At 37.8% G+C, this 72,089-nt stretch overlaps 1 pseudogene; it reads left to right on the top strand.

Moving 5' to 3' along the window:
* Nucleotides 1–29,198: 29,198 nt before the first annotated feature.
* On the top strand, nucleotides 29,199–36,972 carry LOC132641568 (F-box/FBD/LRR-repeat protein At1g13570-like; annotated as a pseudogene).
* The last annotated feature ends 35,117 nt before the right edge of the window (nucleotides 36,973–72,089 follow it).

The raw sequence follows: 72,089 nt of genomic DNA, 5'->3' as shown, positions 1-72,089 counted from the left end.
CGTTGTCGGACCTCAAACACTTCAACTTGAGGTTTGTTTCATTCTCGACCATGGCTTTCCATCTTTTGAATACACTAAACACCTCAGATTTATTTTTCATAAAGTAAACCCATACCTTCCTGGTTGAATCATCAATGAAGGTCACGTAGTAGTGTGATCCTCCAAGAGAGGGGACAGTGGTAGGTCCCCACACATCTGTGTGCACCAATTCCAGCTTCTCGACCTTCAACTCCCTGCCTGCATTTGAGAAGCTTACTCGTTTTTGTTTTCCGAGAATGCAGCTCTCACACGTATATATGAAGGTCCACCGTCTTCAGTTCCAGAATTAAGCCATTTGTCACCAACAGCTTCATCCCCTTCTGGATGATATGCCCCAGCCGACAATGCCACAAATCTGTCTTCTTTGTGTTGTCAACCACAGCAACAGTATCACGACAACTAGTCATCATGTAGAGAGTGCCAATCTTCTTTCCTCGGCCAACTACCATAGCACCTTTCGCCACCTTCCAAGACCCATTACCAAAGTTGAGATCATATCCCTCATCATCAAGCTGACCTACTGAGATCAGGTTTCGCATCAGCTTTGGAACATGTCTAACTTTTGTAATCTTCCACGAGGATCCATTTGACATCTTCAAATTAATGTCTCCCATGCCAACAACGTCTAGCGGCTCTCCATCGGCTAAATAAACTTTGCCGAGATTCCCAGCCACGTAGTTTGTCACTATATCATGATGTGGGGTGGTATGAAAGGACGCTCCTGAGTCAAGCACCCAAGAGTCTATCGGGCTGTCAACCGATAACAACAACGCATCGCCAATGTCTTCCGTAGCAGCGTTGATTCCAGCCCCCTTGTTGTCCTCCTTCTTTGGCGCCCTGCAGTTCTTCTTGAAGTGACCTGGTTTTCCACAGTTCCAACACTCAAGTGTTCGTCCTGGTCTGGATTGACCCCTGCCATTCCTTGACTTCGATCTGCCCCTATTTCGGTTGTAGTTTCTGTCATAATTTCTGCTTCTGTTTTCAACATTAAAAGCAGAACTTGTCGATGCCTCTCCAGAATCTGTCCTGCGCACCTCCTCAGCAAGGATACGATCCCTAACATCGTTGAACTTTAGTTTGTCACTGCCGACAGAAATACTAACCGCTGCTCTCATTGGCTCCCAGTTATTTGGTAGGGATGCCAACAAAATTAGAGCTTGTACTTCATCATCGAAATCAATTTTTACCGATGACAATTGATTTACAATGGTATTGAATTCATTTATGTGTGTAGCAACATGAGCATTTTCCATCATCTTTAGATGAAATAGTTTCTTCATGAGAAATACCTTATTATTTGCCGAAGGTTTCTCATACATGTAAGACAATACCTTCATCATATCTGCGGTGGTCTTTTCCTTTGCCACGTTGTGAGCAACGTTCTTCGACAGCGTTAGCCGAATGACTCCCAGAACTTGTCTGTCGAGGAGATCCCAATTTGCTTGCTTCATCTCCTCTGGTTTCGGACTCAGAGGTTCATGAAGCTTTCTACCATATAAATAATCTTCAATTTGCATTCTCCAGAACGCAAAATCTGTACCATCGAATTTACCGATGTCGTGCGTCGTACCATCTTCGCCTCCCATCGTTTCTAAATCACAACACAACCTGTTGCTCTGATACCAGTTGTTAGGATTTGAATCCCAAATCCGACCTTTGTAAGCAGGTTCCCAGGAAAGATTGGAGGGTCACAGCTGGACCACTTAAATACCAACCTCCTTACACAGAACCTACTTACGCCGTGATGTAAGCGAAGAATAAATAGCACACACAGATTTATAGTGGTTCACCCTCAATGTGAGAGCTACGTCCACGTTGCTGCTGCAGATCTTATTAAAGAAGAAATATTACAAGTGTTTACAACACTCAACCTCACAACCCCAATCCCAATTACATTCAAGAATTTTTTCTAAAAATTCTCTCAAAGACCTTCCCTTACTTAGGCCTTTCACTAAGAGTATTTCTCTTAGATTTTTCTCTCTTTGGGATGTGTTGTCTTCTTCAATTTTTTGGTGTGTATAGCAAATGAGAAAGCTTCCCTATTTATAGGTATGAGATGAACCTATTGATGTCATTAGTGACTCAAGCAAGCACTTGACAATTTGCCAAAGACAAGGAAGATGTTTTCTTCCTCAAAACAAGGGAAGTGTTTTCTTCCTCAAAATAAGGGGATGGACCCAACACGGGTACCATCAGCAGTGAGCATAGATTTTTCTTATAAAGTGTCATAATCTTATTTTCAGGGAACTGGCATTATTTAGTCACATCAGATACTATTTGTTCGTGTGGTGACAAATGCAGATGTTATTGTTCTAGTAAAAGACTGATTTCAACATTTTGTTCAAATTTAAGGTTGCTGTAAAGAAAAACTGATTGCAGAGAGTTACTAATTCCTTATGGACAGACTTGTTGGTGCTAATTTTGTACATTGGTTTTTTTGGTAAAACTATCTTCTGGAAAAGAAAGTATTACTCTCTTACATTTACTTAATTTATAGGAGTATATTTCATTGTACAAAGGAGTCCTCCTCCTTATGTTCCTGTTACACTATTGTTGCCTGGTTGTTAATCTAACACTAGGAACAAAATGTATAGTTGCACTAGATTAGCCCTTATTTTTTTGGATTTGGAAGCTACATACATGTTAAGTGTTGCATCAGTCCAACACTCAAATAGGACTTTGCAGTTATTGCTTGGAAATATGTGTTTCGTCTAAATGCTAGGAGCAACTGCAAGTTCTCTATAATGATTCACTTTCATTTTCACTTGATATCAATAATTAATTCTAACATAGGTAACTTATAGTCACTGAAACTTTTTTTTACTCATTGAAACTAAGTTTCAATAAAAGAAGGGATAAGACATCAATACCCGCTAAACTATATCCGAAGTTCCAGCGACATACCTTTCTTTTTTTGGGGTCTTATTACCCCCGTAAACTTTTTAAAAACATAATAGTTATCACCAGGGGCGATTTTATGTAGTATTTTTGGGTCATGTGGACACATGGTCTCTCCGTTAAACTAGGTATTTTATATATATATATATATATATATTTTATTTTATTTTTTTTGAAAATTGATATATTATTAACTGCTGGAATACATGTTACAAGGAGGCTAATTGATACACTTTGTTGAAGGTTGAGTTATTTACTTAGAGGACTAGGGATCAATTCCCATTTAATACATTTTTTCCTTCCCTTTTTTTTAGTGGTGAACCCATGTTCTAGAAATCCCAGATTCTCCTCTGGTTATCACCCTTTTTTAAAAAAAAAAATCCTATTTTTCCCCCTTTCTTCTTCTCTTTCTTGTGCAAGCCAACCATGGCTGACCCTTTACGTTCATTTTTTTTCTCTTTTCTTTTCTTTTCCTTTATTTTTCTTCTTCATCATGATCATCTATGGAAACATTGATATAAGCCCATGTGTTTTGAAGCCCCAATTTCGTAAATCTATAAAATATTGTTCTCAATTTGTTCGGCGAGATTCAGAACACTTGGCCGGAATTTGAAATTCCAGCGACAAAATCTATTCTCAATCTCATATTTGCCATGGTCGGAAACAATGGATGGAGATTCTCTGGCGTTAACAAGAACTTTTGAAAAAGATTTTTTTTTAAAAAAAAAAACTTTAAACTTTAGTTATAATTAATTAGGTGTAATTAAATGTGAGGTACCCAATTAAAAAATGACACTTGTATAAGTTCATCAGATTTTATGCTTCTCACTCTCCCAAAGATAGTGAAATATACTGCCTTTATCACGTCAGCGCTTAGGGTGATATTTATTTTGTTTTAAAAAAAATTAGGGGGCTAATAGACCCCCAAAAAAGGAAAGGTGCATCGCTGGAACTTCGGGTATAGTTAGGGGTATTAAATTACACAAAGTATTCAAATAGTTTCATCTTTTCCTACTTAATATATTGTTCAGCTCCAATTTTCTGTGTTCCTTTTTTATTGTTCTTATTGGAGGAGGAGGGAGGGGGACACTCGTATAAGCATGTAAAGCTCTGAAAGAATAGTCAATTATTTAAATTCTTGAAAAAACAATTCTTAATACGTTTACATTAGACAAAATTGTTAGGGTTTGTGTTGACTTTCCTACCTTATTTGAATTCTACCATAAATGTGTTTTACTTCAAGAAGATTTTCTTGGTAGAAAAGAACTCTTTCATATATATCTTGAAGGAAAAGTTTTAGAATTCTATAAATTGAGGATATTTCCTTCGTGGAATAACATAATAGCATCCACAATGTAGTCCCTTGGGATTAAAAGTCTTGTTTAGGGGAGATTATTTTCTCATAATTTTATGTTTTCTTTTATATCAGTTTTCTCATATGTAGGCCAATTGGCCAAACAATATTGAGATATTATGCCTTTTTAGTATAGTTTTCTTTGTTGTCTTATTTATCGTCGTTCAAGGTTTGCAGTTATTAGCTTCCGCATGATGTCCTATTATTTTTATCTCAACAAAAATAGTATGATAATTTTCTTAATCTCTTGTAATGGTAGAGTGGCTTCCATTAAAATAAACGAATAGTTTGCTTGGACTCTATTAGTGCACCCGTATAAATTTTAGGGATAATTTTTAAATATAAGGCCATACATGAGGGACTACTTTGGTCTGTTCCTCCTAAAACATAACTTTTTAGGCAGAATACCTAAAGATCCCATAAATTTGACGTGTTTTATTCAGATTCCCTTAAACTATACCTGATTCTAATTATTCTATGTACTTGGTTTTTCTATAATCGTTGATAACCAAATAAATTGTTACTCTTTCACGTGCAATAACTGGTCCAACATCCAAATTATGAACTGTATAAGCTAATGATACCCCTGTTTCTTTAACACCATCCTGAAATTATATATAAAGTTCCACAAATCATAAATCCGTCGAACAAGTAACTCATATAATTTCCATGAGCTTTCAGGAGAATGAAACCTGAAATGCTCTTTGAACAGAGGCTGCACCACGGTATAGAGGGAGTAAACTTGGGTGTATGTTAACCGTTCTTGCTTGATTGGATTAAAAAGACTAAAGCTCATTCAGATAATTGAGCTTAAGCAGAAAAAAAAATCTTTGTAAACTGTAGCATGATGAAAGTAAAAATACGAGACTAATGTGGCCTAAATTATACAATGAAAACTAACGTAAGAAACTAAGAGCCATTCATCAAGTGACGGGGCGGGTCAACCGTTGGGGCAGGGGTATTTTTAGTTTAATGGTTAATTTTGATTGAATTGGGGATTTCCTTCCACTTTTTTTTTTTCAAGCCATCCACCCAGTCTTTCACTTCCCGTGGTGGTGGGGGGTTTGGCATGGACCCCGACAATGTTTATTTTCGGCAAAAGAGACGTTACAGGTGGGAGGCGGACTTAAAGACAATACCTCCATAACATATGAAACTTCATACACTGAAAAGATAAATCCTAAGGACCATCTAAGTGGATTTCCATCCACTTAAGGGTACATGTGAACACTTTAGCTAACGGAGGGGTATATTTGATTACTTTCGCTAACGGAGGGCAAAGTTGACTAATAAATTAAAGTTGAGGGGTATATTAGACCCTTTTCCCTTTAAAGAATGTGCTCTTCTAGCAGAAGTTTTGTTTATGGATGATGGTTCTTCTCCGGAGGGTGGAAAATGTGATACAACAACAACAACAGCCCAGTGAAATCCCACATCTTGGGGTCTGGGGAGGGTATAATGTACGCAGACCTTACTCCTACCAAGGTAGGATGGCTGTTTCCGAGAGACCCTCTGTAACACCTCGTCACTTTGTCTGTTCATGCACAGTGAATTGACTGACGAAGGGCATGATGCATATGATGTTTCGATAAGTAAGGAATAATATTTAATGATTCTAAATGAGGTTTCAAAGATATTGGAGGTAGGAGACAAAAGTTGTTAAGGAAAGCAAGGTATATATTGTGTATCGGGAAAGGATTTCGAGTATCGAATTAATGATGGCTTAATGAAATTTTGGAGAAGAGTTATAATGTCCCTTATATTGGTAATGAAGTGTTAAGTAAGTTTCAAGAAAGACCCATAAGCCAAATATGGGCATAAGCCATCCAAAAGGGCGAGTTAAGGAAAACGTTTTCGGATGTTCTGATTTGAAGGGGCCAAAACGCTATTATAAAGTTGGAATGTGGGAAAAACACCACAGGATGAAAGTTGTAGATAATTGAAAGAGCTTTCCAACCATAGGTCGTGGGGCCTCACAGCATATCGGGATCAAAAGTTATGGCCATTTTACCGCAGATAGTTCATCACGTTCTGGCGCAACATGCGACTCGCATGTTCAACATGCGACTCGCATTTGGTGTCGCATGTTCAACATGCGACTCGCATTTGGTGTCGCATGTTGTGCCAGTGAGAGTTAGGCTGCTGGCATGATTTGCGACACAACATGCGACTCGCATGTTCGACATGCGACTCGCATATGGTGTCGCATGTTGTGCCAGTTCCGAACCTTCTGGACAATTATATATAGACCCAACTTCGTTTTTAACCCATTTTCTCACCATTTTTGGTCCGAAAACCCTCTAGAACCCTCTCAACATTTCATCCACAAGAAAATTCAAGGGAAATCCATGATCAATAACACCAAATCCATGAACCCAAATGTATGAAACCTAGCCAAAGTTCATCTAATTCAAGAAAACCCAAGGGAAGTGAAGTAGGGTTTTGGTGCTAAAGGAGTAACTCCACTCAAGACTTGTTCAACCACTATCTAAGGTAAGTTTCATGACTTTCTCATGATGATTAAAGTGTTGATGTATTCTTGGGAGAATAATAATTGGGTTTGATGAAGGGAATTATATGAACTATGCTAGGGTTGTTGGATTGTTGACTTGGGATTTGTTGTATTCATATGAGTGATGAAGAATGATGTTAATTACATCTAATTGAGATTGTAGAATCATCTAGAAGTAATAGAATGGGATTGGGTGAAGAAAACACCATTAATGAAGGTTGTGGAGCTTCATGCCCACCAAGTGTTTGATAAAATGCTTAGATGATCAAAGCATGAATATTATTGCTAATATAGAATCCCTTTGACTTGTATTGATATAGATCAAAGTTGAGAGGGTTGACGAACATTGTATTACGCTCAAAGGCTGGAATTGAGGTATGTGAGGCTAACTATCTACGTTAGGGAATGTTCATAATTCTCCCTACGCCTCATTCTTCATACTTGTTAGCAATTTGACTCAGAATATAGTTTAGCCCTAGTTTCATGATATGATATAGAACTGTTATCTTCTAAGGTTGCAGTTACAGAATTCGTTCATGGTTGTCACTTTGAACATCATGAACTCAACACGTAATCTTTATAGACTTATGCATTATTATCACATGAGTCTCAGTCAGTGTATAACCAGTTATTTGCAAGAGTCCCATAATCAGAAACAGTTATCATGCTATCAGATATAGCCAGTCTCAGTTTTGTAAATTGTTAATGTTGAACACCTGTATCTGTACTTTTGGGCCCTAGGCCACAGTTTATGCATACGTATTGCTTGGGCCAGAGGCCACAGTTTTTGTGCACATTATTTGGGCCCCAGGCCACAGTTATATTTACAGTTTTACAGGTGATTCTTCATTCAGAACAGGGAGTACTTCAGCTTCTTGCTTTCCTGTTTAGTACAGTTACAGTTATCAGTTTCAGTTCCAGTATTTTATTGCTTCAGTTGCTTTACATACCAGTACAATTCAAATGTACTGATGTCCCTTTTTATTTGCTTGGGGGCCTGCATCTCGCGATGCAGGCAACGATATACAGGTTGACGACTCAGCTATTTAGGAGTGTACGTATCAGCTACTGGTGAGCCCCAAATTCCTTCGGGGCGTTGTCATCTATCTAGTTAATTCAGTTTATAGGCAGTTTTATTATTCAGTACTCTTAGAGGCTTCATAGACACAGTTCAGATAGTCAGATATTTGTTATGTTAGCCTTGTAGACAGTTATACTTAGTCATTCAGTTGTTTTGGTTTAGCCATGTTAGCTACTTTCAGATATATTTCAGATTGTCTAAGTATTTCCGCATTATGATTTCAGTCAGACCTTTAGTATATCAGCATGTGTTTAATTGTTTCCATATTCAGTTATGTTCTGATATCACATGTTGATTCAGTCAGCCAGTTGGTTCGCTCGGTCACATGCAGTCAGGCACCGGGTGCCGTGTTACGTCCAGGCCCAGGTTCGGGGCGTGACAAAGCTTGGTATCAGAGCCCTAGGTTCAAGTGTCTTAGGGAGTCTATGAAGCCGTGTCCAGCGGGGTCTCTTTTATATGTGTGAGGGCCCCACACATATAAATAGTTGACCACCAAGACATTCAGGATTTGTCTCATTTCTTTCTACTCTAGATTGTGCCATAAAGCTTAGAGCGATAAGTAACTTCTCTTCCTATCGAATTACGTACGTTTCGAATGCGCAGGAGACGAACAGGTAATTCAAGGTCCAAGTAAGGATGTTTACCCATAGGGGGTACAATTGAGCAGTACTTACTGGTAACGAATGAGACTTCAAGTGCTATTAAAAGTGGAATACAATGTAAGATGCCCGAGAAGGGGTGTAGTAGAAAGAATAGTCAGTTGAATGATAATGATGTTCTTGAGAAAGGAGAATGGGATACCACAGGGAGAGGATATTAGAGAAATTAGAAAAGGAGCTAAGTCTGCAGAAAACATAAATCATGAAGGATCTCAAGAAAGTGGTGGCAGACAGTTTTCTACCGAAGGTCATCAGGACCCACTCCATCTGCAGTTAAAGATTGAAAGGGAAAATAAACAGGAAAGAGTGACAGGTACAGTTTGAGTTGGACATATGAGGTAAGTTCATCATTTTTATACTGTTGTTGAAATTGGAAGCCCTGTATGGCTATGATATGATATGACATATATATATATATGTTGGCCTTGTAAGGCATTGTTGGTATTTCCTGCGTGCAGGTTTTGGGATAGTAAGAAATACAGAGGAAACTCTGCCAAAATTTTCCTAGAAATAGAAGGAGAATGAGATATAAGTTCGTAGTATGTCTTGAAAGGTCGTGTCAACAGTAATGATAGGATTTGACCAAGTTGCAAGTCTGACTTCGAGAAATAAAGTTAACTGTAAAATTGATAGTAATAGTAATTATGAGGTCAATATCGATATGGTAAAAGGTAATGCTAGGATAATTTGGAAGGACTTGTGATACTAAGAGATGATATGGAAAAGGCTGGCCAATCTTAATGGAGTATTATATTGAGGTATCGACTGAATTGATAAGCAGGGATAAATTACGACGAGTTTATATTTAAAATAAGTAATAGTATGATTGAGACAAGAATACCAAGGAGGAAGAGTTGTGACGAATATGAATGATTTTAGTTTGTTTAAGTTTTAGTCAGATCAGAGTTAGAGAGTACGACAGCTGTAAGTTAATTCAGAAGTAATTATTATTATGAGATAAGGAGATGTGACAGTCCTCTCTTAAGCTATGTGAGTAAGTGTTTATTCCAGATGGGTATAGTCTGATATGACTTTGAAATGTATAGAAAGTTTGGGTATCTTTCATATAAGATAGATAAAGGTTTCTTAAGTGTGATCCATAGTTCAGAAAAGATAGTATACAACCATAGAATAGAGTCAGATGATGAGGGAGAGTTAGAAATGACTTAGGTTATTCAGAGCAGAATAAGAAAATATGAAGCTAGCAGGTGATTAACAGAAAAATAGTAAGTAAGTTTTGAGTAGATACAATGCATTAGCAATTTTAGCAGAACTATTAGAAATATGATTTGATTTCCTATTCAAATGAACACCTTGAGTGGGTGACAGTTCAGATACATCCGAATATGTGTGTTAGAAACCAAGGGCTTAAGTTAAGTTTAGAGTAGAGTGATTAGTGGAAGAAGAAATCAACTAAGTCGTAAGACAGCAAACTACAAAAGAATAACCTTTAAGAGTTGTAAAAAAAAAAAAAAAGGGGGGTTGTCCTAAGATTTACAGTGTGAGCAGAGTTAAGTCGTTAAGATGGAGTATGCCAGTTATGAATACAAGAGCAACCCGTTCATGTAAGTAAATTTAGTTTTTCCCCATGAGAAATTGCTCAGATGTGAGTCAAAAAAAAAATCGTCAGTGTTGTAGAGTACAAAGGAATTACAGAAGATAAGGAAGGTTAATTGGATCTCATCAAAAGAGAAGAATTTGTAAGTATAAGACGTTAGCCTTGGTCTAAGGGGGAGATGCATAAATCGCTAGTAAGTCCAGTGAGATAATTGAAGACCCGAAGGGTTAGTATGAGATATGAAGAACCTTAATTCAGTTAGGTTGGCATAATGAGATAGTCTTCATAGGGAATATGCCTAACCCGAAATGAGTAGAATGATTGTCGGACGAATCGTGTCAAGTTCAATTACTATCGATTAGGCGATCCCAGAAAAGTTATAAGATCATGCCTAGTTATGTGTCAAAAGGGTAGTGCCATTGCACACGACTCTAATATTTAAGGGGCTAGTGAAAGACTTAGCACACAACAGTACTATGAGTATTTTACAGTACTATGAGTATTTTAGGAAGTATCTCAGAAAAAAAAAAATCAAGTATAGGAAGTACAGCTCATGATTTAGGCAGACAAGAGAACTAAGGTGAAAGAAGTTCACCGCTTATCCAAGCTAGGGAATTCGACTTCCAGACTCTGAAGCGGGTGGAGTTATTGCCCGGAACATGGCATTCCTTCTTAGTCATTAAAGTTAGAGAGAAGCAGTTTGGTGATTCCTACTTGTTAAAGATGAAAGAGGGGATTCACGAATATAAAGCCTTAACTTTTGCACAAAGGGGAGATAACGGTACCTTGAGATACCAAGGCAGATTATGCGTTCCAGATGTAGATGGGCTCAGAGAGCTAATTATGTCAGAAGCTCACCATTCTAGGTCTACCTCGTTCAGATAGGAGGAATGATTTAATTTGAGTGATTATGGACAGACTTACGAAGTCAGCGCACTTCTTGCCAGTTAAGACCACAGATTGAACAGAAGATTATGCGAAGTCATATGTTAATGAAATTGTCGGATTGTATGGGACCCTAGTGTCCATTATTTCAGACTATAGTGCTCAGTTCACAGCGAACATCTGAAAATCCTTTCAGAAAGGATTGGGTACGAAGGTGAACCTTAGTACAACTTTTCATCCTCAAACAAATGGTCAGACAGATACGCTATTCAGATCTCATGTTATAATGTTCATGTTAGTTCAATACTCCGATATTTATGTCAGTTTAGTACTCAGATATCAGTCCAGTACTCACGTATTATTGGCAGTCCCGTAGTCAGTTAATCCAGTATTCAGTCAGCTCAGTATTCAGTTAATGTTACTCAGTTAATCCAGTATCCAGTCAGCTCAGTATTCAGTTAATGTTACTCAATTAATCCAGTATCCAGAATTCAGTTAGTTCAGTAGACATTCAGTTCAATGTCTCAGCAATTCAGTAATCATGTATTCATTCGGTTCAGTAACCATGTGTCCTTGATTTCAATGGTAATTGAGATGACCGCTTGCCTCTTATTGAGTTTACTTACAAAAATAATTACCATGCTAGTATTGGGATGGCACCGTTTGAAACCTTTTTGAACGAAGGTGCAGATCACCGATTGGTTAGTCTAAAGTTGGGAAAACAGAGTTGTTAGGACCAAAATTGGTCTATGAGGCTATAAAGAAGGCCAAGTTGATTTAGAAGCATTTGAAGACGGCTCAGAGTCGCCAAAAGTCCTATTCGGACATGCAGCGTAGAGACGTAGAGTTCCAAGTTGATGATTAAATGTCTCTGAAAGTTTCGCCTACGAAATGTGTTACGAGATTTGGTAAGAAGGAGAAAGCATAGTCCCGCCATATGGACCATACAGAATCCAACGAAAGGTTGGTCAATTGGCTTATAAGCTTGAGTTGCCACAAGACTTGAATTGGTGCATCTAGTGTTTCATGTGTCAATGTTGAAAAAGTGTGTGGGAGACCCGTCATTGATCGTCCTGACTGATAGCATAACAGTTAATGATGATTTGACTTATGAAGGAGTCCCAGTGAAAGCCCTTAATCTCCATGTTTGCAAGTTGAGGATTGAGGAAGTAGTCTCAGTGAAAGTCCTGTGCAGAAGTCAGAAAGTTGAGGAAGCTACATGGGAAGCCGGGGAGGATATGAAATCCATGTACCCGCACTTGTTTCAGCCCGCAGAAGAGATTTATGATGAAGCGCCAAGATTTTGAGGTATGTAAGCTTTCTTTTCATGTTTTGGTCGTGTGTGGCCAATTTATAATGCTATTGTGATGTAGCCTTGTGAGGCAATGATATTATGGGTTGTTGTGACAGGTGGGTAGTGCCTTATTACAGGGGAAACTCTGGCGAAATTTTTGTAGAATCCCGAATGGTTATCATTCGAGGACGAATGATCCCAAGGGGGAGATATTGTAACACCTCGTCACTTTGTCTGTTCATGCACAGTGAATTGACTGACGAAGGGCATGATGCATATGATGTTTCGATAAGTAAGGAATAATATTTAATGATTCTAAATGAGGTTTCAAAGATATTGGAGGTAGGAGACAAAAGTTGTTAAGGAAAGCAAGGTATATGTTGTGTATCGGGAAAGGATTTCGAGTATCGAATTAATGATGGCTTAATGAAATTTTGGAGAAGAGTTATAATGTCCCTTATATTGGTAATGAAGTGTTAAGTAAGTTTCAAGAAAGACCCATAAGCCAAATATGGGCATAAGCCATCCAAAAGGGCGAGTTAAGGAAAACGTTTTCGGATGTTCTGATTTGAAGGGGCCAAAACGCTATTATAAAGTTGGAATGTGGGAAAAACACCACAGGATGAAAGTTGTAGATAATTGAAAGAGCTTTCCAACCATAGGTCGTGGGGCCTCACAGCATATCGGGATCAAAAGTTATGGCCATTTTACCGCAGATAGTTCATCACGTTCTGGCGCAACATGCGACTCGCATGTTCAACATGCGACTCGCATTTGGTGTCGCATGTTCAACATGCGACTCGCATTTGGTGTCGCATGTTGTGCCAGTGAGAGTTAGGCTGCTGGCATGATTTGCGACACAACATGCGACTCGCATGTTCGACATGCGACTCGCATATGGTGTCGCATGTTGTGCCAGTTCCGAACCTTCTGGACAATTATATATAGACCCAACTTCGTTTTTAACCCATTTTCTCACCATTTTTGGTCCGAAAACCCTCTAGAACCCTCTCAACATTTCATCCACAAGAAAATTCAAGGGAAATCCATGATCAATAACACCAAATCCATGAACCCAAATGTATGAAACCTAGCCAAAGTTCATCTAATTCAAGAAAACCCAAGGGAAGTGAAGTAGGGTTTTGGTGCTAAAGGAGTAACTCCACTCAAGACTTGTTCAACCACTATCTAAGGTAAGTTTCATGACTTTCTCATGATGATTAAAGTGTTGATGTATTCTTGGGAGAATAATAATTGGGTTTGATGAAGGGAATTATATGAACTATGCTAGGGTTGTTGGATTGTTGACTTGGGATTTGTTGTATTCATATGAGTGATGAAGAATGATGTTAATTACATCTAATTGAGATTGTAGAATCATCTAGAAGTAATAGAATGGGATTGGGTGAAGAAAACACCATTAATGAAGGTTGTGGAGCTTCATGCCCACCAAGTGTTTGATAAAATGCTTAGATGATCAAAGCATGAATATTATTGCTAATATAGAATCCCTTTGACTTGTATTGATATAGATCAAAGTTGAGAGGGTTGACGAACATTGTATTACGCTCAAAGGCTGGAATTGAGGTATGTGAGGCTAACTATCTACGTTAGGGAATGTTCATAATTCTCCCTACGCCTCATTCTTCATACTTGTTAGCAATTTGACTCAGAATATAGTTTAGCCCTAGTTTCATGATATGATATAGAACTGTTATCTTCTAAGGTTGCAGTTACAGAATTCGTTCATGGTTGTCACTTTGAACATCATGAACTCAACACGTAATCTTTATAGACTTATGCATTATTATCACATGAGTCTCAGTCAGTGTATAACCAGTTATTTGCAAGAGTCCCATAATCAGAAACAGTTATCATGCTATCAGATATAGCCAGTCTCAGTTTTGTAAATTGTTAATGTTGAACACCTGTATCTGTACTTTTGGGCCCTAGGCCACAGTTTATGCATACGTATTGCTTGGGCCAGAGGCCACAGTTTTTGTGCACATTATTTGGGCCCCAGGCCACAGTTATATTTACAGTTTTACAGGTGATTCTTCATTCAGAACAGGGAGTACTTCAGCTTCTTGCTTTCCTGTTTAGTACAGTTACAGTTATCAGTTTCAGTTCCAGTATTTTATTGCTTCAGTTGCTTTACATACCAGTACAATTCAAATGTACTGATGTCCCTTTTTATTTGCTTGGGGGCCTGCATCTCGCGATGCAGGCAACGATATACAGGTTGACGACTCAGCTATTTAGGAGTGTACGTATCAGCTACTGGTGAGCCCCAAATTCCTTCGGGGCGTTGTCATCTATCTAGTTAATTCAGTTTATAGGCAGTTTTATTATTCAGTACTCTTAGAGGCTTCATAGACACAGTTCAGATAGTCAGATATTTGTTATGTTAGCCTTGTAGACAGTTATACTTAGTCATTCAGTTGTTTTGGTTTAGCCATGTTAGCTACTTTCAGATATATTTCAGATTGTCTAAGTATTTCCGCATTATGATTTCAGTCAGACCTTTAGTATATCAGCATGTGTTTAATTGTTTCCATATTCAGTTATGTTCTGATATCACATGTTGATTCAGTCAGCCAGTTGGTTCGCTCGGTCACATGCAGTCAGGCACCGGGTGCCGTGTTACGTCCAGGCCCAGGTTCGGGGCGTGACACCCTCGGCTCAATAGAAGCATAAAAAGGGGGGAAAATGTGATATTGTCAAGTTTTGTGAGTCATTTTCTGATGTCGAGCATCTCCACTTGAATCACCATAGTCTCAAGGTAAGTGTATTTCGCCCCTCATTGTAATGTATTTTACTTGTATGTAACATCTTTTGGGACTTTGATTCATCCTTAATTTCGGCATTTTCTTCCTTACTTCTTGGCAGCAGGTGCAGTACCAACAAGGCTTACCTTTGATCATAACTGCGTCAAATGTCTTTACATATCTGCTATTTATTTGAATGAATGGGATGTAGTCTCGTCTGCTCTTTGCCTGATCAAAAGTTCCCCATACTTAGAATATATGGAAATTAAGGTTCTTAACCATCTCTTTTCTTGTTTAGTGGCTTTCCTGTTTTCATACTTTTTATCGTCTACAACTTAACTGATGGGTCTTTAGTGATCTTTAGATGTTTCTTTATGATGAACCTCTTGCTCTGGGGTGTCTTGAAGTGAAAGATTCTCGGGTGTGACGTTTAGTCACCTCTGGGAAGTTAACCTAGAAGGTGATCTAGACACAAAGCCTGGGATGTAATTTATCAAGCTTTGTTACCCAAGTCAACCGGTCAAAAATGCTGCTTGTGCCCTGGATATATTTTGGTGATGATCCCTGGCAAGTATCCTGAGTCTCCTCCCAAAACAAACAGTTTGTAAATGCATATCGGCGTGCATCACCTAAAGCAGAAGTAGGCTTTAACCCCAGGCCGGCTACCTTAAGCCTTTTCTCAAGATTCTTATATATCTCTATGGAGATTTGATGTTATTGTCCCTTAGCTAGTAACAGGGATATGGACCTTCTTTTGTTACTACTCACTATGATTTTTATTATGTTATTTACTTGAATTGCATTTTTCTTTAGTTCATTCTGTTTTTGATGCCATAATGTATTCCAGTTAACCAGATGCACAAATGCCAATTTGGCTGCGTTACTGTTTTGATTAAACTTTGCTGTGTGCTCAGTGATACCACTTAACAGTTACAATCTAACCATTCACCAGGTGTAAGTTACAATGATCCTTTCATCTTAGAGACAATCATAATCTCAAAGTTAAATAATGCCGGAACAAAAGTAGATCATATATCTATGTTAGTATAGACATCCTTCCACTTTAAATCAGATCTCGAGTTCAACTCCTGGAAATGAAAAAATAATCATGATATGAAATATTACTTTTAATTGGTCTTTTGCGGTGCGAATTCGGATTAGTGAGACCAACTGATTCTGGATATGGTTATTTAAAAACCAAAAAAGTGGAAACACGTGCAAGGATTGAAGCTGAAACATCCAGTCGTCAGCAAAGAATATTACAAACTAACATGTTAGAATTCAACAGCGACTTGAACCATCGTCTTCCCAATATTTGAATTTTCGAACAAATCATTGACAATCTGTCCTTGTAACGCATTAGAAAAAATGTGTATCAGTTAGCTTGAACCATCGTCTTTGTAATCATGTAAAATTTATAATCTTGAAAATAAGACAAGTTACCTATTATAACAGGTAAAAATAACTTGATGATGCAAAATAATAGGTAAAAGTTATTTAGATAACTTAAACTCAGATTTAATTGGTCTCCAACGCTCCATTTTGAAAGTTGACATTGACATATATACCGCTTATATTTAATTTTATTCTGTTTTGATTCTCACCATTCTCCAAAATTTTTATTTCACTTTTCTAGGTCACTTGATGATCCCTCTATCTTATAATTTATTGTCATCTCTCTCTTTTGTACACCTTTTAAGAAGTCATAAATATCTTTTATACTAATCTACACTCATTTCTTTTCATAAATAAAGCTTAACGAATTATATTGGTATTTTGTCACGACCCAACCAGAGGGTCATGACGGGCACCTGGAGCTAATCTACCGAGCACCACAACACTTACATGCATCTCATATCCATACTTGAGTGGGCAATCATGCTAACTCATAAATATCATAAACTATATGGGACATAAGCCCAAAAGATAATATACATACATCATAGAGCTGATCTAAGTATACATGCCGACAAGACTATCAAAACGGTGATACAACAAAACATAGACCGATACGGTCATGGAACATCTGACTGTGCGTATCTGTCTACGAGCCTCTACTGGAGTGCATAACATAATAAGGATGGGACAGGACCCCACCATACCCATCTGTACACAAAAGAACCATACCAACTGGACTGCAACTCCGGAACAAATGGAGTGCTCCTATACAATCGCTGAGAAGACAGCCTATGAGTCTGAACCATCTCCCTGTCTACCTGCGGGCATGAACGTAGCGTCCCCAAACAAAAGGACTTTAGTACGAATAATGTACTGAGTATGCAAGGCATGAATAACAACATAATGAAAATATAAGGATGACATAAGATAAGAGAGATCAACCTGTACCTCTGAATGCCTCTTAAGGCGGATGTCATGCATGCTTAGCTTTTAAAAAAAACATTTTCATACACACACACACACACATATACACACATACATATACATATATATATATATATATATATATATATATATATATGTATATTGTAACACCTCGTGCATTCGGGCTAAGATTTGTCTCATAAGACGGGGGTATAATGAACCCAATTTGAGTAGTGTATAAATGGTGTTTGAAACCCAATCAAGACATGCGAAGAGTCTTTGGGCAAAGCAAAGTTGAAAGCCACTCTACGGAGCATGTTTGCAAGTGAGTTTATAGAAGGCCTTACTTTCAACGACCATAACCCCTTTATTAATTTGGAATTTGGGAAAACTTCCTTGATGAAAGTTGTATCCCTTTGAAATAGCTTCCAACGGTATATTATGGGTCTTGAACAGAGTTATGTACAAAAAGTTATGCCCGATTTACTAAACAGTGTTCTGCCGATTTACGGTGGAAACATACGGACCGTAAAAATTATACGGTGGAACATACGGACCATAAAAATTATACGGGCCGTATATTCCAGTCGTAAAATTGGTCCAGAAAGTCCAAATCACTGGAATGGTTTTACCGTATGATATACGGTCCGTACAAATTATACGGGACGTAAAATTGGGCGTAAAAAGGCACCAACAGCAATTATACAACTTCATTTTGGGATTTTTCACTTCATTCTTCACACCCCCAAACCCTAGAACGATCTTCCATTCTCTCCCAATATCAAGAACACTAAGGTAAGCCTTTTCTAATCATTCCAATTCAATTCTATCATATATCCTAGTAATCTAAACAAGAAATCATCATTCCTAATCTAGGTTTTTCAAGAAAACCCATCTCAAAGTTCAAGAATCAAGATCTAGGATGTTACGTCCCGTATTTTTATACATTGGGACAACCCAGATTAACTATGATAAATTAAGGCCAAGACTATTCCGAGATTTGAAGTCGGGACTTTTGACCTTTGATTTTATTTTGAGACATAAGTTATATATGAAATTGTTGGCATTGAACATTTAGGAAAAATTGGGACCACAATTCATAAAATTGGAATTTTAAAATCTTGTGCAAAGGGGCATTGAGGCCGTGTATATGGAAATGGTCCCACACATTGTGTGGCCAATTTTAATTGGTCCAACACATTGTGTGGGCCAAAGGCAATGTAGATATTTTGTGGACTTAAAAGATGAATTCTTAAGTCATCTTCCACACTTTCAACACTTAGAAAAAAAAATTAAGAGGAGTTGAAGAACAACTCCCCCTCTCTCTCGGCCAAAGTGGAAAAAAAAAACCAAGACCATTTTTAGCCTTCCCAAAAATAATTCCTTGATACAAACCCACTAATTAGAGGTCCCTAAGTAACGTGGAAGCATCGTTGGAGCGATCAAGTCATTCATTTAAGAGATTGCAAACCCTAACCCATTGTGGAGTTGAAGAGGAAAGGTGAGAATATCTCTTGTTTTATGAGTTATAAATGTTGTATGCATATTGTAGTATGCTAAAATGGATAAAAATCATGAAATATGGAATGTTGAAGTTGGGTCGTGTGTTTGGTATGTTGGCCGTGTGAAGTGTGTGTGTGTTGTGTGGTGTTGGATTGATGAATTAATTCTTGTATCATGTTTAATTGTTGGGGTGTGTAGAATGGCTAAGAATCTTCAATATATATGTATGTGTATTGTAGCCGTGTATATAGTCCCAATGTGTGACAAAGGACGAATTGATATCGCTTAGTATTTTAGTTGTTGTCGTTATGAATTCTAGTTTGAAATTTAGCGTCCAATGACTCAAGAGTGATATGGTAAATGTTGCGGACTGATTTGGAGAATATTGTGCATTGATGTAACTTGTATATTTTATGAGAATTATATCGTTATATTGTGGATTGTTGATGCAAATCATGAATTGAAATTGAGAAGTGTGGCATAGGGGCTGCTTTCGGTTTGGGGCTGTTTTCGGCCAACATTGGATTAAATTATTGGATTGTTGGAAAAATTATGTAAAATGTTTAGAAAGTTCTTGAATGTTGTTGGTAAGAATTCGGGTTGATAATTGAATGTATAAGCGTTGATGTTGGCTTGAAGGTAAGCCGTTGATATGAATACTTGGAAAGTTGTCGAATGGTGTAAAAGAGAGCTATTAATGTTATTTTGCCTTTCGAATTGATTATCTATGTTGCTAGGTTGGTTATTGTGGTTGTTGTTGTTGATTTTGAGCGAGTTAAATTCTCGCGATGGCCTATTTACAGGGGAAATGCTGCCGAATTTTCTGTAGAATTTAGTGATAGTTTGGAATAAATAATTGCTTAAGTGCCTATGGTTAATATTGGATATTCGTTGGCATATTTGTAGACCTTGGGGAGCCCGAGGCGTAGATTGGGATTAACTTTAGGTTGGCTAGCTTGGAGTGCGTACGAGGTATCTAAAGCAACCTTCTTTCTTTTGGCATGCCTTAGTTTTACATAGGCTAGACTAGAGCCTTAAGGAAATTCCAAATTCGAAATCCGAGCATGATATGATCCTTATATAATTCTTGGCACTCTTATGTATGATTTGATAAGAATATGAACCATTATGTCTTCGAAATAGTCGTTTTCCAAATGTTGCACAAAAAGTTTGTTTAGAGAATTCAATAACTTTTGGATGCCATATCTTTCGCATAAAGGCTCGGATTGTTCCAATATTTTTATAGGAGTTTGCATGATGTATAATGAGTATGATTTCCATAGGCGGGCTCGACTCGGGTCAATACTCGTTCGTGGGTCCCGCGACTTTCCTTTATGCGATTCGGAGAACTTTTGAAAGAATTTGGTATGACTATTATTCCGATTTCGAATATGATCATTTTTACTTATGTTTGAGTTTGTGATAATGATTTTGTGCATATGACTACTCACGACTCTACTCGTGCATTCTGTTATCCCTTCGCCGGGTCCCGGGCCGGTTATGTTATCGTGCGCACTTTGATATACTCCGGAGTTATGCTGTGCTTATGGTTCACCGAGCTACTCGCCAAAGAGGGTCGGGTTCCACTTATATATGATGTTATGGTGTGTATGGCGTTATGCTGTGTTATGATATGTGACGGGGGTTCGGAGGTTAGAAACCTTTCCGGTGTCATGCTGTGTTATGGCGCCATCGACGGGCGGGCGACCATATTCTTCTGTACCTTCTGCATGACTTACATATTTTTAAAGTAAACATTTTGATACGTTGGATTTGTACATATTCTTTGTACTACTATTTCGTTTATGTCTCAGGTTTGCTTCTGTATATTCTACTTTGCATACTCAGTACATATTTCGTACTGACCCCCTCTCTTCGGGGGCTGCGTTTCATGCCCGCAGGTACAGACGCACAGTTTGGTGATCCACCAGTCTAGGACACCCTCTTCTGCTGTTTGGAGTGTTCTTCTCATTCCAGAGCCTACATTTTGGTATATATATATTATGTTCGCTGTGTATGTATATATTTGATCAGGGGTACGGCGGGGCCATGTCCCGCCATATGTTTTGACTGGTCTGTTTAGAGGTCTGTAGACGTATTTGTGGGTGTGTGCGCCTACTTCTGTTCAGATGCGATTGTATGATCCTATATGGTTATGGCAGCCTTGTCGGCGTGCATTCTGTATATGTTTTGGGCCGTTGTGCCATTTGATAGCCTTGCCGGCTTTTTGACATATATATATATATATATATATATATATATATATATCCGCATACGGTTGCGTTGAGATGTGTTTGAACAGTTTGATATGGTTTGAGACGGCATAGAGTATTTATGGCCGTATATGCTATTGTGTGTGATTTGATTGAATAAGTACGTCAGGGTACCCAACTAGGGCGCCAGTCACGGCATACGGGGCTGGGTCGTGACATAGGAAAACTTCTCCAAAATTCAAGTCTTTAATTCAAGATTTAGGAGCAATTAAGGTATGTAGAACTTCCATCCACATGTGGGAATCTCTACGTTCTTCCCCGTGCTCCATTTCTTGATATTCATGAAGATCAAATCCTAGGGCATTAAACCCAACATATTGGTAGCCCGTATTTATGTATTTATGTATAAAATTTTGTATCTATATTCGTTGTTGTATTCCTAATCCTCCATTAGGGTTATTAGGAACCCTAGCTTAATCCATGAATCATGAATTCTTCTTCATGTGTTCTCATTATGTTCATATGAAACTTTATGATGTTATTTTGCAAGTTACAAGCATGTTTTCAAGTCAATTACATATATATGATAATGAACTATTTTTATTACTCATGAATCAAGAATATGTTTGCAAGTTATTTCGTGAAATCATGATTACAAGACAAGTACAAGTTAATTCACGAAAGTCATGGGCTTCTTAGCCAACTATATTATGTTCATGTTTTTGGGAGTTGCACGAATTACCGAGAAGGCTCAGATAGCCTGAACCTATGTAGCCACCATAAGACAAGGATCGCTCCGCCCAGTTAGGACGATACCTTAATTTTACACTGAATGGATCCATCAGGCATGTTACCACCTTATACCCTGGCAAGGTATAGGGGCTCTACTGGTCCGGCGCGGTACCAGACTCCACGTGGTGATATCACATGTCGTTTTATGAAATTCTCTCCCTACTTATCATGTTTTTACTTATGTTATATATATACATATGTACTCATGCTCATGTTCATGTCCAGGTTTTCAGTTTCAGTTCTTATCATGTTATTCCATGTCCCATGTTATTTCTTTCGGTTGTTTAACATACCAGTACATTCAATGTGCTGACGTCCCCTTTTATTGCCCGGGAGCCTGCATTTCACGATGCAGGTACGAATTTACAGGACGACGCTTCTGCTCATTAGGATTTACACGTACCAGCTTATTGGTGAGCCCCATCTCTTTCGGGGTTCAGACATTGTCTTTCTTTATTTAGTTTTGCATCTAAAGGTATGCTGGGGGCCTTGTCCCATCAAGTACGTTTTATGGTCAGACTCATGCTAGAGGTTTCATAGACTAGACAAGTCAGTTATGCTATGTCAAACATTCAGAGTCGTATAGCCATTTTAGCTCATTCATGTTATTTCCGCACTCATGTTTAAACAAGTATTTTTATTAAGTATTATGACTTACCACGTTTTATAAAGGCTCATCATGCATTCACGTTATATTTCCGCTCATGTATGCCTCATGATAGTTCAGCAAGCCATGTGGTTCGCTCGGTCACGTGCAGCAAGGCACCGAGTGTCGTGTTTCGCCCAGGCCATGGTTCGGGGCGTGACAAAGCTTGGTATCAGAGCCTAGGTTCAAGTGTATTTAGGGAGTCTATAAAACCGTGTCCAGTGGGGTCACTTTTATATGTGTGAGGGCCCTATACATATAAATAGTTGACCACCAAGACATTCAGGATTGTCTCACTTCTTTCATATTCTAGATTGTGCAGTTAGAGCAGTATTTTTAGGATGGCTTCCTAATTTGTGCGTGTACGTGTTTTCAGAAAATGCCTTACAAAAGAAACTACAAGAAGTGAAACAAGCCACCAGCCAAAGGGCTACCGCGGAAGCAGCTCACAAAGAGACCATTCCGACTCAAGCAACAGCTCCAACCACCCCTACCGTTACACCTCCTAGTGCTTCAGATGGGGATGTTAGGAGTGCTATCAACATGCTCACACAGCTGGTAGCAGCTCAAGCCCAACGTCACAAATCTGGGTCAAGTTCAGGAGGTAATAGAGAGTCTTCTAAGACTAAGGACTTTCTCAGGATGAATCCCCCAGTCTTTACGGGGACAAAGAAAGATGAGGACCCTCAGGACTACATTGATGCTCTCCAAAATATCTTCAGGATTATGACAGTTATAGAAACCGAAGAAGCTACTTTTGGAGCTCATCAGCTATAGGGCATTGCTAACACTTGGTATGAATATTGGGAATTATCCCGAGGTGAGGATGCACTTGATGCTACATGGGATGAATTTACAAGAGCATTTCTGGACCACTTCATGCCAATAGAAGTCAGAGAGGCTAAGGCTGAGCAATTTTTGAAGCTTAAGCAGAATGGCAGGTCAGTTCAGGACTACTATCTAGAATTTGTCAGTCTGGCTATGCATGCTCCACATTTGGTACCGGATATGAGGGCAAGAGTGAGGAGGTTTGTTGGAGGACTTGATTCCTATTTGTATGATAGGGCCAACATTGTTGCACAGAATGGGGGAATAACCATCTCCAAGATGGTTGCTTTCGTATAGGGCAATGAGACAAGGCTAAAGAAGGAAGAAGCCTTGCAGAAAGAGGAAGACAAGGAGTTCAACAAGAGAGTCAAGTCTACCGGACAGTTCAGCGGGAATGGTAATAGGAAATTATCTAAGCACAGGTCAGCAGGACCTGCTCCGTCCACAGCAAGTGCCCCACTTCCCAAGCTCCGTAATGATAAGAAGCAGAATTTCAGGCCATCAAGTTCTTACTCTCAGGCTAGTGTGGGTCAGTCGACTTATACTCATCCCATATGCGGCAAGTGTAACAAGAGACACTCAGGTGAGTGTCGTGTGGGTATTGATTCCTGTTTTAGATGTGGTCAGAAGGGTCATTTTCAAAAAGACTGTCCATCAGCCAGACAGGGTATTGGAGGTAATGTGACATAGTCCATAAATTCAGTAACTCCTCGTCACAATCAGGCCCAGCAGGGGTATGGAACGGCAAGGTCCGACAATACAGGCGATGGTCAGAACCGTTTGTATGCATTAACAGGTCGTCAGGATACAGAGGCTAGAGCAGATGTTGTCACAGGTACCCTCACAGTTTTCACCTTTGAGGTATATGCCCTCATTGACCCCGGATCCACCTTATCTTATGTAACCCCCTTTGTTGCTAAAACGTTTGGTATTGAACCTGAAAAATTGTATGAACCCTTTGAGGTGTCCACCCCAGTTGGGGAATCAGTCATAGCTAGACATATTTAGAGGGGTTGCCCAGTTTTAGTCTATCACCGTAGAACCATAGCTGATTTAGCGGAATTAGAAATGGTAGACTTTGATGTGATCATGGGAATGGACTGGTTAGCTTCATGTTATGCCACAGTATGTTGTAGAACTAAGGTGGTAATATTCGAGTTTCCTAATGAGCCACTCATAGAATGGGAGGGAAATTCAGTAGTACCCAGGGGTAGATTCATTTCTTACCTAAAAGCCAGAAAAATAATTTTCAAAGGTTATATCTACCACCTAGTTCGAGTCAAGGATTCAGATGCCCAGATTCCAACTCTTCAATATGTCCCAGTTATAAATGAATTTCCAGAAGTCTTCCCCGAAGATCTTCCAGGAGTCCCTCCTGACAGGGAGATTGAATTTGGAATTGATCTACTTCCCGATACTCAGCCGATATCTATTCCGCCATACAGAATGGCTCCAGCATAGTTAAAAGAGTTAAAAGCCCAGTTGAAAGATCTTCTTGATAAAGGGGTTTATTAGGCCAGTGTTTCGCCTTGGGGTGCACCAGTCTTATTTGTCCGAAAGAAGGATGGTTCATTACGCATGTGTATAGACTACCGTCAGCTGAACAAGGTCACCATAAAGAACAGGTACCGTCTTCCTAGAATAGATGAATTATTTGATCAACTGCAGGGTGGCCAATGTTATTCCAAGATTGACCTCAGATCAGGCTAACATCAGTTAAAGGTTAAGGAAGTTGATATTCCGAAAACCGCTTTCAGAACTCGTTATGGCCATTTTGAATTTCTTGTTATGTCATTTGGGTTGACAAATGCGCCAGCTGCTTTCATGGATCTTATGAACAGGGTCTTCAAGCCTTATCTCGACTTATTCGTCATTGTCTTCATTGATGATATTTTGGTGTATTCCCGTAATGAGGCTGATCATGCAGAACATCTCAGAATAGTGTTGCAGACTCTTAAAGATCGCGAACCTTTTGCAAAATTCTCGAAGTTTGAGTTTTGGCTGAAGTCAGTGGCATTCTTAGGCCATGTGATCTCAGGTGAAGGTGTTAAAGTTGATTCTCAGAAGATTGATGCCGTAAGGAGTTGGCCCAGACCCACCTCAGTTTCTGATATAAGAAATTTCTTGGGTCTGGCTGGCTATTATCGAAGCTTCGTAGAAGGATTTTCTTCTATCTCTGCACTGTTGACTAAGTTGACTCAAAAGAAAGTTAAGTTTTAATGGTCAGATTCTTGTGAGCGAAGCTTTAAAGAGTTGAAGAAGAGATTGACTTCTGCTCCAGTTTTGACGCTACCAGAGGGAACCGAAGGGTTCATAGTTTATTGTGATGCTTCGGGAGTTGGTCTCGGATGTGTCTTAATGCGGCATGGCAAGGTTGTAGCTTATGCATCTCGTCAGCTCAAGGTTCACGAAAAGAATTATCCGACTCATGACCTAGAGTTGGCAGCTGTAGTTTTTGCACTTAAGATGTGGTGTCATTATTTGTATAGAGTGCATGTTGATATTTTCACAGATCATAAAAGCCTACAGTATATCTTCAAGCAAAGAGAGCTGAATCTTAGGCAAAGGAGATGGCTCGAATTGCTTAAAGATTACGATGTGGATATTCTTTATCATCTGGGGAAAGCGAATGTTGTAGCTGATGCTCTTAGTCGGCATTCTATGGGAAGTTTAGCCCTCGTGGACGTGGATAAGAGAGTTATGACAAAGGAAGTTCACCATTTGGACGATCTTGGAGTTCGACTTTTGGACTCCGAGGATGGTAGTGTGGTTGTTCAGAATAGGGCTCTTTCCTCTTTAGTCGTTGAAGTCAAGGAGAAACAGTTTAATGATCCCTACTTGTTGCAGCTGAAAGAAGGGATTCATAAGCATAAGATGACTATTTTGGAACAAGGGGGAGATGATGGTACCTTTAGGTACTGAGGCAGATTATGTGTTCCAGATGTAGATGGGCTCAGAGAGCGAATCATGTCAGAAGCTCACAACTCCAGGTATTCTATTCACCCAGGTTCCACTAAGATTTACCATGATCTTAAGGAGATCTATTGGTGGAATGATATGAAAAGGAATGTAGCAGATTTTGTAGCTAAGCGTCCGAATTGTCAGCAAGTGAAAGACGAACACCAGAGGCCTGGTGGCTTAGCTCAGAATATTGATATTTCTGTCTGGAAATGGGAAATGATCAATATGGATTTTGTATCAGGTCTACCTCATTCAGCTAGGAGACATGACTCTATTTGGGTAATCGTTGACAGACTTACTAAGTCGGCGCACTTTTTGCCAGTCAAGACCACAGATTCAGCAGAGGATTATGCCAAGCTGTATGTTAATGAGATTGTCAGATTGCATGGGACACCAGTGTCCATTATTTCAGATCGTGGTGCTCAATTCACAGCAAACTTCTGGAAATCCTTTCAGAAAGGATTGGGTACCAAAGTGAACCTCAGCACAGCTTTTCATTCGCAGACAAATGGCCAGGCAGAACGTACTATTCAGACTCTGAAGGGCATGTTAGGAGCATGCGTCTTGGACTTCAAAGGTAATTGGGATGATCACTTGCCTCTTATTGAGTTTTCCTATAATAACAGTTATCATGCTAGCATTGGGATGGCACCGTTTAAAGCTCTGTATGGGCGAAGGTGTAAATCACCAATTGGTTGGTTCGAAGTTGGTGAAGCAGAGTTGTTAGGACCAGATTTGGTTATCAGGCTATGGAGAAATTCAAGTTAATACAGGAGCGTTTGAAAACGGCTCAGAGTTGCCAGAAGTCTTATACAGATGTGAGGCGAAGGGACTTAGAATTTTCAGTTGATGATTAGGTGTTCCTTAAAGTCTCACCCATGAAGGGTGTTATGAGATTTGGGAAGAAAGGGAAGCTAAGTCCCAGATATATTGGACCTTACAGAATTCTACGAAAGGTCGGTCTAGTGGCTTATAAACTTGAGTTGCCACAAGATTTGGCAGCCGTACATCCCGTGTTTCATGTGTCCATGTTGAGGAAGTGTGTAGGAGACCCATCGTTGGTTATTCCTGCTGATACTATAACAGTTAAGGAAGGGTTGACTTATGAGGAGATCCCCGTAGCCATTCTTGATCGTCAAGTTCCCAAGTTGAGAACTAAGGAAGTAGCCTCGGTAAAGGTCTTATGGAGGAGCCAGAAAGTTGAAGAGGCTACATGGGAAGCCGAAGAAGACATGAAATCCAGATATCCTCACTTGTTTGAAGAGCAAGTAGATAGACTTCAAGGTAAATACCTTTAGTATTCATGTCATGTGACTCACTGAACTTCAATTTACCTAGGTCATGCATTCCATAACTCATCATATTATAGGAGATAGACCTCTCTCAATTTGGACCAGAATTTCCTGTCTAAAATTCTGCCATGTTTTTCCAAAATTTCGACAAACTTAATTTCTTCAATTCACTTGATCCCGGAACCTTTAGACTTGCTTAACACTTGTTAAAAGTATTCCTTAACCTTATAGGTTCTCCATGACCTCTCCGAGCTTACGCTAGTTTACTTACGACGCAACGACACAAAATTTTTTGAGGTGTAACATATTTGAACAAAGTACTTGTTTGAACTCTTAAAATTAAAAAATTCTATGCAATGTAATCTATAGTGTTTATTTTAAAAACAATTAATAGTAAGGGCAAAATAAGAAGAAATTAATCAATTCTATTTTGATTTTATAAATGACAAGTATTTTGCGACGAATATTTTTAATAACTTTAACCATTACTACCACTATCCTGTTTTAACTGTCGTTTAGCTCAAAAAATTGTCATTTTAAAAATTCAAGAATCGAGACTAAAGTTGACAATTATTTCCAACTATACTCTTAACACTATAGAAGCATGCACAATATCTAATAGGCAAAAATCAGTCTGCTCATATTTATTACTCCGTTTGTTTCAAGTTGTTTGTGTTACTCTCCTTTTTAGTATATTTCTAAAAGAATGTTTTTTTCCTAATTTGACAACTCTTTAATTCCAACATCTTACATGACATGTTTAAAAGTACAAGATTAAAGGCATTTGATACATTATACATATTTTTAATTTAAGACAAGAAGATTCAAAAATCCTTTTTACTTTCTTATATTTTATGCACAGTCAAAGTAAAACAAATAAATTAAAACAAAGAGAGTATTTTTTTCTTAATAAGCATGAAAAGACCTAAAACGACACTTAAAATGAGACGAAAGGAGCACTATGGGATGGAGGACTATTTCATTACAAGCTTTCTATGTAAAGGCTATTATTATTTCTGACAAATTTGGACAAGTAGAACACGTCTGTTTCTGCTGCAAATTAAAACCACTTTTCACATCAGCTAGCTTGCTACCTGAAATAAGTTGTAGTACCTTTTATCCTTGAAATGAGCTGGTCTTTAATTTCTATCTTTAAAATAGTTTCGTCTTTAATTTTTGCCTTTTAATAACTGAACTTATGTCTAGTGGGATATAACTTCTTTAGAAACTGAAGACGTGTCACGATATAATTTGTGGGATATTGCGATTCGAAAATATAAACACTTGTAAAACTTTTTCTTTTATACTAAACAACAACAACATACCCAGTATAATCCATTAGGTGGGGTCTAGGGAGGGTAGAGTGTACGTAAACTTTATCCTTACCTTAAAAGTTAGAGAGATTGTTTCCCATAGACCGACAACTCAAGAAAAGATGAGAAAACAGCATTAGTAAAAGTCAATAGTAATAAAAGGCAGTAGCAACAGCCAAATATGAATTTTTTGTGTTACGAAGGGCATAAATGAAAGAGGAGCACACAAAACAGGGACAAAAGTGCAAATGACACAAATTAATTTGACAGTATATATATTAGTGCTTATTCTACTCTTGCAAATCTTTGAAGTGCTGTCATTTTTACTAAACATTCTGAGAACAACAAAACTCAGCCCTTCAGAGGGTTTTTGATTGCTGTCCTCTGTATCTGGTAACTTTTTTTCATCAACTTCAACCCTTCGATTTTCTTGCAGATTCTTTTCTTTTTTCATGTGCTCTGCTTCACTAGTGAATTTTTCTCTGTTTTTATGTGGTTTTATTACGAGCTAAAGAGAAACACTTGATTTTGTTGTTTTGATTTTCCATTTTTTTAGAATTATAATTCTTAATTAATCCTCTAGGTTATTGAAGTGTTTATGTATATGTTGTTGCTAGCAGCCTTTTCTTTTTCTTCTTCAGTTGTAGCATGTTGAGGTTTCTATGTGAATAAACAGCTCTAGCCGCTGATACCAAATCTCGAAACTGAAACCTAGCCATTGATTGTCCTCATTTGTGTCTGGTAAGTTTTTTCAAACTTTATCACTTTTGTGTTGATACAACCTTAGAAGAACCACACCCCAAAAGCTAGTTATTGAGTTGGGAGAGCCCGAAGCTATATAATCCCTACATCAGCTCCCCATTTAACCAATGGGGGACTCAGGTTTCATTTCTTGCAATAATATCATAACAAATACCACTTTGGAGTGTGGTTCTCCTAAGGTTGTATCAATGGTATTAGAGCCACCCACATCCCGTCGTGCCTTGAATGGTGATGCCGGTATTGCACTGTTGGCGCGGGGCTAGAAATGGTCTAGCACACAGCCGTCGAGGACGATTGATGCGGAGCGTGGTGGTTTGTAATGATATCATTGCAAGGAATGGGACTTGAGTCCCACATCGGTTAAATGGGGAGCTGATGTAACACCCCGCATCTTGGAACCAAGTTTAAACTCATATCATTAAAGTTCTAGTGGGTTGATAGGTCTATTTCGGGCAACGATAACTCCTTGATCCGTTGTGAATCTGGAAGAACTTCCTTGTTGAAAGTTGTAGCCCTATTACCAAGATTTCCAACGGTATATTATGGGGATTAAATGGATATATGTGCAAAAATTTATGCCCCATTGACTGAAGCCTGTTCGCTGGAAAATCGCCTGCGTTACGGTGACGAGTTACGGACCGTAACTCGTGTTACGGACCGTAACAGTGTACCGTAACACAGACGAAATTTCCAGAACCTCACTGGAAATTTTCATCAAGATACGGTCCCAAGATACGGTCCGTCCCTTCGTGTTACAGATCGTACCTTGTGTTACGGACCGTAACATCGGACCGTAACACAGGGAAAATTTCCAGAAAGTTTCTGGAAATTTTCATCAGGGTACGACGCGACGTTACGGTCCGTACCCTGTGTTACGGTACCGTAACGTGGGCGCGTTTTGGTCCGCATTTGAGATTCGGGTCAACTGACTTCGGGAGGCCATAACCCCATCGTAAGTTGAGAATTTGGGAAAACTCAAAGAATGAAAGTTGTAGATTATTGAAATATCTTTCCAACCATAGGTTGTGGGTTCACAGGCGACGTCGGGATTGAGAGATATGGACGTTTTAAGACAGAACAGTCCCGACCCGTTTTCAAGTTGGGTCAACCCATTTTCCCTTGGTATTTAAAGAAAATGAAACCCTAGAAGCCTCATTTTTTCCCCTCATTTCAGATTTTAGAGAGAGGAAAAAGAGAGAGAGAAATTTAGAGAGAAGAAGGAGAAAATCAACCAATTTTAAGGCCCCGAATCCTAAAGCTCGTGAAGGATAAAGTGTAGTACGAGTTGTGGTCGTCATTTTAAGCTAAAGATCGGGCTTGGGAGTGTTGATTTCGTGGTGACTACCCAAAAGGTAATATTTCTACTCCCAAATCATTTATAATTGTGAATTGATGATTTATTGGGAGAATAATGATTGGGTTGTTGAAGATAATTATATGAACTATGTTAGAATTGTTGGGTTGTTGATTTGGGATTGTTGTATTCATATGGATTATGAAGAATGATGTTAATTGCATCTAAATGGGATTGTAGAAATGACTAGAAGTAAGAGAATGGGGATTTGGTGAAGAAAACACCATTAATGAGGATTATAGAGCTTCATGCCCACTAAGTGTTTGATAAAATGCTTAGATGAACAAAACATGGATATTGTTGCTAATATAGAATCCCTATGACTTGTATGCTATAGATTGAAGTTGAAGGGGGTGAAGGACATTGTGATACGCTCAAAAGCGGAAGGTTAAGGTATGTAGAACTTCCATCCACATGTGGGAACTTCTATGTTCTTCCCCGTGATCCGTTTAGTAAATTCTATGAAGTTCAACTCCTAGGGCATTAAACCCAATGTATTGGTAGCCCGTAATTATGTATGTATGTATGAACATGAATTCCATATGTATGTTCGTTATTGTGTTCCTAAACCTCCATTTCGGACATTAGGAATCCTAGCTTAATCCATGAATCATGAATTCTTTCTCATGTGTTCTCATTATGTTCATATGAAACTGCATGAGTTATTTTTACAAGTTATTTCATGAAAATATGTTTACAAGTCCTTTCGTGAAAATCATGATTTCAAGACAAGTACAAGTTAATTCACGAAAGTCATGGGCTTCTTAGCCAACTATGTTATTTTCATGTTCGGGAGTTGTAATAATACCGAGAAGGCTCAGATAGCCTGAAACTACGTATGCCAACGTAGGATAAGAATCGCTCCGCCCAGTAGGACGATTCCTTCATATGTTCCCCATTGAGGGATTTGGATCCATTTATGTTATGTTCATATCTCGTGCCCCGGCAAGGTACGAGATGGCTTAGCTGATCGGGCAGAGATCAGACTCCACGCTCCTCCCCGTGGTGGTTTATGTCGGTATTACAGATTATTACAGATCATTTCAGATTATCTCATGCTTACAGTACTCATGTTTTATGTTCAGTTTCAGTACTCAGTTTCAGTTTCAATTCCATGTTATGTACTCATGCTCATGCTCATGTTCATGTCCCAGTTTTCAGTTTTTAGTTCCTATCATGTTATTCTATGTCCCATGTTGTTCTTCCGGTTGCTTTACATACCAGTACATTCAATGTGCTGACGTCCCCTTTTATTTCCCGGGGGCCTGTATTTCACGATGCAGGTACGGATTTACAGGACGACGCTTCTGATCATTAGGATTTGCTCGTGCTAGCTTATTGGTGAGCCCCATTTCATTCGGGGTTTTAAGCATTGTCTTCTCTATGTAGTTTTGCATGTAAAGGTATGCTGGGGGCCTTGTCCCAGTACGTATGACTTCCAGTCCAAACTCAAAATAGAGGTTTCATAGACTAGACAAATCAGTTATGTCATGATAGACATTTGAAGTCATATGGACATTTGGGCACACTCATGTTTAAACAAGTACTTTATTATGTAATATGACCTATTATGTTGTACAAAGGTTCATCATGCATTCACGTCATATTCCGCTTATAATATGAAATCATGTTAGTTCAGCAAGTCATGTGGTTCGCTCGGTCACATGTAGTCAGGCACCGAGTGCCGTGTTACGTCCAGGCCATGGTTCGGGGCGTGACAGCTGATGTGAGGCTTATATAGCCTTGGGCTCTCTCACCTCAATGCATGTTAACCTCGTTGGATTTACATATTAATCTTTTCCTATTAAGGAATAAATTAGAAATGGAAAGCAAATTGTATAAGAATTTGTCATTGACCATGCCAAATTCTTTTGTGGTGTTAACACTTTACTGACAACAATAATTAATATTTTTAATAGTATTTGTCATAAAGCTATTCCTCTTCTTTCCATTTTCGATTAGACTATATGTACCACATATTGTCTCACAATTCACAAATCATGAAAGAAATGAGTAAACTCAAACTTTGTTACATGCGAATTGCTCAATATATAAATTATTAAAAGTATTAAGTCGCAATAAAATCTAGATGCGTTTCTTAATATAAAGCTTCTTGTCACATATATATATTTTAAGAACCAATGAGGCATACTGTTCGTATTAGCATCAACTCATAACAACAATAAATGACATTCGTTCATGAAAAGAAATTCATAATAATTCAAAAAGATAATTGGAGAACCAAAAGACTATACGAAAGCTAAGTATTCACAGATTTTAAGTAAATTCCATATACATGCAAAGAAATTGTGGATAACCTAACTCCTTATATAGAATTTTTTTTAAGGTCAACAATTAAAATTCATGGGAGGAAGAGATCTCCATGATCATATCTTGAAAACTTTACTTCTAATAATCAAATGGTCGCAATTGTTATAAAAAATAACTAAAATGTTAGAATTGATGGATAAGCCGAAAGACAAATGCACTCCCCTATTCCAAGAATGAAACATCTAAAATGGAGCGCCAATTAATTCCGGTATGGTATGTATTTTACTGAATGCGACAACCATGACTAAATCTATCTTCGTCCGAAATATTATACTATTAAACAAATATTGTTCACAGCAAATGATTCAGAAAATGAAATCACGGCGGCACCACCCTCTTTTTCTGAGTGGCGGGACTCATCAGTGAATTTCCCCCTTTATCAAATACACCTCTAGTCACCCCGTCACAGGGTGAAAAGCATGGCACAGTGAGATAATTGATATAAGAACTGTTATTTCTATCTAAATAACATGTCATTGCACCAGTTACTAATAGACTCTACTCAGTCTAGTATAGTAGTATGAAGCTTACTCTGTTATAAAATAAACAATATTTATAACGTTGAGTAAAAAGAAGCCCATAAATCGTAGGCATTACAAAATACTACTTCTACTTCCTAGATTCTATGTATGGGTATACATTTTCTTGATCAATCTGTCCATATCACCAAATATTTGCAAATCTTTGCAGGGCTGCCGTTTTTAATTAACTTTCTGAGAACAACAACCAACACAGGAGCAAAGGTGCAGACGAGGTTTTTTGTAGCTTCCAACTGAGAGATGCCAAAACTTAAAACCAAATCCTGCCGTTGATTGCCATCATTTGTAATTGTATCTGCATCGCATTGTTTGAACTGAAATCTGGCTGTCTGGTAAGTTTTTTTCAACTTCTTCCCTTCGATTTTCCTGCAAATTCTATTCATTTTTCATGTGTTCTGCTTCACTTGTTATTTACCGTTCATTGTGGATTTTTCTCTGTTTTATGTGGTTTTCAAGAGAGTAGTGATTTTGAGCGGTATTACGAGCTAAAGAGAAAAACTTGTTTTTGTTGATTTTCCATTTTTTTAATAATAAATCTTAAATAAACCCCTAGGTTATTGAAGTCGTTATGTATGTGTTGTTGCTAGCAGCCTTTCTTTTTCTTCTTTCGGTTGTAGCATGTTGAGGTTTCCATGTGAATAACAGTTCTAATGATTGATACCAAATCTCGAAACTGAAACCTATTCATTGATTGTCCTCGATTGTATCTGGTAAGCTTTTTCAACTCATCACTTTCGCGCAGATTCTTTTAAGCTACTATGCATATTTAGCTTTTCAAATTTTAGCTGTAAAACTATTACTAGTTTGGATGCCCAATCTTGACATAGCTGTGGAAACAGCCACTGAGCTGACCTTGTTTTTGAAATATGCCTAAAATTGGGTACTCTTACTGTTTCAATTTGTTTGTCTTACTTACCTTTTTAGTCTCTTTAAAAAGGAATGTCTCTTTCCTTTTTTGGCAACATATTAATTTCAACTTTCCATACGTTATGTTTAAGACCACAGAATTAAATGACATTTTGGTGCATTCTACATATCTTTAGTTTAAGACCACGAGATTCAAAAGTCTTATTTACTTTCTTAAAACTCCGTGCCAAGTCAAAAGTCAAAACCAGACAAACAAATTGAAACGGAGGGAGTATTATTTTTCTCCTAATCTTGTTGCTATAAATGTGAGTTTCTATTGATGTAATGTGTTATTGCAAGCAGTGATCTTTTTTTTTTTTTTTTCCTTTTCAGTTGTTGCATGTTGAGGTTTCTATGTGAATAATAGTTCTATCCTGTTAGGATTTTTTTTCCTTATCTTCATATTCTTATTTACTTTCTGCAGATTTCAATTGGATAGTATTGTTTCAAGATGTCTCCTAGTGGCCAAAAACGTGCTTGTCAAAGCGTTCCTGTGGATATACTTAGTATCCTTCCTGATAAAGCAATCGATAACATTCTAATGCGTTTGCCTTTACGAGAAGCTGTAAGGACTAGGCATCTTAGCCAAGACTTGGAGATATATATGGTGCAGGCTTCCACAGTTGGAACTTGATGAATCTCTTTGGAACCTGTCACAAAGTTCTGACCCTACTCCTCGATTTAAAGACATTGTCTATCACTTTTTGACCCTTCACGAAGAACCAGTTACTAAGTTTACCCTCTCCATTCCTAATCTTAAGAGCTATCCTAAGCTTGACAACTTGATATATTTTCTCTCTAGAAATGACATTCAACATCTTGTTCTTGAACTTCCTCCGGTCCCGGGTGACAGATACAAGTTGCCTTCTTCAATTTTCACATGTTTGCAGTTGAGGAATTTGACTCTTGAGAGTTGCTTAATACCGCTTCCTCCACCAGCCTTCAAAGGATTTGATAAGTTAATCAGCCTGGAATTATCTTACGTCAAAATTCCTTCTAAGTTTCTCAAAAGTTTAATTTCTAGTTGCCCGCTGCTTGACAAGTTGGTGCTGCGAATACCAGAAAGTTCATATGTTATTGAAATTAATGCTCCCATGCTGAAATCCTTTCATTTCTTTGGCGATATAAGATGTATCTGTTTGAAAACTATTCCTCGTTTGTCTAAACTTTCACTTTGGTGTTGCGAATATCTTGAGAGGTCGGGAAAGTTTGATATTGTCAAGTTTTTTGAGCCTATTTCTGGTCTTGATGATCTCCACTTGGATAACCATTGTGTCGAGGTAAATGTGCTTCATTACTTTATTTGGCATGCATTTTCAATGATTGCGCATTTTTTTGGTTTGAGTCATCCTGATTTTGGTATCATCTTCCTAGTTTTTAGCAAGAGCTGGTGGAGCTGTATCAAAAAGGCTTCCCTTTGATCTTAATTGTGTCAAGCATCTTTACCTACATTGTTCATATCTGGGTAAATTGGACATCATCTCATGTGCTTTTTGCTTGATTAGAAGCTTCCCGTGTTTGCAATATATGGAAATTCAGGTTTTTGACTTTCCTTTGTCTTTCTTATTTTCATACTACTTTTTATCCTCAATAAGTTTACAGAGATGGGTCTTTGTTAATCTTCCTTAGGTGGTTGATTACAATGATAATAATATTCCAGCACTAGAATGTCTTGAAGTGGAAGCTTTTTCAGATGTCATATTTGATCACCTTAGGGAGGTTAAGCTAAGAAATACTGTGGGCTCAAAGCGTGAGATGCAGCTTATCAAGCTTCTGTTAGCCAAGTCTCCTGTGCTGGTGAAGATGGTAATTGAGGCCTCTTGGTTTGTTAAAACATCTGCAACAATCAAAATACTGAAAGAGCTAACAAAATTTCAGCGTGCATCACCTAAGGCTGAAGTTGTCTATCGATAAGCATCGGATGGTGTCTTCAACTTTGTAATTATAATGCTAAGTGTTTAGAAATGTGTGCTTGAAATGAGACGTGCTACAATGAATTGATGTTGTGGTTGTTTATTTCAAACTTCAAATATTTTCATGACTTTCAGGTAAAGCCATGTAATTTCTGAATAGCACTGCCGTGCAATTTTTTTTTTCCTTCCAGTTATTCACCAAGGTAATTTTATAAAGTATATTTATCTAATAGAGTTTATTCTGTTTTCTATGCCCACATGTGACGTTCCAGTTAATTGACTTCAAAATATTTATTACATTTATGGTCTTTAAAGTCATTTTACATTTTTATGTATTCTTTTTTGCATTCCTTGATATCATATGACAGTAACTTGTCTGACTATTTGTTGGACGAGTTAATACTGGTGACGCCAATTTTAATTTCTTTCATTTTGATCTAATGGATTTAGAGTAGATTGAGATTAATAATATTTTGATTTGACTACTGCTGTCTCCAGAGCAATTAGATCAAAGTGAAAGAGATTAAAATTGGGGTAAGTTGTATTAACATGTCCAACGAATAGTCAGACAAAAGATTGAGGTTGATAATATTTTCGATCTGGCATCGAGCCGAGCTTGGTCGAACTTGCTGCAGTTCTGAGAGGTGACTTCAGTTGGAGCAAAGCTCAATTATGTTGCTAGCAAAACCCGAGCCAGTTTTATTTGAGATTTGCTACAGTATGAGCCATGCTCTATGACTGAGCTCGAGGCGAATCAAGTCGAGTCATAGTCTGTCTTTTTCAACGTTTTGTTTCAGTGCATATGTTGTACCTTTTAAAACTTCTTCGTGGCCGAGTAATTTGGAACTTGGAATGCCTGCAAGTATTCGTTTTCATTGTCAATTTGGCAAATAATCAATTCCATAAAAATGACTTCATGCGTGGCAACACCAACTATGAAAAATCCACTGATCAACATGTGATGCGTCTAAGAGAAATAGTCGTGTGCCATTCTAAACAGGCGGATTTGCAATGTCTTGCCACCAATATTTTCCATTGTTCTTTTTACACTCGATGAGAAGATTTTTTTTTTCCTGCAATATAACTAAAAAGAAGGGAATATTTCCTATCGCTATTTGTGAAGTCATCGTGAAATTATGTACTAGTAAATAGAAGCATGAAAAATATTACTACCACATAGAACCGATTTAGTATAATGTTACTGAAAATTCTCTACATATCTAATGCAAGTGTTGAAAGTTTTAAAAATAGGGTCCCTCCATGCCAACTTAAGTGCACAAGTTGATATGAAGACATCCATTGAGCTAAAATGGAAATTTAGAATACTTTAGACAAGAATGGATCTCAAATTACTTCTCTGTAGAGGCGTCAAATGGGCAAGTTGCGCTGAATTTTAGTGGGTCAAAATAGGCTGAGTTAATAAATGAGTGGGTTCTTGACATTTTTTTGCGCGGATTATCCTTCAAACACACTGCTCTTTGATTTTTGTCCCTCATATCTGTGATCTTTAATTTTTTCCCCTACTTCTCATTTAATGAAAATTTGTGGGCTAAAGTAACCTTATTCGCTGGTCTATGAAACCATAAGTTCGGGTTCGAACCCTATCAGAGGCATAACTTCTATATAGAAACTATGCCTCAAGGTATAGTTCTATAGAATAACTTAATTTCCACAGAACTATGCCTTAAGGCATAACTTTAACCCAAATTATCGTACTTTGCTACGAAATCTTGCCTTATGATTTTTTTTTCATTTTGCTAGGTTTCTACAGAAGTTAGGCCGAATAGGCATAATTTGCTACAAAATTCTACCTTGCGATTTTTTTATTTGGGGTTCGAACCCAATATCTCAGGGGTATTTTTGGTCACTTAAAGTACCAAAGGGTAAAAATTAAAGACCAGCAATTTGAGGGGCAAAATTTAAAGACCACCCCCGAAATAGGACATTTGTGCAAATGACCGAGTTATTGACCTGCTCAAAAGTTACTTGGGCTGAAATTGGTTTGGCCGAAATGGGCTAAGATGGTAATCATAATTCAACCCACCCAATTCTTATTAACTTCTAATTGCTTTATTTGTTTTTTTTTTAATACTAGCCTCTATGTTCATGCTTTGCACGAATATATCTTGTTTTAAATAATGCAACATGCGTACCTAAAATATAAACCTTCAATTGCAATTTTTTTCTCGTTGATTTCCAAATATTTAAGAACTCCCTTCCTGTGAGGATCCACAGGGGTGTCTAGGACCTGGCCCACTGCGGGTTGCCCTCCATGCTTGGCATGCTTGACATACAGGGGTATTGTGTGAAAGGGTGCTTAGCCAGCTCGAGAATACACGCTGCAGTGCTTCGAACCCGCGACCTTGCTGACACTTTTACATTCCAGCTCAATTGGTAAGAGGCGATTCCCTCAGGGGAATGTAAAAGTGACTGCAAGGTCGCGGGTTCGAAGCGCTGCAGCGTGTGCGAACTGGCTAAGCACCCTTTCACACAATACTTCAGTGTAACATGCCAAGCATAGAGGGCAACCGGCAGTGGGCCAGGTCTTAGACACCCCTGTGGATCCTCAAACACAAGGCGCCTTTTTTGGGAGGACCCAGTATGTACGCTTGCAGCCCCTGGGCCTGAGCCCCATGAACATGAACATGACATGACATACTTGGGTATTGTGTGAAAGGGTGCTTAGCCAGTTCGACATTGCGCTGCAGCGCCTCGAACCCGCGACCTTGCAGTCACCTTTACACAACTGGTAAGAGGCGATTCCCTCAGGGGAATGTAAAGGTGACTGCAAGGTCGCGGGTTCAAGGCGTTGCAGCGCAATGTCGAACTGGCTAAGCACCCTTTCACACAATACCCAAGTATGTCATGTCATGTTCATGTTCATAGTGCTCAGGCCCGGGGGCTGCAAGCATACATGCTGGGTCCTCACACTTCCGTCTCTTTTAACCTATTAAAAATAGAAACTTAAATAATTAGTTCCTTTAACGTATCTTAATTTCTCCAAAAGGAATAAAAAAACTTTCTAAATTTTGTATTCTGACATCCCAAGAGCGTTTGCTGCTTGACGTGGTTGTAGAGCGTCCATGCATACTTTTCGCATTATTGAAATGGTCAACGGCAAAAAAATAAAAATAAAATAAATAGTCCCCATCAATTTTAATGAGGGTTGATTTATTTGGGGAATCAATTTTTTTTTTCTTGACTACTATTTTTTCCAACTCTTTTCATATACTGTGAATTATTAATTATGCAGACTTATAATACTTTTTATGTATTTTCAAATATGTAAATTTTATTTTAACGAAGAATTTATGCTTGAAATTTTAGCCAAAGAAAGAGTTTGACATCAAACTTAATTCTACTTCAACTTACCTTTCTAGATTAATTGAATTCGAATTAAGCTCTTAATTACAATTATATCCTACGTAAGATTATTTTTTTTAAAAAAAATTTAGAAAGCATAAAAGTCGTTCAATATTTGAAGGATATTTTGGTCAACCAACATTTTATATTCATGCTTTTAAAATAATATAGATATAGATTTAGTACCTTTAAAAGTTACTTGCACGTTATTCCCTGTCATTATGACAAACAAATTTTTGGGTAATATTACTTGTAATTACATTACAACTTCCGTTAATATATAAAATCAATCCACTACTGATTCCTACTCCATCTGTTTCAATTTATGTGAACCTATTTTCTTTTTAGTTCGTGTCAAAATGAATGACCTCTTTCCTAATTTGGAAACAAATTCGCTTTATGAAATGATTTACAGTCACACAAATATTCAAGACTTATTTTGAACCACAAGTTTCAAAAGTCTTCATTCTTTCTTAAATGTCGTGCTCAGTCAAATGAGTTCACATAAAATAAAACGGAGGGAGTATTTAATTTGTGCATCTTTTGTTTAGATTTCAAGATGATAACAACGTTATCTCTATTCTTGATAGTGTAGATATTTCACGTACTCATAATTCTATTAGCTTTACATTTTACCCAAAAAAGAACTTTATGTCTTCAGAGGTTGACATGAAAGCTGATATAGTAGTTTCTTGATATCTAGAAGTAAAAGAATCTTAAAATCATGTATGTTTTGCACGTTATTATACAATTTACTAAGTAAATTTACCAAGAATATAAAATAAAATTAAAGTATAGATGTTGGAGGGTAGTTCATTCTTCACCATATGGTGATTAGTGAGAGTCGATTTTGTAATTATCCCTCCCCCTAACACAAATAACTAAATAAAATTAAACAGTAATTTATGACTAGTTATTTGACAAATATTATAAACTTTGATCTATTTTGTTGAATCAAAAGAATTCATACAATTCTATGTGATTAAACAAAATAACTAGCGCTCTAAATCGGATGTTTATTAGTTATTTTCTTCGTTATAGTGTCATCAAAAACATGGTTATCCAAAGATTAAATTTAAAGAACTTCCAATTTATTTTATACTTTGTAATTATTAGGCACCAAAGTATGTTAACTATTAATTTAATGAAAGATCTAAATTTCCGTTGCTTTTGGAATTATAACTATATAGAAGCATGGGTTTAGACCCATGCTTCGTCGTCCGTTGTCCCTTACAAAAACAAAGGTGGGCCTCATACTAAACAACACCAAACAATATAAAAAAAAGTGGAACCCACCATCTCCAAACTCACGGAAAAAAAAAAGTGGACCCCATATTAACAAAATCAACCAATATTAAAAAAAAAAAAAGTGAACCCCATATTAAAAAAACAAATAATATAAAAAAGTGCAGATTTTGTATTCATAGCAAACACTAATATAATAAATTTTTAGATACGGAGCACAAATTACAATGTTATATTAATCGTGTTTGGAACATAGTATATATATATATATGTTATACCCCTTTTTAACCGGGTTAAATTAGAAGTATAACATATTGGTGATTCCTGTTTTTTATTTATTTTGAGGAGTCGCCACCTAATTATTTATGATGAATTAGGACACCTAAATTTATTAAAGTTATTTTAAAGTTAATTCTGTTTTAAAAGTCTGCGAAACTTAAGATTCTAGGCAAGGATTCAATTAGTCTAAAGGGAAGGTATTAGGCATCCTTTAAGACCCATTAACAATGGTTAACCGACCGGACTAACACTTAATTAGGCTAAGTATAAAATATAAGTATTATCCTATAAAGTAGTTGATTTAAACTAAGAAGAGTAGGAATTAGTGTTTAAAAGTAAAAAAGCAATGACTAAAAATGTGTTATGGGATTTTAGCTCTTTGTTGACTGGTCTAACAACCCTTCTGATTCCTCCCAATAATAGCCGGGCGTTAAAATTCTTCAATATGACTTAATGGAGGTTTGACTTTCCTTAACTTCAAATTCCCTTTTTACTCTCTTCTTCTGCGACTTTAAAACCGGCCAGTGTAGACATTTCTTCACCTCCTTTACATATATTCCATTGAAACTTTAAATCTCCTGATATTTGTTCACTTCGTATAAGTGTTCGTAGCTGTTGTGGCCATTGCCATTATTGATTCTACATTTTCAGATGTTTCTTTTATTAAGGAGTGGCAACATAGAACAAAGCAATCCTTATTCTTCTTCACATTGTTAGTTTCTTCTAACACAACAAAACACATAATTAAAGATAAAGTCATTCTAATGCAAATAAGTGAAAGCAAGCAGAAATATGTAAGATGACCCATAGCCATGTCCGGCTTCAACAGAAGGATAAAATCTCTTATATTTTGTTGTCCAAGCAGTGCAAAGGCCAGGAAAAGTGAGGGTGTGCGGGCTCCGCGTAATGGCGGTGTCGTCGAGTCTCAAAATGAAACTCTTCGGCTCCGGTGTTCATGCAAAATGAAAGAAAAATAGGATTAGAATAATGATAGGACCCATAACGAATATAAAAATCAGAGAGGGAAATTCACAACTTGCAAGCAAATATTTTCGTAAGTGTCATGATGCCTACAACTGTCCAAATTTAACTCTTGCTACAGCGAGGTTTGAACTAAACGATTAGTTAACCAGCTAAGATTTTCAACTATAAACTAAACCCAACTCCCAATAGCATAAACGAGGTAAAACAAGTGTTAGCGAATATGAAATCTGGGCAGGAAAACAGTAACGAAACATCCCAACAACCAGCGATTCATAAAAAGGCTGAAACTCCCGCTTAAAGAAAAAATTTAGACAAACTACTGGGCTGCTAACATAATACTCGAGCTTCAGATTTTGAATTCCCAGAGAAATGCAAGCATCATCTAACTAACACCGAAGCAATGTCATGACATCTTTAATCTTATACAAATCGTTGGTTAATATCTCATACTAAGTCCAGAGGAAATACTCATGTTCGGTACCATATTAACAGCTAAAGATCCTAACATATTCAAAACGCATGAAACCTGATCACATGAAAAGGAAGTGAAACCAGATTCCTTAGTCTTTTAAATTGAACTACAAGCTAATCACATGAACAAATACATCATACTACTATTCAGATCTACGTTGGAAGGATGTCACAATAACTTCATGTTTTCTACTAACGCACGTTTAAATGACTTCTAGTACTAACCGCTTACCCAATAGACCGTAACCAAACAGGAACAGAATTGCAGAAAACATCAAACAGAACCTTCAGGGGACTGCTCTTAACCTATTCCTACCCTTAATACTTCAATTCTTTTTTAAGAAAACAATCCTTTCCCAATCGTCTTAACATATACACAAATAAAGTCTTATTTTTTTGCGCACAGAAACTGAAAACAGTTCAGTTCGATTCTCATGCTTTACACACACATATGACGTAGATCTTATTTATCAAATACTCAACAACAAACATATTCCTCCCACAATGACATAGAGTCAAACACAGAGATATACTCCACAGATTTGAGTCACATATGAACATACTAAGACTGCCAGAAATACCCAGGTATGTTTAAAAGATATCTAGCTTGATGGAAATATAAAACAACATCTAACCATCTTATTTCGGACGAATCAGACTCTATTTTTAGACAACACAATGATGCTAAAAATACACAAATTTGACTTCTGAATATAATTCTATCAGTAGCTAATGAAGTTTTGCTCCAGATTCATTCTAGGACTACAAACAGTAAAACTGATATCTTAAACAACCTTAGTCACATGCGAGCAATACAATTTACTGTCAGATATTGTGCATTCACGAAGGAGTAGGTCGTATGTTCATTTTTCTACCAAAAGCAACCATTGACTCGTATGAACTTGCTTAAGTTAATGAGATCACAAGAAAGAACCAAAAATGCTGAGTTGAGACTAAGCTAATGACTCACACTTTATCGCATAAATTCAAAGGAATACAAAAAGTTGTCATGCTTCCTATATGAATTAGAATTTGCATCCAACAACTCATACTACAACATGATTTTGATACTAACAGAAAGGCGATCCAGACCCTATTTTACCGCAGAAATAAAACGACTTGCTACGAAGATAAACTAAACAGACAACGCTGGAAATGATAAAAAAAAAGGAAGAAAGGTACTGACTTTTTTCGGGTGCAGTGAAATGGGGCGTCGAGGCCTCGAATCTACTCTCGTATTGACAGATTCGAAACTCGAGTAAAAAATTAAAGTATCTCTGTCGTAGTTAAAATTCTTGTCGAGCAACGACGAAAGTTAATCGAATCGTCAAGAATTTAACCTTTCGTCACAAATCTCATAATTCAACAGAGTGTTTTCTGATTTAAATGTTCAAGAGCATATTTTAAAAAAAATATTTTGTAACAAAAATACTCGTGTATTCTAAATCCGTCCCTCAAATACTGAATCCATTTTTCTCAAAAATTTGAAAAATCCCTCAAAATACTGAAAATCCCCCCCCCCCCCCCCCATACTGAATCATTCTTTTTTAATTTATAGAGTGAGGATGAAGAGGAGCGTATGAGAGAGAGGAGCGGCGTGGGGAACAAGGGGAAGTGGAGAGGAACGTGAGGCGTGGGGGGACAACAGTGAGTGGAGGGAACGTGAGGAGAGAGGAAAGGTGGAGAGAGGAGGAGAGAGAAGGGAATGAGGGAGGCGGCTGAAGGGGTTAGGTTTAGGGATGAAAAAGAAACCATGGGCCGGGTCGGATTTAAAATGTGTAATGGGCTGGTCCATTTGTAGTGGTGAGCTGATTTGGGTTGTTTAATATATGGGCTGATCCGTTTGTTGGTCCGAAAATGTGGCCCTTTCTTCCTTCAATTAATTTATTTGGGATTTTAACTTAATAACCAGTACACAATATACTATGTGAAATATGTAGAAAAATAAGAATTTAACAAAGTGTTGTCTTGTAATTAAATTTAACGAGTCCGAACCCGAAAAATGAAACGATGGCGAACCATTTAAAATTTGTGATAAAGTAATACTAGTAATGTTGATAGTAGAGTAGTGAAGCAGTAAAATAATAGTGAAAATAAAAATGTTTAGCTCGTCAATGAATTTAGAAGCCCGAAGAAATAAATTGAAATGAATGAGGGACAAAATTGGATGTCAACAGATGCCCCTCTTCGACCAAAGACGATGTAAGAGTTTTCGAGCGAAGAAGTTAACGTAGTAGCCAATTTTGTTCCGACTGACAAATATGAACTTGGAAGAACTTGAGATAATAGGGGTTAGGCGGAAAATATTAGGGGGGTAGAAGGAGCTATGGTGAGATTTGGCTGTTGAGAAGCAAAGATTGACGGAGTATTGAGAGGTGTTAATGATTTGAAAGGATGTTGGATGAGATGCCATTTGTATCCTCGCGGGTCGAAGACAGATGACGACAGTGTTTGAGAACGGACCGTATGTTTATAGCCTCCTAATTATAAATGTGGTGCACAACACACCCATAAGTAGGACTCTACTAGACACGATGTAAATTCTCCAAAATGCCCCAGTGTTGAGTTATGGAGACACTAGGATATAGAAAAGGGTACGAGATCGTGAAAAGAATTGATTGAATAGAGTCTTACCGGTGCATATGAAAGAAATTTTTTGGGTAACCTAAGTATCACATGTTTGTGGACGTAGGTGGAGTTGAGTTCGAGAGTAGATTCGTGACCTTTCCCTGTGAGTTTGATATTCATCTTCAGCATGTTTGCCCCAGTTCACTGGGTAAGATAAAGTTCCACGTTGCACTATGTCTCTGTAGGTTGTATTTTCTGTCAAAGCTGAAATTCATGTCAAAATCAGTAATATAGTTTGGTATAAAGTTGAAAGTGCACAAAAGAATGTAAAAATGATAATAAATATGAGTGTGAGAGTGAGGATGAAGCCGTGTGGCTTATAATGAGGCAGTGTGGCCAAATGTTGTCTCTGGTTGTCTTCAGGGATTTGAACGAATGTGTGATGCGTATGACGAGGATGTAATAATATCTCCAGTTGTATTTGGAGATTTTAATGATAGTAATAAGGCCTCCGGCTGTCTTCCGGGACTCGATGATAAATGATGTCTGCGGAATTTAAGGTAAAGTCGTTAAAGTAGGTAAAGTATAGATGAAAAAGTAAAGTAATAAAGTAAAGAGTAAGTAAGTGTATAGTCATTTGGCTTGCGCAGGTGAGGCTGTGTAGCCATGTGATATCTCCGGTTATTTTCGGAGTCATGATAAAGATTCCCGTAAAGTCCGAGGTAAAGTTGTTAAAGTAAAGTGAATGATGATCCCTGTAAAGTTCACGGTAAAGTCGTTTAAAGTAGGTAAAGTAAATGATGCAGATCCCTGTAAAGTTCAGGTTAATGTTTCCAGTTGTTTTTGGAAACTTGATGCAATCCTGTAAAGTTCAGGATAAAATGTAAATGAATGATATCTCCGGTTGTTTTCGGAGTCATGATGCAAACCCCGTAAAGTTCAGGATGATGTCTCCGGTTGTTTTCGGAAACTTGATGCAATCCTGTAAAGTTCAGGATGATGTCTCCAGTTGTCTTTGGAGATTTAATGCAAATCCTGTAAAGTTCAGGATAATGTCTCCGGTTGTTTTCGGAGATTTAATGATGCGAACCCTGTAAAGTTCAGGATAATGTTTCCGGTTTTTTTTCGGAAACTTGATGCAATCCTGTAAAGTTCAGGATAAAATGTAAATGATATCTCCGGTTGTTTTCGGAGATTTAATGATGCAAACCCTGTAAAGTTCAGGATAATGTTTCCGGTTGTTTTCGAAAACTTGATGCAAATCCTGTAAAGTTCAGGATAAAATGTAAATGATGTCTCCGGTTGTTTTCGGAGACTTGATGCAAACCCTGTAAAGTTCAGGATAATGTCTTCGGTTGTTTTCGGAGACTTAATGCAAATCCTGTAAAGTTCAGGATAAAATGTAAATGATGTCTCCGGTTGTTTTCGGAGACTTGATGCAAATCCTGTAAAGTTCAGGATAATGTCTCCGGTTATTTTCGGAGACTTAATGCAGGTCCCTGTAAAGTTCAGGGTAAAGTTGTAAAGTGAATGCAAACCCCTGTAAAGCTCAGGTGAATGCAGATCCCTGTAAAGTTCAGGGTAAAGTTGTAAAAATGAATGACGATTCCTATAAAGTCTAGGGTAACGTCGTTAAAGTAGATAAAGTGAATAATAAAGCAATTGATAAAGCACGGAGTAAAGTGATAGAATAGCCGTTTTGGCTAATGATGTTGATGGTATCATGACAGGCCGAATTAATGACACGCAATCCTGATTTGATTCGCCTTCAATCTCGACAACCTACAAAACATGTATATCTGTTAATAAAGTCATAATGTTGTTGTGATAAAATGAAATTAAAGATAAAGTTAGAAATAAAGCCGTCTGGATTTTAAGGCGAGGCCATAATGGGCCAGATGATGCTTTCGGCCGTGATTGATAGACTTGACTGTCGGTCTCGCGGTCTCTTAATTCCTGCACTCAAAGAAAAATTCTTAGTTTGGGAGGGGGAAGTTGATTCGTGTCGACTCGAAGCTTGATGTTGCTAGCGTTCCATTCGTCTTGTTTGTTTGGATTTTGTGATCTCCGTTCAAGCCTCGGTATATGAACAGTAGTGAAACAATTGAAAGAAAGTGTTTCATTTGAAAGGTATTCATGTAAGTATATGTATAAGGAGAGTTATATACGTGAGTATATGTATGTAAGGAAAGATGTATATGTAAATATATATGTATGTAAGTTGTAAAATATTTCTTCCAACTTCAGATTGTGACACTTCTGAAACAATTAAAGAGTCGTTTGTCTATACTATTTCCTGTCTGGTAGCCTTAATATTAACGATGTCCAAACATTCTCTCGTCTATATCTTTCAAAATATGCCCCAGTTTTGACCTCGTGAGAGTATACTAAACTTGTGTTGTGGTGTGACCGAACCTTGTATAGGTTGCCTACGTATCCCTCCAAAGGAATCAGGTCAGAACGTAGTTCGTGAGGTTCACAAAAAAATGGTTTGAGAATTTGATAAAGGGACCGAACCCGATGTGGATTGCCTACGTATCCCACCAAGGGAATCAGGTCAGCGTAGTTCTATTGTGTAAATGGTAAAAGGTTTGTTGGTTTTCTACCTAAACATGACTGACCCGTATGTTGATAGTCTGCGAATCTCACTGAGGGAATCAGGTCATGTGTAGTTCTCCTTACATAAGGATTTTTTGGATTTTCTGTTATAATGCAACCGAACCCTATGTGGGCTGCCTATGTATCCCGCCACGGGAATCAGGTCAGCGTAGTTCGTACTGGTATTAAAGGAAAGGTTGCAAACTAGGCTGTCTAACCTAATATTGTCTTTCAATGTCTTCTTGACTGATAGCTTTAATGCTTGTGTCATTGTCTATCGGCTATTTCAATTTCTTCCAAGTGGAATCTTGTCTTGTCCTCTAGTTTTCTTTGTTAGTCTCTCGAGACGCATGTTATCTGTTCGTTCATTTTATGTCACACATCATAGAGTTGGTAGCTTTGATAAATAAAGTAGAAAATAACAATAATAGATAATTAAGGAAAATCAGAAATGCATTCATAGATTTTGCAATTAAGCTTCCAAAAGATGAAGCAAAGCAAACAAAAGTTTTGAGCATGATTCAAGCCTTTAAAAATAAAAGTTCACTACATGTTCAATCTACCAAGACTCCCGGCGAATCAGGGACGGAGTACAAGTCCGATTCTTCAGAGTCTCTCCTGGTTCAACACCCCGTATGGTCGGTGCCTTGGTGTTGTGAGTAGTTGTAGCAGTAATCTTCATGTGTGTTTGTCTTTGGATTGTTCCCACGGGAGCGACAGAAGTTGATGACATGCCCCTTTCCACCTTTCTGATTGACGCAATGGCTTCTTTCAAATCCTTACCTTGGCGTCTTCGTGAGTAGGTAAAGGATTGTTTTCCACATTGGGCCTAGCTCCAGTGAGCTTGATCGCTCCTTCCTTGATCAAGGCTTCGATTTTGTTTTTGGGACCAAAGCAATCCTCAGTGTCGTGCCTAGCAACTCCAGAATGGTATGCACAACGCTTGGAACCATCAAACCATCTTGGAATAGGACCGGGAACTTTCCCTTCAACTGGTTGTATCAGACCTGCAGCTTTTAGTCTTTCGAATAATTGAGCCAAGGGTTCAGCGAACGGAGTGTAATTACGGGTATTTTTGATGTCATGGTTTGGATGGGTTTTAGGTGTAGCGTGTGGTCGATTTTGGTAAGTTGGAGCTTGAACGGATTGATATGGACGTGGGTTTTGATATGGAGGTGCTCGGGGTTGGTAGTAATTTGCTTGGGTGTTGTAGACAGGGTAAGGAGATAGTGGATCTTGGTAGGGTTCACCGTAGTGGTAAGGGTTGAAAGGTTGTTGTGGATGGTTAAAGTATGTAACGGCTTGGCTTATGCCCTTGGATGTTCATGACTGCAGTTGCGTCTTCTTTCTTCTTTTTAGTCCCACTGATAGAACCATATTGAATAGCTTTGCTTACAGCGTGCAAAGCTGTAAGATCCTGAATTTTTCCTGATTTGATTCCTTCTTCCAAGGCTTCTCCCATTCGTACAACTTCTGTGAATTTTTGCCCCATCATGCCTATCATTTTATCATAAAATATGCCAGCTTGGCATTCAATGAAGGTGGCAGTCATTTCTCTATCACTCATCGGGGGTTGAACCCTGGCCGCTTCTGACCTCCAACGTAACGCATACTCGCGGAACGTCTCAGTTGACTTCTTGGTTAACTTAGTCATGTAGACTCTATCTGGCGTGATATCGGTGTTAAAACTGAATCTGTCCATAAAGTCTTGCGCCATGTCATTCCAACCATGCCATTTACGGACGTCTTGTTGTGTATACTAAGTAAGAGCCTCGCCAGATAAGCTTCTTATGAAGAGCTTCATCCTTATGTTCTGGTCTCTACCCACTCCAACCAGTTTGCCACAATAAGCCCTTAAGTGGGTATGAGGGTCGCCTGTTCCATTAAATGTATCAAATTTTGGCGGTTTGTAGCCTACGGGTAAATCGACGTCAGGATGAACACAGAGATCCTCGTATTCTACACTCTTAGTTCCCATAGCAACTTGAAGGTTTCTCATCGCTTCTTTGAGACTATGGATCTCTTTTAGCAATATGTTATATGCCCCTGCTTTTGCATCCTTTTCCATTTCCTCGTATTGATCTACCTCAGGTTGGAACCTGACCGTTACTGGGTTGGTAAAGGCTTGTGTTTCCGCTGCATATACCGTAGGCACATACTGTGTATTTGGAGTGACAAAATGTGCCCCTTGTAGATGTTGGGTTGGATAAGTTTGGACGGTAGGAGTGTTTTGGACTGGAGGTGGTGTGTTATAAGTGATGTTTGTAGGTGGTTGATTTGGTGGGTTTAGAGGAGTAGTTGTAGGTGGTGGATTAGTGTTGGTGGGAAAAGGAACATAGGGAGTGTGAACTAGCGATTGACTTGGTGGGTTGACGGGTGGTGGATCAGGAGTAGCGTAGGTAGTGTAGGTGGGTGGTTACCTCTGTGGAGGGGTATAGACGGATGATGGATTTGGTGGATTTGCGGGGGTGATTGGAAGTAAGTTGTTGTTGGTAGGTGCATTGTTTTGTGGAGGAAAATGTTCAGGAACTGGAGATTCGAGTGATGGAAAACGAGGTGGGTTTGGTGCAGTATTTCTAGGTTCAGGGGGTGGACTTTGGAGTGTGATGGATAAATTGGTCAAGTCCCTAACTCGATTTAGTTCTCCACGTAGATTCTCAATTTCTTGAGTCAGGCGGGCGATGTGTTCATCAATTTGAATAGTAGTTCTGTGTTCAGAAGTCTCGGGGGATCACTAGAGATCACGATGTTTTCTAAACCAGTTGAAATAGATACGGCTAGATCAGACATAATAATTTATTTTCCTTGAATAGCCAACTACGTCGCGGTAATGATGATGTCTTTGACCTCGTGAGGTAAGGATGGTCAGCCAGCTCGAGCGTCAACACGAATCAACTCTTTGGGAATAAAATAAAAAGAAACATAAAGTGCAAATGATGTTAGTCTCATTGACATATCTAGGTAAAGTCATGATCACGTAAAGTCAAGTAAGTCATGTAACAAATAGTCAAACAAGTTGTAAATGAGTATATCAAACAATAACGCGTCCTAATATGCATGTGACCTCTTTGTGCCAGAGGTAGGCCTAACGTTTGTTTGAAGGGTAAAGTGTGCCATAATACGTCATCCCACTGCTTTTGATTAATTAAACAAATTCTATTTCCCAAAATAAAGTACAAAAGTAATGTAATATTTATTACATAAGATGTTTCCTAATCTAAGTAAAGTAAATATGACATCTAGCTCCATTTTGTGATGCCCTTGGTCTTCATCGTTTGTTGTACTCCAATGCAAATCCATACCTGTCATAGAGACGTTAGTTATTCCCTCCCTCCTAAAGTTTAATTAATTAAAGCAAGTAGTCAATATTTAGGCACTATTATCCTTCAAACATGCACATAAAGTATGCTTAGTGTAACTTGGGGTCGTGAACCCGCTTAGACGTTTGGGTAAAGTCGTCTAATGGGTTTAATACACCAAGGGTATTAAACCTCCTAGGTCATGAAATGTATGCTCTTAATAAAGGGTGTTGGTTTAGCTCTATCCTAGGTTGACTAAGAGCGGGTTTACTAGACGCAAGGTTCCCGAGTGGACCACTCGAGTGACAAGGCTACGCGGTCACCGTTATTCGGACACCCCGCGCATACGCCAACTCTCCTAAAATTTGGATTCTACGAAGAAATTTGTGGGTACGCTAAGCACACCTCGCATGTACGTATGATAGTGTGAGTTTTCCAGAAGTGGAGGAAGTATGAACGGAATGACAATTTATCAAAGCAGTAACACTTAAACAGTTTATATCAAACAAACAACTAATAGCATGTAAGCAGTTTATAACCAATAAAGTAATTAAAGCAAGCACACAAAGCCTAATTAAAACTAAGTCCGTTATGGTTAGAACCTAAGTGTCCCCAGCGGAGTCGCCAAGCTGTTATACCCCTTTTTAACCGGGTTAAATTAGAAGTATAACATATTGGTGATTCCTGTTTTTTATTTATTTTGAGGAGTCGCCACCTAATTATTTATGATGAATTAGGACACCTAAATTTATTAAAGTTATTTTAAAGTTAATTCTGTTTTAAAAGTCTGCGAAACTTAAGATTCTAGGCAAGGGTTCAATTAGTCTAAAGGGAAGGTATTAGGCATCCTTTAAGACCCATTAACAATGGTTAACCGACCGGACTAACAATTAATTAGGCTAAGTATAAAATATAAGTATTATCCTATAAAGTAGTTGATTTAAACTAAGAAGAGTAGGAATTAGTGTTTAAAAGTAAAAAAGCAATGACTAAAAATGTGTTATGGGATTTTAGCTCTTTGTTGACTGGTCTAACAACCCTTCTAATTCCTCCCAATAATAGCCAGGCGTTAAAATACTTCAATATGACTTAATGGAGGTTTGACTTTCCTTAACTTCAAATTCCTTTTTTACTCTCTTCTTCTGCGGCTTTAAAACTGGCCAGTGTAGACATTTCTTCATCTCCTTTACTTATATTCCATTGAAACTTTAAATCTCCTGATATTTGTTCACTTCGTATAAGTGTTCGTAGCTGTTGTGGCCATTGCCATTGTTGATTCTACATTTTCAGATGTTTCTTTTATTAAGGAGTGGCAACATAGAACAAAGCAATCCTTATTCTTCTTCACATTGTTAGTTTCTTCTAACGCAACAAAACACATAATTAAAGATAAAGTCATTCTAATGCAAATAAGTGAAATCAAGCAGAAATATGTAAGATGACCCATAGCCATGTCCGGCTTCAACAGAAGGATAAAATCTCTTATATTTTGTTGTCCAAGCAGTGCAAAGGCCAGGAAAAGTGAGGGTGTGCGGGCTCCGCGTAATGGCGGTGTCGTCGAGTCTCAAAATGAAACTCTTCGGCTCCGGTGTTCATGCAAAATGAAAGAAAAATAGGATTAGAATAATGATAGGACCCATAACGAATATAAAAATCAGAGAGGGAAATTCACAACTTGCAAGAATATATTTTCGTAAGTGTCATGATGCCTACAACTGTCCAAATTTAACTCTTGCTACAACGAGGTTTGAACTAAACGATTAGTTAACCAGCTAAGATTTTCAACTATAAACTAAACCCAACTCCCAATAGCATAAACGAGGTAAAACAAGTGTTAGCGAATATGAAATCTGGGCAGGAAAACAGTAACGAAACATCCCAACAACCAGCGATTCATAAAAAGGCTGAAACTCCCGCTTAAAGAAAAAATTTAGAAAAACTACTGGGCTGCTAACATAATACTCGAGCTTCAGATTTTGAATTCCCATAGAAATGCAAGCATCATCTAACTAACACCGAAGCAATGTCATGACATCTTTAATCTTATACAAATCGTTGGTTAATATCTCATACTAAGTCCAGAGGAAATACTCATGTTCGGTACCATATTAACAGCTAAAGATCCTAACATATTCAAAACGCATGAAACCTGATCACATGAAAGGGAAGTGGAACCAGATTCCTTAGTCTTTTAAATTGAACTACAAGCTAATCACATGAACAAATACATCATACTACTATTCAGATCTACGTTGGAAGGATGTCACAATAACTTCATGTTTTCTACTAACGCACGTTTAAATGACTCCTAGTACTAACCGCTTACCCAATAGACCGTAACCAAACAGGAACAGAATTGCAGAAAACATCAAACAGAACCTTCAGGGGACTGCTTTTAACCTATTCCTACCCTTAATACTTCAATTCTTTTTTAAGAAAACAATCATTTCCCAATCGTCTTAACATATACACAAATAAAGTCTTATTTTTATGCGCACAGAAACTGAAAACAGTTCAGTTCGATTCTCATGCTTTACACACACATATGACGTAGATCTTATTTATCAAATACTCAACAACAAACATATTCCTCCCACAATGACATAGAGTCAAACACAGAGATATACTCCACAGATTTGAGTCACATATGAACATACTAAGACTGCCAGAAATACCCAGGTATGTTTAAAAGATATCCAACTTGATGGAAATATAAAACAACATCTAACCATCTTATTTCAGACGAATCAGACTCTATTTTTAGACAACACAATGATGCTAAAAATACACAAATTTGACTTCTGAATATAATCCTATCAGTAGCTAATGAAGTTTTGCTCCAGATTCATTCTAGGACTACAAACAGTAAAACTGATATCTTAAAAAACCTTAGTCACATGCGAGCAATACAATTTACCGTCAGATATTGTGCATTCACGAAGGAGTAGGTCGTATGTTCATTTTTCTACCAAAAGCAACCATTGACTCGTATGAACTTGCTTAAGTTAATGAGATCACAAGAAAGAACCAAAAATGCTGAGTTGAGACTAAGCTAATGACTCACACTTTATCGCATAAATTCAAAGGAATACAAAAAGTTGTCATGCTTCCTATATGAATTAGAATTTACATCCAACAACTCATACTACAACATGATTTTGATACTAACAGAAAGGCGATCCAGCAACTATTTTACCGCAGAAATAAAACGACTTGCTACGAAGATAAACTAAACAGACAAGGCTGGAAATGATAAAAAAGGGAAGAAAGTTACTGACCTTTTTCGGGTGCAGTGAAATGGGGCGTCGAGGCCTCGAATCTACTCTCGTATTGACAGATTCGAAACTCAAGTCAAAAATTAAAGTATCTCTGTCGTAGTTAAAATTCTTGCCGAGCAACGACGAAATTTAATCGAAGATTTTGTAACAAAAATACTCGTGTATTCTAAATCCGTCCCTCAAATACTGAATCCATTTTTCTCAAAAATCTGAAAAATCCCTCAAAATACTGAAAATCCCCCCCCCCCCCATACTGAATCATTCTTTTTTAATTTATAGAGTGAGGATGAAGAGGAGCGTATGAGAGAGAGGAGCGGCGTGGGGAACAAGGGGAAGTGGAGAGGAACGTGAGGCGTGGGGGGACAGCAGTGAGTGGAGGGAGCGTGAGGAGAGAGGAGAGGTGGAGAGAGGAGGAGGGAGAAGGGAATGGGGGAGGCGACTGAGGGGGTTAGGTTTAGGGATGAAAAAGAAACCGTGGGCCGGGTCGGATTTAAAATGTGTAATGGGCTGGTCCGTTTGTAGTGGTGAGCTGATTTGGGCTATTTAATATATGGGCTGATCCGTTTGTTGGTCCAAAAATGTGGCCCTTTCTTCCTTCAATTAATTTATTTGGGCTTTTAACTTAATAACCAGTACAAAATATACTATGTGAAATATGTAGAAAAATAAGGATTAACAAAGTGTTGTCTTGTAATTAAATTTAACGAGTCCGAACCCGAAAAATGAAACGATGGCGAACCATTTAAAATTTGTGATAAAGTAATACTAGTAATGTTGATAGTAGAGTAGTGAAGCAGTAAAATAATAGTGAAAATAAAAATGTTTAGCTCGTCAATGAATTTAGAAGCCCGAAGAAATAAATTGAAATGAATGAGGGACAAAATTGGATGTCAACAATATATATATATATATATATATATATATATATATATATATATATATATATATATATATATATATATATATATATATATATATATATATATTATATGCATAAAAATAGTGCAAACTAATAATGTCCAAAAAAAAAGTGCACCCCATAAAGGGTGGGCCCCATACTAAACAACACCAAACAATATAATAAATAAACAAATAAAAAGAAGAAAAAAAAAGTGGAACCCACCATCTTCAAACTCACGGAAAAAAAAAGTGGACCGCATATTAACAAAATGAAGCAATATAAAAAAAAAAAAAAGTAAACCCCGTATTAGAAAAACAAATAATGTCAAAACAAAAGTGCAGACTTTGTATTCGTAGCAAATACTAATATAATAAAGTTTTAGATACGGATCACAAACTACAATGTTATATTAATCGTGTTTTGAACATAGTATATATATATATATAGTGCAAACTAATAATGTTAAAAAAAAAAAGTGCACCCCATATTAAAAAATCAAACAATATTCATGTAATTTCCAAAATATCTCATTAATTCAATAATGATGGATTCATTGCCACATGCATATCAATCCATTAGTGGGAGCAAATGAAATTGCTTTTCTTCAAAAGGTTAAGTAGTCAAACCATACAATTTTTTTTTTTTTTATATTAGCCTGAGATCTAATCTAGATATTAAAATGTTGTATTTGCTATTTCACCATGTCATTTATTTGTTGTGTTTACTAAAATAAATATACTTAAAATATTTATATTTTAAAATAAGATAGAATTTAATTACTTTTTCATTTTTATTCTTACTCTAATAAATTTTAAAAGAGATTAATGTCGTAAAAAAATCAAATGCAGATCAAATAATGAATAATGTAAATTATTCAAATTATAATTCTAATCGACGTTTTCTTAAAAACCATGCAAAAGACAACATGACAAATAAAATGAGCTAAACCGAGAATATTTACCAAAAATTAAAAAATAGTATTTCTTCGTTTAAATAGAAAATCAATTTCTATTTTGTTTCGTTTTAAACATGTAAAATTAATTTAATAATTTGAATTAGAATGATCCAAATCAAAATTTGATAAAAAATAATAAGTATTTTACACCTTTAAATTAATCGAATTAAAATTGAAAGTATCAATTGATGCTTAATTATTGCTATTGTTTTATATCAAAGATAGAAAAATAGTTTCCTTTTAAACAAGTCTTCTCTTTTAAAAATATTAATAAATCTGCCGATTTTGTATTCGTAGCTGTCACGACCCAACTAGGGCCGCGACGGGCACCCGATACTACCATACCGAGCACCTCTTATCTCACGTCTTATTCTTTTTACTAAGTGGGCCGTGTGAACACTACCGTTATTAATAGCATAATTGTAGCGAGCGCCAATAAACTTTACTAACATATTATACAACGACGAGGACAACAAGAGTGCAAACCATCTGACTGTACATATCTGTCTACGAGCCTCTAAACAAAGTACATATAGTCACAAGAAGGGCCGGGTTCTGCCATGCCCAATATATACACAAAAGTAGTACCAATAGACTGAAGCTCCGGAACAACTGGAGCGCTCTCAATGTACCGCTGGTGGGGCTCCTAGGAATCGAATCCGTCTACCTGCTTACCTGCGTGGCATGAAAAGCAGCGTCCGCAAGAAGGGACGTCAGTACGAGCATTGTACTGAGTATGTAAGACATGAAAAGTATCATAATAAGGAATATTAAATACGAGCAATAACATAATGAAATCATAGGGCATATAGAGGGTTAAGAGGGTAACCTGTACATGTAAGTGCCTCTTAGGCAGATGCCATGCATGCTTATCTTTCATTTGAAAAACATTTCTTGTTCATATACCTATGAAAATAGAACATGTCATAGCGCCGTAGTACGTCGGCTCACCCACATATGGCCCGCGTCCGGGATGATATCACGCCAGCTGACTAGGTGGTAATGCGTCTATAGCGCAACATATGCCCCCCCCCCCCTCATATACATATATATATCATATAAGCAACATGCATGAGAGCCCGAAGAAAATTGTGTATCTATCGGAGTGACGTAAGGTCGGTAACCTCCGATTATATTATGGAATCATCATGGTCTTCATGTCTTACCTTGAAGGGACAACTATTATAAGGCGAGACTATCAATGGAGAGTAACACCACGGAAAAACATAGAACAGGATCATAAGGCATCGTTTCACATTCTTTGGAATCTTTAAAATAGTCATTATCCATAAATAGAATTGAGAACTCAAGAAATAGCTTAAGATTTTCATTATAAAATCATATTCGTCATTTTAGTCATAAAAGCTTTCAACCTCTTAAAACTTGGTTTTTGGAAAATATGGACGTTTTGGAAAACCAATATGAACTATTAGGAAAATACTTATACCTTGGAGTCATAGACTTCTAACTTTTGAAAATAGGGAAATTATGGAAGCATTCGTAAACTTGTGACATAGGGATCATGCTATAGAAAGAAAAGGGACGAGCCTTAACATACCTATTATAGATCAACCGTAACCAAGCTTGCTTCGTCACCCCTTTAGCCTATTAATATGAGAATAGCTCTATTATTAATAAACTACGACTTCCCAAACTTATAAATCTATGACCAATTACTTATGGGAATCACTTCCTAATTTATACTCCTTGGTTAGTATTTTGATTGGTTAAGAACTTAACGGAAATCGGGCAGTATTTCCTCTATATGACTTGCCTAACCCGAACTTTTAATTAATCTCCGATTAGCACACCAACACCAACAAAAACAACGGTAACAACATCAACCACAATCTGTGCACAATAAAACTACTTCAATATCATCTAATACAATTTAATCTCTCCATACTATAAGAAGATAACCCATAACCTACTCATGTACAACTACTATGACTTGAGCTACCGTGAGTTCTTAGAAAATAATTACCTTAAATCCATGCTTGAAAGCAAGACGTGAGAATGATTTCCAAGATTTGTTTCAGTAATTAATAGCAAGAAACTCACGTGACAACATCAATACGGCAGCAAGAACCACTCCACCTTTGTAGTGTCTACATATTTACACACATTAACTACTAAAGGAAGTGCAATTATTACAGCCGGTGGTTTCCCTCTCTTACTAAGCAAAATCCCCTCCAACTCGTTATTCTCATAACACAGGTAAATAGGTAGATAAAACAAATTGCTAGATAATGTTAAAGGTAAGGCTATTGGGTGCTGGACACAATAATTGTCATCTTTATTTCTTTGGAATTGTTCAAGAGTATTATATGCACGTGCAACATATTATAGGATATAAGAAAGTAGCAGGTTTTTCCTAGTGCCCCTCTTACGTGGCTAATTTCATCCAAGAAAATATAGGTGAGTTGATTACTTCAACCCCTATGATGCCATATGGTCTCCCCACGTGAATCATGATACCGCTTTAAAACCATAATTAAAGCTCTTTATAATTCATTTTCATGCACGTATTATATGGACTTATCCCAACAATTTAGCCAATTACACATGTAATTAATATCTTGATTCATCCACTTAAATAGTGCTCATTTTTAATAGACTTCATATACTTATTTTCATGATCATGTAACATAGCACTAGTCCATACATCTTTTGGTACACACAAAATATTATTTTCAATCACCGCTATTTTTTTTTAGTCTTAAATAATTTTGGCTACTATATCAAAACTAGTTGATTGTCAAATGAAGAGCTGAGCATATTTATATAAAGAATGTTAGGCGGTGCAAAATATGTACCCTATCAATTGGGAAAAGAATGGTGGCTGCTAACGTGTTTACTTTTAGAGAAAGAAAGAAGTTGTTGTTATTTTGATACTGGTGGACACATCCATACGTGTAAATGTATCTAGCAAGTGCTTAGCTGACACTTTATAATTTACTAAAGTACATGTCCACTATGGGAACACTATCATATGAATTCACATGGAAAAGTCAAGGTAATTAACAATTCTATTCCTATCTCAAGGTACAATTATTAGAGTATAAAAAAAAGAAAACATCACATTTGCCTAATAAAATCAACACATACGGTATTGTTTCACTAAGACATCTACGAAATATATATTTTATCAAATTCTAACAATTTTTTTTTCCAACCTAATACCAAGCGTACAAATTTTTGTACTACAAGTTCTCAAAATGGTAAAAAAGATAATTTTCTTTTCTTGGAAAAAAAATAATAATTCATATCTTTATGATAAGGAAAATCCCTTTTTATAAATTTCCTCATATCACCTATATAATTTAAAGCATATCAGGAAGTAGTAATAGTAGTTACCTGAAATCATACTGATCGACTCTTTACTAATGGTGTACTCAAGAAGAGATATATATATCAAGGCGATGCATAACGGGATCGTATTTCAATTTCCTAGTCTAAAAATACGGGATATAACATCCTTCCCCTCTTTGAAACATTCGTCCTCGAATGTTATTACTAGTCTTGTAGTCCGTCCATAATCTTAACCTGTAGTGTAAATGACATCAACTTACCTTGTAACACTGGTACTATTTAGTTTGCTGTCGCTTGAACTTTAGTACCCTTATTCGATTGGTGCCTTTTGTACCGTAGCACCGGTCGCTAGGACACACATCACGTGTCCACCAATATGTTTGCGCGTGGGGCGTCGTATGCATTCATTTATATATTTTCTACCAACTAGCCCATAAAATACTTCCAAACGTTATTCAAGCCTATGCAAATTCCAAAGCTGTACTGCACTTTCTTTCTCTTCACCAGTCTAGTCTATCTCGTCCTATGTGGCTTCTATAAGGTAACCTCTCCACATACTCTAATTTCCCTTAGGTTGCCCTAATTTCACGCTCGTCTCCTATTCCTACATTTATGAAATTTTCAGTACACTTCCCAGGGGGTCACCCATCCTAAAATTGCTCTCACCCTAGCACGCTTAACCTCGAAACCCTAATCTATTTCGGTGTCTTAATGATGGTATGTTTGCCTCAACTCCCTCGCCCTACCTTTATCACGTAATATGGGGCAGGTTGGGGTCTTAACCACTTTCGAAACATTCTCATAACGCATCTTTTCCCTTTAATTACTATTTTAGCCTTCTCAATCCCCAGTATTCACCTTTTACCTATGTGTACGGTTACTTTTCGTCCTGAATTTCCAAATTCCCAATATGTTCAACAATACAAGGAGCGGTATATGATGGAGTAGAATCTATATCAATTAACACATGCATATCATAGGAAAATGTCGATAGTGTACCTGTAGCCGCATCTGAGGAAGGTTCAGGATCCTGCCGGCCTGCCAATGCATATATACGGTGCAGGGGACCGGCTGAACTGGGTGCCCCTCCTCTGCCTCGGCCACGTCCTGCTGGAGCCTGGGAAGTCTGTCCAGGAGGGCGCACGGACGATGATGAACCAATTGCCGACCCGGCGGGCTGAGCTCTGTCTCTCTCATTCCTCAGCGGGCAATCACGCATCAAATGGTCAGTTCGACCACAGGCAAAACAAGCACCTGTATCTAGATAACACTGTCCAGAGTGTGGCCTGCCACACCGAGCACATCGTGGTGGGGGTTGCCCCGTCCTGTTAGAATCAGTTCTATACTGGGACCCTGAAGCTCTGGCACTCGGATCTGGTCCTGAATAGGTAGGATGGTCAAATCCTCTATCCGTAAATCGCGGAGGTGCACTGGTCACTGATTGGCCTGGATACCCGGAATGCTGTTGTGCTTGCCCTCCTCTATACCCACTTCTAGCCCCGAAAGATCTGCCCCTCTTTCTAGAACCCTTATCCCAATAGCGTTCCTCTCTCCGTAACTGATGTTGTTCCTCCAGATTTTGGGCATGGGCCTGGATACGAGCAATAGTCATTCCATCCTGGAGGGAAGCTGTCAGACACTCCTTAATTAAATGTGGCCCCAACCCGCTAACATACCGATGTACACGATCTCCCACATCAGCTACTATGGCTGGGGCATACCTGGCTAAAGAATTAAAACGAAGACTATACTCTCTGACACTCATATTTCCCTGCTTGAGATTCAAGAACATATCGGCTCGAGCCCGTCGAACCTCCGGTGGTAAGTAATGTCGCAGGAATGCTTCAGTGAACTCCTGCCAAACCGGGGGAGGCGCATTTTCTCCCCTCGAAGATATCCAGTTATTATACCACAGAACTGCTACATCCCGCAACCTGTATGAGGCCAATTCCACTGACTCTGTATCCGAAGCATGTATGATCCTCAGTGTCCTCAGCATCTCATCTATAAAATTCTGCGGGTCTTCCTCTGGTTTCGATCCATAAAACTCCGGAGGTTTCAGGGTGATAAAATCACGAGCTCTGGTACTAGCTGACTGATCACTTGAACTCACATTCTGCCGCTGTGCCTGGGCGGCAACCAACTGTGTCAGTAAATGGATGGCCTCGGTCACTTGTTGACCCGAAGGAACCGGTGGAGGGACTGGATGCACTGGAGCTGGAGTGGAGACCTCTTCATGCTCTTCTACTACTGGAGGGATAGAGGTAGCATGCGAGGGAGTGACACTCTGAGACTCACTATGTCCTAGTTCAACCGGGGGCTCTCGGCTGGTGCCTTCTCCCGCAGCACCTAGTATTGTGCTGACTTTCTTCTTATTTCTCAAAGGCATTGCTGAAAATTAAACATAAAAGATTAGATAGTTGCATCCTTAACTTGGCTCTATCGCACGATTTCTTAAGATGAAAGACAGTCATTTTTCCTAAATGCCCTGTAGCCTCTTGTTTATAAGTGTGGCGCGCTACACACCCATAAACAGGACTCTACTGGACACGGCTCGTAGACAAACCCCTAGGACGAACTGCTCTGATACCACTTCTGTCACGACCCAACTAGGGCCGCGACGGGCACCCGATACTACCATACCGAGCACCTCTTATCTCACGTCTTATTCTTTTTACTAAGTGGGCCGTGTGAACACTACCGTTATTAATAGCATAATTGTAGCGAGCGCCAATAAACTTTACTACCGTATTATACAACGACGAGGACAACAAGAGTGCAAACCATCTGACTGTACATATCTGTCTACGAGCCTCTAAACAAAGTACATATAGTCACAAGAAGGGCCGGGTTCTGCCATGCCCAATATATACACAAAAGTAGTACCAATAGACTGAAGCTCCGGAACAACTGGAGCGCTCTCAATGTACCGCTGGTGGGGCTCCTAGGAATCGAATCCGTCTACCTGCTTACCTGCGTGGCATGAAACGCAGCGTCCGCAAAAAGGGACGTCAGTACGAGCATTGTACTGAGTATGTAAGACATGAAAAGTATCATAATAAGGAATAGTAAATACGAGCAATAACATAATGAAATCATAGGGCATATAGAGGGTTAAGAGGGTAACCTGTACATGTAAGTGCCTCTTAGGCAGATGCCATGCATGCTTATCTTTCATTTGAAAAACATTTCTTGTTCATATACCTATGAAAATAGAACATGTCATAGCGTCGTAGTATGTCGGAGCCTTAACATACCTGTTATAGATCAACCGTAACCAAGCTTGCTTCGTCACCCCTTTAGCCTATTAATATGAGAATAGCTCTATTATTAATAAACTACGACTTCCCAAACTTATAAATCTATGACCAATTACTTATGGGAATCACTTCCTAATTTATACTCCTTGGTTAGTATTTTGATTGGTTAAGAACTTAACGGAAATCGGGCAGTATTTCCTCTATATGACTTGCCTAACCCGAACTTTTAATTAATCTCCGATTAGCACACCAACACCAACAAAAGCAACGGTAACAACATCAACCACAATCTGTGCACAATAAAACTACTTCAATATCATCTAATACAATTTAATCTCTCCATACTATAAGAAGATAACCCATAACCTACTCATGTACAACTACTATGACTTGAGCTACCGTGAGTTCTTAGAAAATAATTACCTTAAATCCATGCTTGAAAGCAAAACGTGAGAATGATTTCCAAGATTTGTTTCAGTAATTAATAGCAAGAAACTCACGTGACAACATCAATACGGCAGCAAGAACCACTCCACCCTTGTAGTGTCTACATATTTACACACATTAACTACTAAAGGAAGTGCAATTATTACAGGCGGTGGTTTCCCTCTCTTACTAAGCAAAATCCCCTCCAACTCGTTATTCTCATAACACAGGTAAATAGGTAGATAAAACAAATTGCTAGATAATGTTAAAGGTAAGGCTATTGGGTGCTGGACACAATAATTGTCATCTTTATTTCTTTGGTTTTGTTCAAGAGTATTATATGCACGTGCAACATATTATAGGATATAAGAAAGTAGCAGGTTTTTCCTAGTGCCCCTCTTACGTGGCTAATTTCATCCAAGAAAATATAGGTGAGTTGATTACTTCAACCCCTATGATGCCATATGGTCTCCCCACGTGAATCATGATACCGCTTTAAAACCATAATTAAAGCTCTTTATAATTCATTTTCATGCACGTATTATATGGACTTATCCCAACAATTTAGCCAATTACACATGTAATTAATATCTTGATTCATCCACTTAAATAGTGCTCATTTTTAATAGACTTCATATACTTATTTTCATGATCATGTAACATAGCACTAGTCCATACCTCTTTTGGTACACACAAAATATTATTTTCAATCACCGCTATTTTTTTTTAGTCTTAAATAATTTTGACTACTATATCAAAACTAGTTGATTGCCAAATGAAGAGCTGAGCATATTTATATAAAGAATGTTAGGCGGTGCAAAATATGTACCCTATCAATTGGGAAAAGAATGGTGGCTGCTAACGTGTTTACTTTTAGAGAAAGAAAGAAGTTGTTGTTATTTTGATACTGGTGGACACATCCATACGTGTAAATGTATCTAGCAAGTGCTTAGCTGACACTTTATAATTTACTAAAGTACATGTCCACTATGGGAACACTATCATATGAATTCACATGGAAAAGTCAAGGTAATTAACAATTCTATTCCTATCTCAAGGTACAATTATTAGAGTATAAAAAAAAGAAAACATCACATTTGCCTAATAAAATCAACACATACGGTATTGTTTCACTAAGACATCTACGAAATATATATTTTATCAAATTCTAACAATTTTTTTTTTTCCAACCTAATACCAAGCGTACAAATTTTTGTACTACAAGTTCTCAAAATGGTAAAAAAGATAATTTTCTTTTCTTGGAAAAAAAATAATAATTCATATCTTTATGATAAGGAAAATCCCTTTTTATAAATTTCCTCATATCACCTATATAATTTAAAGCATATCAGGAAGCAGTAATAGTAGTTACCTGAAATCATACTGATCGACTCTTTACTAATGGTGTACTCAAGAAGAGATATATATATCAAGGCGATGCATAACAGGATCGTATTTCAATTTTCTAGTCTAAAAATACGGGATATAACAGTAGCAAACACTAATATAATAAAGTTTTAGATACGGAGCACAAACTACAATATTATATTAATCGTGTTTTGAACATAGTATATATATATATATATATATGCATAAAAACAGTATCCAACCACAACTACATACACATAGATGCACTATATTCTAATGTGTTGGGCCCGTGCGCAGCACGGGCATAGACCGTCTAGTTACTAGTATATAGAAACATCAGTTTCTATACAGTGGATCGTCGTCCGTTCCCAAAAAAAAAGGGTGAGCCCCATACTAAACACCAAGAAATTAAAAATAAAAAAGAAGAAAAAAAAGTGGAACCCATCATCTCCACTCATATTAACAAAATAAAGCAATATAAAAAAAAAAAAAAAGTGGACCCCATATTAATAAAACAAATAATATAAAAAAAAAAGTGCACCCCATATTAAAAAATCAAACAATATTCGTGTAATTTTCAAAGTATCCCATTAAGTCAATAATGACGGATTCATTGCCACATGCGTAACAATCCATTAGTGGGAGCAAATGAAATTATTGTACAACAAAAAATATGAACCCCATATTATTGTTTTTCTTCAAAAGGTTAAGTAGCCAAACCATACAATTTTCTTTCTTTTTTTATATTAGCCTGAGATCTAATCTAGCTATCGAACTGTTGTATTTGCTATTTCGCCATGTCATTTATTTGTTATGTTTATTTAAAAAAATATACTTAAAATATTTATATTTTAAAATAAGATAGAATTTAATTACTTTTTCATTTTTATTCTTACTCTAATAAATGTGAAAAGAGATTAATATCATAAAAGAAAAAATAATATCAAATGGAGATCAAATAATGAATAAGGTAAATTAGTCAAATTCTAATTCTAATTGACGTTTTCTTAAAAAATCGTGCAAAAGACAACATGACAAGTATCCAGTTCTAAATTGGATGAACTTTATGGAAAGTCCAAAAAGGCTTGGCCTTGAGATTCGAAATTTCAACCAAAACTTCCTAGTTTAATTTTGGCATTAAACTCCTGCCTCAAGCAAATCGACACCTTAACTTAATAGAACAAAAGGTTGATAGGTGATGTTACATAAAGGGTGATGGAAAAGTTCATAGCAAGTTTATTATGAGAAAAACACTATGAAAGTGTGTTAGTATCAAAAGAGAAGATATCATTGACAAAAAAAATTATTTTCTTGTTCTGTTTATTGTGATTTGATATTATTTGAGAAAAGATCCTCATAATATTGTTGATCCAATTTGTTTGTGAGTTTCGCTAATTAAGAAGTTGATAGCAAAGATCAGTCTTAGTGTGAATACAAATAGAGTCTTCGTACTATGGAAGAACTTTTGAATTACGTCTCTTGTTACTAGGTTTGTCTTATGAACACTGTGCAAGCCTACATAATCTTGCCAAAGTTGTACCGCCGATCTTGTGTTTGAAATATGACAAATATTGGTTTTATTTTTTCTCCTACTCTTGAAACAGTGACGGAGCAAGGAATAAACTGAGCAGATTAAAAAGGAAAAAAAATGTATATATATATATAAATCATATTTTCCCTATATATATATGTATAAACCTCTCTCTAACTTTCTCTCTCCTCTCTCTAACTTTCTCTCTCCTCTCTCTCCTCTTCCCTTCACCATTAGATCTGAGATATAGATCAGATTAGATCTGATATCTGATATTTCAGATCCTTTTCCGGCCACTATCACATTCAGGTAATACCGGCGACCAGGTAACGCCGGCGACTTTTCCGGCTACATTTACTTTGCTTTCGCTTTTTCCTTTTTCTTCTCCTCTTCTTCTTCTCTTCTACTTTTTTCCCTTTTTATCTGCCGGATAGCCGCTGCTCAGTCGCCGGCGAATTTTTCCGGCAACTTTTCTGGTTTTTTCGCTGTGAACAGTACCCCCGACGTGAACAGTACCCCCGGTGTGAACAGTTCTCCGTGTGAACAGTACCCCCGACGTGAACAGTATTTTCCGGCGACGAACATGTTCATTTCGACTGGAGTTGGTACCTCCGGTTCTCATATCAATGCTTTGTTCATACATTTGTAGCTACATTTGCTGACTTTAGACCTTTGACTAATTTATTAGTTCAAACGCGTTTTCGTGGCTTTGGATATTGATGGTAGACTAGGGTCATGTTCTCGTTCAGGGACGGGGACGGGGACAAGGGTTAGGAGGAGTAAGTGGGTTAAAGGAGCATCTAGACTGAGAGTAGGTTCTTGGAACATTGGGACGTTAACGGGAAAGTCCATAGAGCTAGTTAAGACCCTTAAGAGGAGGAAGATTAATATAGCTTGTGTCCAAGAGACCAAATGGGTAGGACCTAAAGCTAAGGAGGTAGACGGGTATAAGCTTTGGTTCTCTGGTAGATCGAAGTATAGGAATGGGGTAGGCATTTTAGTAGATAGTGATTTAAGGGATCAGGTGGTGGAGGTTAGGAGAGTCAACGATAGGATGATGTCGATTAAGGTGATCGTTGAAGGGACCACTTTGAACATTATTAGTGCTTATGCGCCGCAAGCGGGCTTACGCGAGGAGGAGAAGAGGCGCTTTTGGGAGGATTTGGACGAGTTAGTGGGAGGCATACCGCCTACTGAGAAACTTTTCGTGGGAGGGGATTTCAATGGGCACATCGGGTCTATTTCGGGAGGTTATGATGATGTGCATGGAGGCTTTGGCTTCGGGGACAGAAATGGAGGAGGAGTTTCACTTTTGGATTTCGCAAGAGCTTTTGGGTTGGTGATAGCCAATTCGAGTTTTCCAAAGAAGGAAGAGCACTTGGTAACCTTCCGTAGTTCGGCGGCTAAGACTCAGATAGATTTTTTACTTCTTAGGAAGGATGATAAAGGTTTGTGTAAAGATTGTAAGGTCATTCCGAGGGACAACCTTACAACCCGACATAAGCTCTTGGTGATGGATTTAGGGATTAAGATGACGAGGAAGAAGAGGGTCGGGGATGATCGACCTAGGATCAGATGGGGGAGTTTGACCACGGCTAGTGCCCTGGAGATGGAAGAGAAATTGAAGGATATGGGGGCCTGGGATAGTAGTGGGGATGCGACCAGTATGTGGGATAGGACGGCTAGTTGTATTAGGGTTGTAGCAAGGGAAGTGTTGGGAGTCTCGACAGGTAGTCGTGGTCGGCATCGAGGGGACTGGTGGTGGAATGGAGAAGTGCAAGGGAAGGTGGAAGCAAAGAAGATGGCGTATGCGAAGCTGATAGAAAGCAAGGATGAGGTGGAGATGTGGACGAATAGGGAACTTTATAAGATAGCGAGGAAGGAGGCGAAGTCGGCGGTTTCGACGGCAAAAACGGAAGCTTTTGAACGCCTCTATGCTGAACTAGAAGAGAAAGACGGGGATAGGAAATTGTTCAGGCTAGCCAGGGTGCGGGAGAGAAGGGCGCGCGATGTGGATCAAGTGAAGTGCATTAAAGATGAGCATGGAAAAGTATTGGTAGAGGAGACTCTCATTAAACAGAGATGGCAGTCATATTTTCACAAACTCTTGAATGAAGAAGGGGAGAGAGACATCGTGTTGGGAGATTTGGAGCATACAGGGAGGCGTCACGATTTTGGGTATTGCAGGAGTATTAAGGTTGAGGAGGTTAAGGGTGCTGTCCGTAGGATGCGCAGGGGAAGAGCGACCGGACCTGACGAGATCCCTGGGGAATTTTGGAAGAGCGCGAGCTCGGCAGGTTTGGAGTGGCTGACTAGGTTGTTTAATGTCATCTTTAAGACGGCAACGATGCCCGAAGAATGGAGGTCGAGCGTAATGATCCCTCTATACAAAAACAAGGGGGATGTCCAGAGTTGCGAAAACTATAGAGGTATCAAGCTACTAAGCCATACTATGAAAGTGTGGGAAAGAGTGGTGGAGATGAGGGTGAGGAGAGGCGTGTCTATTTCAGAGAACCAGTTCGGATTTATGCCGGGACGCTCAACTACAGAAGCCATTCATCTTGTGAGGAGACTGGTGGAGCAGTATAGGGAGAGGAAGAGGGACTTGCATATGGTATTCATCGACCTAGAAAAGGCTTACGATAAAGTTCCAAGAGAAATCCTATGGAGATGTTTGGAGGCTAAAGGTGTACCTGTAGCATACATTAGGGTGATCAAGGACATGTATGAGGAAGCCAAAACTAGAGTAAGGACAGTAGGAGGGGACTCAGAGCACTTTCCAGTTGTGATGGGGTTGCATCAAGGATCAGCTCTTAGTCCGTTTTTATTTGCCTTGGTGATGGATAGATTGACGCGACAAATTCAAGGTGAGGTGCCATGGTGTATGCTTTTCGCGGACGACATAGTCCTGATCGATGAGACTCGTAGCGGAGTTAACGCTAAGCTGGAGGATTGGAGACATACCTTGGAGTCTAAAGGATTTAAGTTGAGTAGGACCAAGACAGAGTACTTAGAGTGTAAGTTCAGTGAGACACCCCAGGAGGTTGGCGTGGAAGTTAGGCTTGGTGCTCAGGCCATCCAAAAGAAAAGTAGTTTCAAGTACCTTGGGTCTATCATGCAAGGCAGCGGGGAGATTGACGATGATGTCACACATCGTATTGGGGTAGGGTGGATGAAATGGAGGCTAGCTTCAGGAGTGCTATGTGACAAGAAGGTGCCACCACAACTGAAGGGCAAGTTCTACAGAGTGGTGGTTAGACCGGCTATGTTGTATGGGGCGGAGTGTTGGCCAGTTAAGATCTCTCACATTCAAAAGATGAAAGTTGCCGAGATGAGAATGTTGAGATGGATGTGTGGGCACACTAGGAGCGACAGGATTAGAAATGAGGCTATTCGGGATAAGGTGGGAGTGGCTTCGGTGGAAGACAAGATGCGGGAAATGTGACTGAGATGGTTTGGGCATGTGAAGAGGAGAGACATAGATGCCCCAGTGCGGAGGTGTGAGAGGTTAGCCATGGATGGTTTCAGAAGAGGTAGGGGTAGGCCAAAGAAATATTGGGGAGAGGTGATTAGACAGGACATGACGCAGTTACAGCTTACCGAGGACATGACCTTAGATAGGAAGGTGTGGAGGACCCACATTAGGGTAGAAGGCTAGTATATAAGTCTCGTTATCTTTCCTTATTAGTAGGCGCATTAGCGCATTATAATTTCTTGTGCTTTGATTTATGTTATTATTTGCTACTTTCTGTACTTTGATTACTCTATTTTATCTGTGCCGCTTTCGTGATTTGCATTTCCATATCGCTTTGAATTCCTTGATTATCCTGTTTTACTGTGTCGCTTGCATTATTTCATTGCAATATCGTTTTAAATCTTTTAACCTTATCTGACCCCCTTTTTATGCTTCTATTGAGCCGAGGGTCTCTCGGAAACAGCCATCCTACCTTGGTAGGAGTAAGGTCTGCGTACATTATACCCTCCCCAGACCCCAAGATGTGGGATTTCACTGGGCTGTTGTTGTTGTTGTTGTTGTTGTATATATGTATACTTTTTCATCAAAGGGAGTTCAATTAAACCCCTCTGCCTTGAAAAAGGCTCATAAATACCCTCCTTCCACCTTTTGGTCTAAAAATACCCTTCCATCCACCTTTTAGGTCTAAAAATACCCTTAAGGTTTGTTTTTGGCTCAAATATACCCCTCAAACTAACAAGTTAAAATTAACTCTTTTAAAAAGCCAAATGGCAATTTGTAATTGGTCAATAATAAAATTCCGTAATTTTAAAAAAAATCCAAATTTAAAAAAAAATTGCCAATAATAAATTTTCAGTAATTTAAAATTCCAGATTTAAAAAAAAAAATTGCCAATAATAAAATTCCGTAATTTACATATTTGTTTTAAAAAAAATTGTGTGGAAACTTAAAAATTAAAAACTAAAAAATTTAAAAATATGAACGAAACTGTTTTTTTTTTTTTTTTTGCATTTCGTGAATTAATCAACGAAATATGTTTTTTTTGCATTTCGTGAATAAAAAAACGAAATAGGAAATTATATTTTTTTTTTGCATTTCGTGTATTAAAAAACGAAATAGGATAATTTTTTTTTTCGTTCATATAAAAACGAAATAGGATAATTTTTTTTTTCGTTCATATAAAAACGAAATTGGAAATTTGGACAAAATATATTTTCCAATTTTGTTTTTATATGAACAAAATTAATTTTTTTATCCTATTTCATTTTTCAATACACGAAATGCAAAAAAAAATTATAATTTCCTATTTCATTTTTTTATTCACGAAATGCAAAAAAAATAAAAAAATTCGTTGATTAATTCACGAAATAAAAAATAAAATCAGTTTTGTTCATATTTTTTAATTTTTAAATTAAATAATATATGTGTCCAATCACAAAATGCCATTTGACTTTTTAAAAGAGTTAACTTTAACTTTGTTAGTTTGAGGGGTATATTTGAGTCAAAAACAAACCTTAAGGGTATTTTTAGACCAAAAGGTGGAAGGAGGGTATTTATGAGCTTTTTTCAATAGTTCAGGGGTATTTTTGGACCTTTTCCGTATTGAGTTTTCTTTTTTGAATAACATTTAAAATAGTCACCTAGATTGATGATGTATTATTGCGGGCAGCTTTTTCTTTTTCTGCTTTCAGTTTGGATATTTCTTATCTTCACATTCTTGCTTACTTTGTGCAGATTTTAATTGGCGATTCTTGTTTCACAATGCTTCCTAATGGCAAAAAACATGTTTGTCAAAGTGTACCTCTGGATGTACTTAGTAGCTTTCCAGAGAATGTAATCGATGATATTCTTATATGTTTGCCTTTACGAGATGCTGTGAGGACAAGCATCTTATCCACAAAATGGAGATATAAATGGTGCAGAATTCCTCATTTGAAACTTGATCAAACACTTTGGGGAACAACAAAGGACTTGATACCTCTTACAATCAAATTTACTGACATTCTTTATCATCTTTTGACCTCTCATGCCGGACCATTCCTAAGATTGACAA

Source organism: Lycium barbarum, chromosome 5, assembly GCF_019175385.1.
Source record: "Lycium barbarum isolate Lr01 chromosome 5, ASM1917538v2, whole genome shotgun sequence".
Classification (NCBI taxonomy): domain Eukaryota; kingdom Viridiplantae; phylum Streptophyta; class Magnoliopsida; order Solanales; family Solanaceae; genus Lycium; species Lycium barbarum.
The sequence above is the reverse complement of the archived record's forward strand: the minus strand, read 5'-3'. Positions and strand labels throughout refer to the sequence as shown.